The following is a 60,636-nucleotide window of genomic DNA, read 5'->3' as shown; positions in this document are numbered from 1 at the left end:
GCTTGAATTTACCATTATGTGTAGCATGTGTTATACTTGACTATACTGCTTTCAACTTGATCAAATCCATATTCTTTGTGTTTCTGTTTTTTGGCAAACGTTTCTCTGATCAAGTGAGAGAGAGAGAGAGAGAGGGGGGGGGGGGGGGGGGGAGAGAAAGAGAGAGAGAGAGAGTGGTGTGCTGGGGGTGTGGGCTATAGCATCTGGGACTGCTTTGATGCTACGGCCTTCACTCCTAGATAAGATAGCCTGCAGAATGATAAGGACATGACCCCCCCCCCCCTCCCCCCTATCAAGGAGATCTGGGCACGGACAGACACAACAGGAGCGGGGTTGGGTGGGTGGGGAGGGAGGGGCTGCTCTTCTCTGTTCCTTTTCCAAATGGTAAACATCAGATTGTACTCCCCCACCCCCATCCCTCTCCCACCCACCCAACACAAGCAGAGCTCAAACACAGTTTGTGTGCCTTGTCCAGAAACAACCCCTAGCCTCTTCTCTCAGACACTTGTGTAGATCTGATAGAACTAGGTGTGTGAGCAAGAGAGTAGTCTCTCCACCTTGGCCTAGACTACTGTAAAAAAATAAAAAAGAACAAAAAAAAGATATAAATAACTACAATACAAAACAGAGTAGGCTAAATAGCTAATTAAATAAGTTGTGATTAACCTTTTTGATGAAGTATGGCTTCCAGGGTGTATAATTATGCAACAACAAACATTTACATCCGAATAAGATGGTGTTAGAACAAGTGAGGTCCTTGAGTTGTTCTTGTTGTTTTTCATTCCAGCGTCAGGGGTCGTAGCGAGGCAAGGGATATTCTCTTCAAACGGACGCGCAATTATTTCTCCCTGAGGGTTTGCGCGAGGACCTTCGAGGAAATAATTACCTCAAACCTATAACAATGTGCATTTTTACGATTATTATCGATTTGAATAGAGTACGTTTTTTTTTTTTAAGACAAATAGCATTTTGAGTTAAATGGTCAAATGTCTCTGGCGGATGTTTCTCAACCAACAAATACGGATATTTCATAAATACGTTGACTGCAGCCTAACATAGTAGTTGCAGTAGGCTACTCAGATAGACACTTGAATTTGGTCAAGTTTAAATGTTAAGATGTGCCATAAACTTTGTGATGGTAGAATTGTCCCTAAAGCTCCACCTCTGCCACTGTGCGCACTAACTGGGCGGGTACAGAGGCTCCAGGCGCACTACTAGGCTACCTGCTCATGCCCGTTATTTACAACTCGCAGGCGGACGGTGCAACCATAGACATTAAACATTGGGTGCAACCGGTGGAATTGGGAAAATAGTTACAGGGTCATTTCGTCTGCGCAACATTATTTGAGGAGTCAAGTATATACACTGAAGTAAAATGGCTTCTTTCAAAGGAGTTGTTATTCTTTTACGGAAAAACTTTGGCAGATAACTTTGACTTATGACTTAGTCTGTATTGGACTTCACATGTTGCCTTTTGAAGCAGAAAGCCGGGATGAGGAATTGATGGACACATTTCAAAGGCAGAAAATATAACGGGACACATTTTTCTTGATAGCCTATACATTTCGTTTTTGAAAATATTTCATATGGCGTGAATGATTTTACCTTTCTTTAAAATGAGCTATACCAGCTTCAGTCATTCCAGTGAGAGTGAGGAGCGCATTTGAAGACTTCTATAGAAGCGGTGACATTGTTCTAAGTTGGATATCAAAACGGCACGTCAGAGACACTCCGACGACAAACTGAACAATGACAGGCTGTTGGTTTGCCTTTGCGGGGTTGTGGTGGAGCGCTTATTGCATGTTCCTTATTGCAGGTAGCAATTATTTATTCGATGGAACCAACGAAGTGCATCCGAGTTTCATTCATCGGCGATTGCGGACTCACGAAAAGAGGGAGATGCAGAAGGAAATTCTGTCCATCCTCGGTCTGCCACACAGACCCAGACCGCATCTATCTAATGGAAAATACAACTCCGCTCCTCTCTTCATGCTGGATCTATATAATACCATATCAAACGAGGAGAAAAATGAAGTGGAGGGCATGCTGGACCAATACAAGTCCATGTTCACAACCCAAGGTCCTCCTTTAGCGACACATCAAGAGAATGCCTTCTTGAATGACGCGGACATGGTGATGAGCTTTGTAAATTTGGGTAAGCTAAATTCAATTGTAATTGCTTTAGTCGTTATTAAATGTCATTGGCAGTTGTGGCTCTGGTTCATTTAACAGTGAGGGTCAACGTTGATAAGTCTGTCCCATCATTTAGGCAGAGGGTTTGCGTTTTATAAGTCGTGCGTAATATAGCGATTGCGCAAAATTGAATGGCTGAAGAAATGATAAAAACAGCCCCGTTATTGCAATACATCCTACGTGTGAATTACAGGTGTCTCAGACATGTGCCAATATCCTGATGGCCTCGGGTGAGCATGAATTGGGTTGTCGATGCCCGCACCCATTACGCGCGCTTCCATCAACATTCTGTTTACGCGTATTCTCAAGTGAAAACGTTAAGCACCACTTGACTTTAAACTGCTTTGTTTACACTGTTTGGATTACACTGTTTGGAATAACAGACTTTTTTTTTTCATTATTATTGTTAGATGCCCCATAGGCCTATATATTTTATTGGTCTCCCTCGATTAACTTAGTCCAAATGTGGTCTCAGGATGTTGTGCAATTGGTTCCATGATTTATGACTGAAGGAGGAAAATGGAAAACAAACCCACACCAAACTAAATACGCGAATCAACAACCACCAAGCTGGTATTTGTGTTAAGGGCTATTCTTGGCATGACCTGTTCAAGTTGCGGTTTAGTGCGTAAAACCGCGTTGTATTGTTTGAGTTGCGTCGCTAGCTTTCCATAATTAGACCCTGCACGATAAACAGATGCTACTTTAATCACAAACAGTTCAACTTTAAAACCCACGGTCAGTCCTTCCATTAGCAGCCCAAGTGTTTACAGGGAGAATTTAAACAGACTGCGTGAAGATAAACAGAGCCGTTGCCAGACTGTGGTTGGACTCACTGGTCAATGCCGCCAAAGCTAGATGGATGTCATTATTGGGATATTGTCATGGCTCAGCCTGAGAATATTGCGGAAGTGTCCCAAGAGACATTTGTTAAGAAATAAAGAAAAAAAAATGTGTGTGGTGCTTCCAAACGTTTTTTGAACTCGAGCCTAACCACACAATTCCATCACTGATGAGCTGCAATAGAGAGAAAGTTGAACTGCACAGCTAAAGCCTCCTTATTTTATTGTCCTCTCAAGCCTATTAAGTGAAAAGGCAACACCTAGTGATGAAAAACAGATATTCAATCGGAGAACGGCCGGGTGTTATTGTTCTCAGACAATTTGTTGACTACTGTGTGGGAGCCGAAGCTATTAGTTTAAGTTCACCGCGTCTCACCGCGGACATCTGGGTATCTACTTGCATTAATCATGTCCTGTACATGATTCCCTCAAATTCATAGTGCCCAGGGAATAAAGGTTGCCATCTCACCCCCAAATAGAACACAAAGTACTGACTACTCAGCTGCTCTGGAGGAGCTGGTTTCCTTGAATGCGATTGTAATTAATGGTAGACAGGCCAAGGCGCTCCATCTGCTTTGCAAATAAAGCATTTTGCGTGACTACTGTGTGTCATCGGATTAGTTTTTAATGCGCCTTCCTCTGTATTTCAGTGTTCTCCGACTGGGTCTTTAGTATGCAATGCACTTGGGTGGTCTCACGTCTTTTTCAAGCCAGCTCAAGTCTGTGTATCAAAAGACATGATGGAGTGTCAGGAAGGAGATATGAGAAAATGTCTCTATAGGCTTATTTCACAATGACCATATCCTCTGACAAGTGTTAGAACATATAATAACAGACACATGAATTTACTTTAGTTGATCTTTTCAACAGCGAAGTTCACTGATAGAGTGCTCACTTTAGGGAGTGTTCCCATGGGGGTGGAGAGGAGGATTTAGGAGTCCTTATAGGCCTAGTGCTGGTCCTACATCTGTCTGACAAGTGTGGTCAGCGTGAAGCAGATGCTCTCTGGTCCGCTCCTGCTCCACCATGAGTCATGTCCAGGTCTTGTTTATTTACTCGTCCTCTCTTAATATCACTCATGTACAATGACCCATTGACTCATGGGGAAAAGTTAAAACAAGTTAACAGAATACATCTCTTCTTTTCCTTCTCTTTCCTAGAATAGTGTGTTGCTCATGACTGTTTGCCTGGTGGTGGGTACCCCTGGTTTCCCAAGGTGGTGCAGTTACACTTCCTTCAGTGTGACTCATTCTGTGGAGATGACACACTGCAGGTCTTGACTTGTGGTAATGGAAAGCTGTGTAGGACGGTCCCTACAATGACAATGGCTGCGTTTACATGCACATCATATTCCGATTAAGGTCAATATTCGGGTTATTGTAATATTCCGATTAAGGTGCTTACATGTCACAATATTCAGATTCAAACAGGCATATGTCAGGGGTCTTAATTGGAATATTGCAGAATCGGAATATGGCCTTAAGCAGGTTCGGTACGTGTTTACATGACTCTTGGCCAATCGGAATATTGAGCATATTCCGCATAATACAGGAATATGGTGTGCATGTAAACGCAGTCACTGTTAGTTAGTGTTGTTGAGATGCTGCTTTGTTTTATAACTTTTATAACAAAATGCCACTTTTCCGAGCTACAGATGTATGAGAAAGCAAAGCACGGTGGTCTTACAGATCTAAATAATAGACAGCAACTATTCACTCAGCTTGGACGTAGTTCAGTCAGCCAGACTCAACTCAAAGGACGTGTGTACAGAAATGCCGTCTTGAGGTGCTTTGGTTTGTGTGCTGGAACCAGAACTCCAAATGTTGTTCTCGTGTCAGTTTAATTTATTTCTGACGGGTTCGTTTTCCCTCACATATAGGTGAAAGTTTCTGTGAGGTTTTGCTTGGCACAGGGCATTTCCAAAACTCCCATCCCTTGTTTGTGCTTGTAACTCTGTATATTTGTCTGCTAGATCATCAGAAAAGGGGACTTCCAGGAATCAAGCGTCAATCCAAGAAAAGCCATCATAGGCATGTTTTTCTTCCACCTGCAGAGGCCGGGTGGCTGTGGTTTGAGTTTTTAGAAGCCCTCCGGTCCACGTTTTTCCATGAATCACAGACGAGCAGGTCTCCACCCTCCCTGCTTTGGCCTCTACCTTCATCATCCCATCCCCTTCATCCCCCCTTCTCATCCCCCTCTCCACACCCCATTGCACTGCAATAGGGGGAGCTGTCATTGCCCCTCTTAGCTAAATCAACAGCCACCCGCGTCGGCCCGGGCGCTAGTAGTAGTCAAGTGCACTACCATTCTGCCACCCACACTTTAAACACGGAGTTTAGAACTCCGTGGGGTTAGGGTTTGGGGGGTGGTGTTAGGAAATCAGCCATGTCTAGACAATCCCATGGCTTTTTTGGAACCCCCCCCCCCACCCCCTAGGCTAACTGGTGTTTTTCCTTTCTTATGAGACGTGGCTGCATTTCTAAGCGCTAAATCTCAGGTAAGCCATGTCTTTTTGCACCCAAATGTGTCCCCTAAGCTCTGGGCCTGATAAAATAATGAGTTAGCCATGACCAAAGAGTAATTGTCCAATGTGAGTGATTACCCGTTAAACCCTCTTGAAGTACTTCCTGTGTGGATATTAAACAAAAGCCACGTCACTCCTGCTTTTGTATTCACATGGCGTTAAGAATACATTAACGGAAGAATTCAAAGATAAGCTGTCATGGCATGAAAGATCTGTCCTAAGCTGTGAACTTCCTAGCACTGTTAGGATGTAAGTCGAACATTGTTCGAACACAAATCAAGGGGAAAGATAGAGTTGTGCTCTAACACCTTGCGTTGTAACAGCAATAGATATGTACGGAAAAATACATTGAAATAGGAGAAGTTTCCCTTGTTAAACTGCTTGTTTCTATGAAGAGGCTGCATGTTTTGCCAAAGAGCCTGATAACCAATATATCCCGAACAGCTGAAACGGAAGCTCTTAAATTCTGTACCTCAGTATGTGGAATCAGATGTGTATCTTGGGGAATCATTCATTTGAAGTTTGGAGTTTAGAGAACTAAGGTAACAACCTTATGCTTATAGATGCTTAAAGGGTTTGTTCAATATTTTACAACGTATAGTCAGGTGGTTCCTTACCTTGAAAGTAGTCTATAGGCCAGGAGAAACTGTAATCCATGCTTCAGAGCTCTTTAAATAGCCACTACTTACTCCAGATAACTGTAGCCAACACTAAAACAAGAACAATTGGAGTGATTGGGCAACAAAAGTAAATTCACCATTTGTGGCCACAACGACCTCAAATGACCTCGCTAACTTGGTTGGAAGTTACTTTGAGGTGATTTTGCAACGGTGATTTTTTTAACCCTAACCCTATTGTTTAAGTTAGTAGTGAACTCTGAACCATGGGTTACAGTTTCCCCTGGCCCACTAACCTGAACTAACCCTTTAAAACGCAGCACACATGGTGTTTATGATTTGTACATTTTTTACATCATCATGTTCTCAAAACATTGATTATAACTTTATGCCCTGAAGTATGTGTGTGTGTGTATGCCTTAAAGAACACTTTGGACTCTTCTACAAACACAAAGACAAACACACACACACACACACACACACACACACACACAGATGACCCTGAGGTCAGAAGATAAACGATTTTAAGAGGGCATTCCGTTTATACTCCAAGAAATCTCTGTCACACCCTACTCTTAAAACCCCAGATCATATCGCTCCTTCTCACGCCATAACTCTCTTGACTTGACAAGATGGTTGTCCCGATTGGGTCTCTATCTACAAAGAATGTCATGCACAGTTCTTTTCCTCCGAAGTCTCTATCTCTCTCTCTCTCCCTCGGAGGAGGAGGATCTTGGGATCTTAATGTGGACATTCCAGTCCGTGGTAGGATGGCGTGGGATGCAGGGAGGTGAGACTCCGGCACGCTCCGGCTGTTAATGATCTGTCTGAGGAGGGCTGATAGCCCCCGACGACAGAGAACATCTGATTAGGGGCCTGCTCCCGTTTCTCACGTTGCATGAAAGCACTCGGCAGGCAACACACACACAAACGCACACACACACACACACACACACACACATGCACGCACGCACACACACACACGCATGCACGCACGCACACACACACCACATGCACACACAACACACACACACACCCACACCCACACACACACACACACACACACACACACACACAGGAATGTGCCTTGAGGACAGACTTCCCTGATTGTTTCTCTTCTATCTCTGTGTATGTTTCTGTGTCGCACAACAGTTAGAGCCTAGGCCACACAGGCAGAGACATGAATGAAATGCATGAAGATCATTATCATCTCTCGTTTCTGTTCTTGATGATGGATCGATTACGGAATTCTGTCATCCATCAATGTCAAAGTCCCGTTGGAAGACCATTATGTCTCAATCTGGTTAACGGATACACAACCTTACTGTGTGGCGGGATTACCTTATTGTGGTTGCAGTGACCATGACCATGAGGAGACCTGGTATACTACTGTGTTGCTTCATTAGGAATGGGTATTGGTGAGGGAAGCTGTGTGTGTGTGTGTGTGTGTGTGTGTGTGTGTGTGTGTGTGTGTGTGTGTGTGTGTATGTGTGTGTGTGCATGTGCATGTCTGTGTATGAATACAGGATAGAGGGAGAGTTGTTAAGAGATGATATAGTCAAAGCAGGTTCTTTCAGTGCTTTTACACACATTATAACGATACGATCTTCTAGACTTATGCAGACAATAATATTGTGACAGCAGCTGGTGAAAGCAAGTCAAGTCACCATGTATGTTCAGACTTTTATTCACAAAAAATTAAATAAAGTTGAGGAAAATCAATGACACACTCGCTAGTCAAGCCAAAACATTGCAATGCAATGGATTCGGTGAGTAATCCCCACTACTACCTAGTTAGTGTAGACGAGTCATGGTGAGTAATCCCCACTGCTACCTAGTTAGTGTAGAGTAGTGGGGATTACTCACCAAATCCATTGCATTGCAATGTTTTGGCTTGACTAGCGAGTGTGTCATTGATTTTCAGCAACGTTGAAATGTATTTACATTTTTCAGAATAAAAGTCTGAACCTTTTGATTGGTTTGGCGACTTGTTCCCGCTTTCACCAGCTGCTGTCACATTATTTATTTATTTTTAAAGTAATTTTTTCTGAGTGCGGCAGTCCCACTCACATTTTTCTTTTTAATGACAGATATAGTAGAGATTATGACAGGAAGGATGGGTGAGAGAGAGAGAAGGGATGACATGCAGGATATGTCCGCGGCTGGAATCGAACCGGGAGCCCTGCGGTACATGGTCAGCGCTTAATCCACTACTCCACCTAAGCGCCCCGCTGCTGTCACATATTGCTATACCCTTTGTGTGAAAAACACGAGACACAAGACGAGACAAGTAGCCTAAAAAGATGGACATTTTGGAATGAATAACCCATCTCACCTGCATTCTGTGCAGATGTGGAGATTAGGGTGTGTGTGTGTGTGTCTGTGGTAGGTGGTGGGTGGTGGGTGGTGGGTGGGGTGGGGGGGCAGTGATGGGAGCGTGAGAACAGGATAGTCCTCTCTCTGAGCGGCCCCCTCCCCAACTCCTCAGGCCTCAGCGGCCTCCCCTGCGGAGGAGTTATGGATGCCATAGGTGGCGTTGGCCCATCCTGAATCAACACGGCGCTGATGTGTTGATGCGAAGCAGCTGTGAATCACACGCATGCCCTCTACCTCTTGGCCTCTCTGCTGGTGTACCTCCGACCATCCCCGCCACACACACACACACACACACATGCACACACACACACACACACACACACACACACACACATACAGTATATATGCATGGGCGCAGATGCTCATGCACACACTAAACACACACACACACCCACAGGTGCATGTGCAGGCGCGTGCGCGCGCACACACACACACACACACACACACACACACACACACACACACACACACACACTCTGGCCTCTTCTCATCAATCTCCTTCTCTTCTTTTCAAATTACAGAGAGCAGAACATCTGCAGCAGTCTCATCTTTGGGTTTGACAGTGTGTAGGACCCCTATCTTCACATTGGTTAGCCTGCCACATTCTTCCGCGAAACAACGTCCAGAAAAAGAAAAAGCACAGAATTGTGAATCTCAACATGATAAAGAAGCAGAGAGAAGGGGCACTCCCACATATGGCATGAGTGGGAGAAACATGGACACAAAGAGAGAGGGAGAGGTGACCGGACAGGATGGATTTACACTACATGTTTCCGTGGACTGGGGAGGGCAAAGGAAGGGTGTGTGTGTGTGTGTGTGTGTTTGGGTGTGTGTGTGTGTGTCAGGATTCCCATCAAACTAAGCAAGACGTCGTTGGCAGTGTTAGAGAGAGAGAGAGAGAGAGAGAGAGAGAGAGAGAGAGAGAGAGAGAGAGAGAGAGACTGCTGGAGGCCCCCTCAGCCCCTATGTGTCCGTCCGCTTAAGAGGACGTGCCTGAAACAACAACCATGAAATTTCAGGGCCTGGGTCGCTCCTTCGACACTCTAACCAATGTAGCCTCCTTTTTCAAACAGGCCGCCCGTTGACAAATTTATGAGGCCGGGGGCAGCCGAGGGGATGACTCTCCAAACACGATACGGTCACAGGAAAAACAGAGGGAGATGAGAGCGGGAGAGAGAGAGGGATGGAGGGAGAGATAGAGAGAGAGACAGGGAGAGCTTATGTTAACCTTTGGCTAGTACTGTGTGTGCCGTGCATGCCTGTGTGCCTGTGTGTGTGTGCCTGTGTGCCTGTGTGTGCCTGTGTGTGTGTGCCTGTGTGCCTGTGTGTGTGTGTGTGTGTCTTTATTTGTTAGAGAGGATCGGTCGTTCACGGATGTGTCTGAGAACACTGCCATCACTCCCACACCGGCACATTCCATTCCACAGGTCAGCGTCTCAAGTCCGTGGCTATTTACTAGCCACCCCCCCCCCCCCCCTCCTCCGAACCAAAACAGCACGCATTGTTCACACCCAGTGCCCTGGCCTAAGGAGGAATGTAATGTCTCTTAACCCCCCCCCCCCCACACACACACACACATTCACACACGCTAATGAATAGAAAATGTGTGAGCTGGTTCTCGGAGTTCCCCACAGGGCTCAATTGGCTCTGTCGGGTCTTAAGGGTGGAACCTCTGATTTAGTGCGAACACTTAAGTTTTTCTCTTTTGGGACCTTCCCTGTTTCAGGGATGGAATTCTGGCTTGTCTCAGAGATGCCATCTGGACCATGTTGCTCTCAGTTTGTGAGGGAGGGAACTTGGAGGTGGACATCCAATCAGGGATGGTCCAGCAACTGATAATCGGGGGGCGGCTGTGGCTCAGGAGGTAGAGACCCGGCGTCTAATGATCACAAGGTCGCCAGATCGGCTGTTCGAACCCCGGTTGGCCACATGTCGAGGTGTCCTTGGGCAAGACACTGAACCCCAAATTGCTCCCAATGAGCGCCCTGCGCCTTGCATGGTAGCTTGCCGGCATTGGTGGGTGAATGGGTGAATGAGAGGCCATTGTAAAGCACTTTGGAATAAGGTGCTATTATAAGTCAGTCCACTTACCATTTAATCAGGGATTTTGCAGAGGGTGAACAAATGGAAACAGTGTTTACCTTTTTGTGATTTTAGCATTAGGAAGTATGCTATTTTCACATGTATGTCCAGCATTCGCAGTTTACCAAGCTTCTTTTTTTTTTTCTCCAACCAATTCAACTGCTGAGACTGTTTTTCTGGGTGGCTTTAAGGTGCAGGTGCCTATTCTAGAGAGTGTAATCACTTAATTAGCCAGTCAGTTTCACCAAGAAGTGGGGCAGTCCCACTCATATTTTTTTTTATTATTGACAGTTACAGTGAAGATTTAGACAGGAAGGATGGGTGAGAGAGAGAGAGGCGGGATGAAATGCAGGATATGTCCCCGGCCGGAATCGAACCGGGGACCCTGCGGTTACATGGTCAGCGCATAACCCGCTACGCCACCTAAGCGCCCCGAACAATCTTTCTTTATGGAAAAAAATAAAAATAAATTACTCTACACTATTTACCATATTTCTGAGTATTTAGTCAAGTTAGCTAGCAACTTATTGATCCCCCCAGGCCATTGTATTGTATTCAGATTCAGAAAACGTTTTTGTCTCACACTTGGTAACACACTTGTCCCACACTTGGGCAATTGGTCTCACAGCTGTACAGTAGCGGTGTATTGCACCAACAGCGTTGACATTTTTACTGACAAAACTTAAGCAGGTCCCTCTTGTAGATTTGTATTCAGACTGTAGCGCTCTGCTCCCCTGACACTGGCTGTGTGTACCAGGAGTATATCAGGAGTTTAGATTACATGAAAGTCAACACAGGGGAACACCGATGTTGAGCTAACCCTGATTTATCAGTGGGATCATGTGCTCTGTTCTCAGCTGCTCAAAACGCTATTGTGGTCTACTCACAGTTTCCAAAGGGAGTAGCAACCCTCCCCATACAAGGGAGGGAGAGGGAGAGAGAGAGAGAGAGAGAGAGAGAGAGAGAGAGAGAGAGAGAGAGAGAGAGAGAGAGAGAGAGAGAGAGAGAGAGAGAGAGAGAGAGAGATGGCTGTGGAATGCAAGCCACCGATATTTTGACTTCTCCTTTGGAAACAGCTGCGTTTCCTTTTTCAAAGATATTTTTTCCTTATTTATCGGATCCCTCAGGAGAAATCCATCTCCCTCGTCTGACACAGGCTTCCTCCTCTAAATCTGCGAGCGCCGGGGCCATCCGCGCGCTCAGACACACACCTGCTGCAGCAGACACCAGATCACTCTAGCAGGTCTCTCCTCCCCACTGGTGCTGCCTGCTGCCCTCTTACACACGCACAGGGCGCAAGTGCGTGTACGGGTGCGCACACACGCGCACGCACACACACGCACACACACACACACACGCGCGCACACACACACACACACACACACACACACACACACACACACACACACACACACACACACACACACACATGCAAATGTGCACACACATGCAAGTAAACAAACACACACACACACACACACATACACACACACACACACACACACACACACACACACACACATCGTTGGCATTTCACAAAACCTGACGGGCCAATAAAAGAGAACTTTGATGATAACCATCCCAGATTTGGCTATGACTATGAAAAAAAAATACTACATACACAAAATGACTACAAAAAAAGACGACAGCAAAATAAGACAGTACATCTCTGTTTATATTTACTTTCTGCTAATGGAAGCAGCCAAACCCAAAAAGTAGCAAGGGAGCCATTTTTCAACAAGGGTCAGAAGTTTGGCCCGTAGGAGAAGCAGTAGCCTTCCACTGTCTGTATAAATCCTGGTGGAAATTGAGCGAAACATCAAGGCTGGAGGAAGAAAACGAGATCAGAGAGTTGCTCTTTTCACGGTCAAATCCCCCAATAAAGGCTAACATTATGCTATCCGAGTAGACTATTACGAGTCTCACGTGTATATTTGCTGTTAGAGAGCATAGGGGGATGTGCTCAGTGGAATGTAGTCCCCCCCCCCAAAGTTTATTTTCTGAGTTTATTTTCTTGTTTGTATCCCACTGAATTCAGCCAATAGTTTCCACACACAAACGGCCCCTCAGCTAGGATGTTAGAGAGAAGAGAGAGAGACACACACACACACACACACACACACACACACACATACACACACACCCATCCATCCATCCATCCATCCATCCATCCATCCGTCCATCCACACGCACACACAATAGAATGTGAAGATCCTCTGCTGCGTGTGTGTGAGACTGCCAGTTCAGACTACTATTAGTCTGTCCTAAGACTGTTGTGTCAGCTGTGGTGTAGGAGGATTATGTTTTTATTAATGTCTCCATATGTCAAAAAGTGGAAAAGAATGTGAGTGTTTATTTTCCAGACCATTTCCCTCTATTTGAAGGAATTTCCGTTTTAATTAGAAAAAAAGATGTTACCCTATTTGTTGACAGGTCAATGGCTTGAGTTAGCGTTTTATGAAAATGGCTGCTTTTAACAAGGGCTGTCGAAGGAACTCCCAACTGACCATGATAGTTCACCCAAATTACAAAATCACATAATGTGTTTCCTTACCATAGAAGCTGTCTATGGTCAAAGAAAGACTGCAACCAGGCATTGGTTCCACACAATCCCCTGGGCGTCTGCCCTTGTCCATAGGGTTAGGGCTATGGATATCCGCACGCACGCACGCAAGCATGCACACACACACACACACACACACACACACACACACACGTGTACAGACACACAATCCCTCTCAGCAGTGCACTTATGTCCAGTGACAGCTGTGGAAGAAATGGAACGAAATCTCCCAATGACACACAGGTATGAGGGGAGATAACTGCAACTATTCAGCCCTCCGCCGATTGGAGCCCCCGATAGTCACCATTGTTACATCCAAAGGCTGCGGATCGGCAGGCATAGCTCGGCCATCTTTTAGCAGAGAGCAGCAATTATCACAAATTACCCCATACATTCTGGAAAGCAAAACCTGAGAAGAGCTCTTGGGCACTGGTGTGGAATGCAGCCCGAGTGATGACTGACTGGATGGTGGAAGAATGCTTCTGGACAGTTAGACAGTCTCTGTCAGGGTCTCTGGAGAAGGCTTTCTGATTTCTACTTAAAGGATTATGATGACTGTTAAAAATGTGATTCAAACAGGGCTTACGTCCGGGTGAAATTATTCCTCGGAGAGTGATCTCATTACGTAACCTGTAAGGCCAATGTGGAAAAGTCTAGATCACCTGGGATCCTTGGGATGGTTTCCGGCTGAGATGGAAGATGGTTAGGGTGATGTAAGGTTACAGTTAGGGTAAGTGTAAGGGTTATACTAAGGGTCGCTCCAAGGATCCAATCCAAGGAACCTAGGATTTACTGTACCAAGTTCAATGAGCTTTTAGCAGGCTAGCTATCACTCTAAAAAGTTCAATGAACTGTTAGCAGGCTAGCTAGCACTGGATTAGAATGATTCTGTATTGCCAATAGTCTGTGACAGCCTTTGCAAGGAATAGTCTTCTTGCTCCATATCCTCCCTGTGGTGTGGTGGTGGTCTGGCCATCGGTTCCTACATTAGTGAGCTGTGTGCCGCTATATGAGGTGTATGTGTATGTGTGTGTAACTATCGTTGTCAATGCAGTAAATGTCGAAAGACGAAAGATTTTCACTTTTGGTACATGTACTGTGTTTAGGTATGTGTGTGTGCATGCGTGTGCGTGCATGTATGTATGTGTGTATGCTCAGCTCTGTGTGTCTAGGCCAGTCATAAACTTTTGCTCCTGGCCATTGACCCTTGCCTGGACTTGATGCTCCTGGTGAGCAGGCTTTGATGCAGGGTCTGGGTGAGAGGAGGGGATCAGAGCTTGGGATGAGTATCTAGGGAACCCCCCCCCCCCCCCTCCATTCCCTCGCCCCCCGCCCCCTCCAACCCCCAGACCCTGTGAGCTGCCTCCCAGCTGCCTGACAACAAAGTCACCCAGCCAGCAGGACATGGAAACGGGCAGTCAAGCGTCTCTGCCCCTCGGGCAGCCCCATCCCTCGACTGGACATGACCTCCACCTCCTCCACCCCCAAGTGGGATTGAGAAAGGTCTTGACTTTTATGTGTAAAATGTGTTTTTCAAGGAGTCCTTGTGTGGGTGTCTCACGCTTACAAATACAGTTTTGAAGTTGAATTGAAACATTGAATGGTAGCCCACTGTGCACAAAAATGATTCGAATCCGCAATGTTCCATGCGTTATTTGAACAACAACATCAGACCAATGACATTGTATCAACATGGAAAACTAAGTAGCTTTGGAGTCATCAATGTGTCACACATTCTGTCTAGTTTTCACCCAAGTTTATGCCAAATTTTAACAATGAACAAACTTGAACTGATATTTGTGCCCATGGGATTTGTACTTATATAGTTTGTGCTTAAACAGTACAGCCATAAAGAGTTTCCTGAAGAACAGGCGTTGAACGACCCTTTAATTAAGAACACTGGGCCAATTTAGCGAGAGAAAGAACACATTGAGATGTGTGAGAGCTGTCGTTCTCCGGCAAACATGAAATCTGAGAGAGAAACCAGAGAGAGAGAATTAGACTGTAATTACACAAACACTTCTGAATTCTTGTCATGCCTCGGGCTGCAGTGCATTTTTATAGGTTTAACCATTGGAGACAGCTTTTTAAATCGTTTGCGAATAACTGTTTCGTAGGGCGGCCGTTTAAACTCTTTCCTGAATTGAATAGCAAATTAGAGAGACTTAATGACAAAGCGCATGGCTGACTTGGTTTACAGTATGGAAGTGTTGGTTCTAATCCTCAACCCTTGCTTGTGAAAAGTTGTGGAACACTTGTTTTTATGCTGTGGAAAAGTGATGTATCCATTGATTCTAACAACTAACAATCTTGCATACCGTTATATTTAGCTCCTAGAGACAACTGTAGACGTTTGTGGAATATCGAAATTTATATTCCTCCGCAAGTCATGAGTTGGTAATCAGTCATCGCTCTGTTTGGCCTTGAGAGGAGGTAAGATTTACCAACTATAATTAGAATGTGAGGGTTTAAAAGAACATCCAAACAGCAGCACCGCAGAATGGTGCTCCAATAAAACTCTCTCTTGCTATGAAGAATTACCCAATATAAATAAGTAGTCCTCTTGCCTGCAGACTGCGTCCCATCTCTCCGCCCTTCTATGAAAGTTTACACTTGTCTTGTGCACTTTCCCACATGGATTCCAATGGGCATGGATTGGTGTAAGTGCCCGTGCTCCTAATCAATGAAGGAAAGTGCCCATAATAGTGCATACTTCGGGAGAAGACGCAGCATTGGGCTCTAACGACAAGTCAGCACTAACGAGAACACCCTCTCCCTTGACTCGTCAAACTATTACTCAGCAGAAGTCTCCCCGCAGTGTGGACCTTTGCACTCCCTGGTGTATTTAAAAAAGCTTAGGATTGGTGCCCATGGTTACGCCATATGTGCAGATGTATATATACATTTCAGGTAAAAGGGTGGAGAGGTGGGACGCAGTTGTCCTTAGACCTCAAAGCTGCTTTCAGAGCCCCGGCCTGTCGGGGTCACAGATGCCATTCAGACCAAACATTCCCTCCTGCTCTCTCTCAGACTATAGCTTCCCCTTTGTGTGGGGGGTGGAACAGCAGGTAGAGGTGCATACTGTAGGCATGTCTCCAGTGTTTGCTGGTGGAGCAGTGCTGTGTGGGGGAGAGGGCGGTTGTTTTCCTTTGCGGTCACTGGAGGGGAGGAAAAAGAGGAAATGCGGCCGGAGGGATTTGATGCAGGCGACCGCCAGGCTCACCCCCCCCCCCCCCCCCCCTCCCACCCCCTCCGGGGGATTGGATGGAAAATGGCGATGACCACTGACCACAGAGAGGCCTGCCCACACGCCACCCGTCTGCCTCTTCTCTCTCTCTCTCACACACACACACACACACACACACACACACACACACACACACACACACACACACACACACACACACACATTCTCTCTCTCTCTCTAGCTCTCTCTCCCTCAGAGTCAAAACAGCCTCAAGGCTCCAACCACTCACTACTCTTTCTTCCAGCTTTCACTCTCTTTCTTTTTTTACTACTCCAGAGATGTGGACTACAACTTTGCAACTTAACTTGGCAAAAAAACAAAAAGACTTAACACTCGACTTCGGCTTGAGCATCAGTGACTTGTGACTTAACTTGTGGCTGTATGACTCGAAGGTTTTGTATTTCCCCCTCCCAAAAGAACAACACCACCGTCCTCCCATGTTAAATTATCTTACTCCGAAGAATACATTCTTATTACACCGTGGACATACATTCACGGCAATTCCGTTGCTTAAAGCGGAGAATCGCATATGTTAAATTCTGTTTTGCTCAACCGACAGTTACAGAACAGTAAGGGGGCAAATAGAGCCTGTCCTATTCTATTGTCAATGCTTGAAATATGGTTGTTGGTTCATCACATGTTGAATGAATGAATGAATGAATGAATGAATGGTCTTTATTGTCATTGCTATAGTACAGGTACCAAACAACGAAATTTAGGAGGGGTGGCTCCCCTGGTGCTAGGAAAGAAAAACAAAAAACAAAAAACAAAAAAAACACAAGAAGGGAAGGAGCTGGTTTACATAAATAAAGGCTATGTACACTATCCACTATACTATACTATACAGATAGACGATGTTGGTTGGAATTAACTTTTTATTAGATGTTGTTACTGTAAGATGGTTGACTTTTCAACTTTTTTCAAGGTTGTCATTTGATCCTCATCATCTAATGTTGCTAACAGCATCAGACCATGGTCAGCATCAGACCATCTCATAGCTGAAAAATATTTTTCAATGGTGCCTATTTACATCAATACAACTTTAAAAGTCTAATATTGATGTACCGTGAACTTCCTAACCAAATGGATACTTTTATAAAATGTTTGGATTTAGACATTGCTACACCATACCACCATTTCCCGTCACAGATTATGAATGAAACAAATGACTAGTGCATATCGAAGCCAGGAGTTGAAGATGTATGTTGTGACTTGTGACTTGGACTTGACATGATACTTGCCCTTTGTTATTTGAGACTTGACTCAATTCTCAAAGGTTAAGATATGAGCCTTGCTTAGGACTTACTTCATTGTGACTTGATCCTATCTCTGTTACCCTCCAATGTTGTCTTTTAACCTGCCTATTCTCAGTGAAACAACATCTCTCTTTTTTATTCTTTTTTGACTTCTTTTTCCTTTTTCGCTTCACTTTTCCCTCTTGCTCTGATTCTTTCTCCAGCCTCCCTCTCTTTTTTTTTTTACCGTGATTTAAGTTAATTTTATTCCTTCTCTTTTTCTGGTCTCCCTTTCTTTCCCTTCTTCCCCTCTCCCCCTCCCTCCCTACCATGCCTGTAGTTCTTCTCCTTTTGGGGGTATAAGAGGTGTCATTTTCCCCTTTGGAGCTGTCCAGGGCCTGGAGTGCAAAGAGAGCAGAAGGACCAGAGAGAGCAGAGAGAGAGCTGTGTGGGCTAATTACAATAGCATTACCAGGACAGTGGAGGCAGATGTTGCGCAGGTGGAAACGAGAGAACAGCTCTTGCGAAAGCTGTCCAATACTCTCTATTATACCCCCCCCCCCCTCCTTCTTCCTCTCTCTCTCTATCCTAAATTCTCCCCCTCTCCCTTTCCCTTTCCTTTTCCATCTCCCCATCTCACTCTCTCCCTTTCTCTTTCCCTCTCCCCATCTCATCCCCCCCCCCCCCCCCCTCTGTCTTTATCTGTGAAGATGACACCCACAAAGTGTCGGTGGATCACCAGAGACATTCCATTGTCAGATCTTCAGCGTTCTTTCACAGGTCTAGCTATAGTCTATAGAGGCTAACCCCAGTTACCTTTGTGTGTGTGTGTGTGTGTGTGTGTGTGTACACAATGTGGCCATGCTCTCTGCGTTGGAGGTCCGTGCTTGTGGTCCGCCCTCTCATCTGACCATACTAGTACCTCTGCACGCTTCCGTGGTCGGTCTCCATCGCAAGGCTGTCGGCAAGACGTCCCACTAATGGACTCCCAATGTAGCATCTCTATAGGAAAATGTCAAGAAGTCAAGAACCTTCTCTAATAGGCTCCAAATCCACTCTCCTCCCTCCCCCCAGACGTCAGATCACTCTAAATTAGCATGGAAATGACAGTATGCACTCTGCAAGCCTAGTTTGTGTCAAGTCCGCTCTTTGATTTTTAAGCTCAGTGTTTCCTCAATTGCATTTCAAGGCCCCAATCTGAACCCTCTGGGTGTTGAAGGGAGAATTGTAAAGTCATTTGAAATACCCTGACCCCCTCAATCTGCAAGGCCCCTGCTAACACAGCAGCCCCCTTAAAACATATCTGTCGGCCCATGATTGTCGGTGCAAAACCCCTGGCTGACCCCTCTGTGTGTGTGTGAGTGTGTGTGTGTGTGTGTGAGAGAGAGACAGATGAAGATGTCACTGTCCAAGGCGGTAGACTAGAGGCCACGTCGACCCTCAGCTGCTGATGTGAAGAACATATATGGAGTAGATACAGTGTAGAGTGTTAGTAACCCCTGGTGTGTGTGTGTGTGTGTGTGTGTGTGTGTGTTTGTGTGTGTATGGGGAGGGGGGGGCATGTGAATCCTGCAGCTGGGCCCTGAACTGAGGCATATCCTCCTCCTCTCCGTCCCTCTCTCTTCTCTCCCTCCCTCTCTCTTCTCTCCCTCCCTCTCTCTTCCTAGTGATCTCTGGGTAGATGCAAGGGGGGCTCAGATGAAGGCACTGTTGAATGCTAAGGGAGTGTGTATGTGTGTGTGTGTGTGTGTGTGTGAGTGTGTGTGTGCGTGTGTGTGATACATTCTGTCCATGGGGGTCTCTAGGAGGCGTATGATGTGTGTGTATGATAAGGGTGTTTGTATCGGGGTTGAACTCTTGGAAGGTGCGTGTGTGTGTGTGTGTGTGTGTGCGTGTGTGTGAGTGTGTGTGTGCGTGTGTGTGATACAGTCCGTCCACGGGGGGTCTCTAGGGGGCTGCTTGTCATAGAGCTGTACAGACTGGCCAAGGCTAGTGAGTCACTTAGGTCCACAGTGGTGGTTGGGGGGGTCGGAGCTCCCTGCGGCCGGACCCATATGCCGATTAGAACCCTAGACTAGACTCGGGGTCTATTCTGTTCCTTGATTGGGAACATGTGTTTGGGGAAGGGGGGGGGGGATGATCTGTAGTCCCTAATGTCAATAGATCTCCAACTAGCGAAGCCACTAAAATACATCATGCAGGGAAGTCTTTTCATGTAGTCGACCCACTGAACACGCACACACACGCACACACACACACACACATACACACAGACACTGAACCCCTACCTCTCATAGCTCCTCCATCCCCACAGTCTGCTCCTCTCGTTAATTTACTGTGTGTGTGCACATGTGTGTGTGTGTGTGTTTATTGTGCGTATATGTGCCTGTATGTTTGTATATGTGTTTATGAGTGTGTGTGTGTGTGTTTATGTGCCTGTATGTTTGTATATGTGTGTATGTCTCTGTGTGTGTGTGTGTGTATGTGTGTGTGTGTGTGTGTGAAGGGGAATGTCATTGTAGGATTAGTGGATTGATCATCGCTAGCTACCTCGCATAGCTCCTGGTTCTCTACTCTACTAGTCCATTTAATCCTCCCAACCTTTTGGGGAGGGCCGGTGTGTGGGAAGTGTGGACTCCCTCTCTGCACCTCACACAGGATGGGATGGAAATACCATCAGAGCGGGACACTCCATCTCGGCTCAGAGTCGCAGGGCATCCGGCTGGACTTGTACTTATGTGGCGGTAAAAACAACCCTCAGAACCAGCCCTGGTGTGTGTGTGTGTGTGTGTGTATAACAGAATGCGTGTGTGTGTGTGTGTGTATAACAGAATGTGTATGTGCGTGTGTGTGCCGGTACGCGTGCGTACAATGGCAAGTGACAGAAGCGTTGTCTGAAGGGGGCAGTTTTTAGGCATGTTTTTGGTTCCTCTCCCTTCTCCTCCTCATCCCCCTTTAAACAATTTACTGAACTGCTTTTGTTCTGTGTCTCTTTGCTGAGGGGATGACAAGAGACAACGTGAAGCTCCTGTGGTGCAGTATCCTCTCTGAGACAACGCAAAGCGAGCTGGGAACCAATTCCCTGGGGAACACATTATTATTATTCCAGTGCATGTTGCACTTGAAAGCAGGGAAGCGAAGAAGAGAGAGGGGGGGGTGGGGAGTGGGGGGGGATCAAGCAGTTATTGGGTTTTTGTCATTTGAGGCCTCAGAAGTGGTTGTGAAACATATAGACAACTTTACAGCCCCAGAATCATGGCCGCTCACTCACTGGAGTCAATAACAGGGGGGTTTATTTAAGGAAACAGTCATGACCACAACTTCTATTAGTCCATAGGCATAAATCACAGATCGTTTGAAAAGCCTTTTTTTATGGTAAACCTCAGCTCTGTGTCTGTGAATGAGATATCCTTTCACCAGCGCTTACTGCAGGGAATCAAAGAAACCGGAACTAGAGTATACTATGGGAGGAGGAAGTTAGCGGAACTACCGCTACTGTGATATCTTTGCCTTTGTGGCCTCGTTGAACGAAAAAACTCTGTGTTTATTATTGTAAGTGGGCTACATGGAAAGGATGAGAGTACACTGTAAATATCTTCTTACAATTGAGAGGTATATGAAATGGGAGGTCTTGTTTGAGCTGTCGGTGTAGCCTCATGAAGTAAAAAAAAACTCTAAATCACTTTTTCATGTTAGTTCTGTGCATCTTAACACCAGAAAACCAGATATTTCAGTTTCAGTTTCATCATCTCAGGATGGAACCCCCTGTCAGCTCTGAACTGTGTTCTCACCTTTGTGTGTGTGTGTGTGTGTGTGTGTGTGCGTGTGTGTGTGTGTGTGTGTGACAGTGGAGTATGACAGGCAGCTCTCCCCACAGAGGAGGCACCACAAGGAGTTCAAGTTCAACTTGTCCCAGATCCCCGAGGGAGAGGCCGTCACCGCCGCCGAGTTCCGCCTCTACAAAGAGTGTGTGAGCAGAGCCTTCCGGAACGACACCTTCCTGCTCAGTGTCTACCAGGTGGTGCAGGAGCACCCTGACAGGTACACACACACACACACACACACACACACACACACAGCTCACACACACACACACACACCTTCCTCCTCAGTGTCTACCAGGTGGTGCAGGAGCACCCTGACAGGTACACACACACACACACACACACACACACAGGTGTCTACCAGGGGGTCATTCCACTAAAGGTGGATCAGTTTAGCTGCGCTATAAATAAATGCGGCGCTCAGGGAACTCGAGATTGGAATTCAAGCCTCAGGTGATTCCTCGAATGAGGATCAGCCTTGTGTCATCAGTGTTCACAGAAGACAGGCTTACAAATCTTCGATATGGGCGCGTGCACGCAGACATACGCAGCCCAGAAGAGTCGATCTGTCGAAATGAAGATACTCCACTCTGCAGGGGTACTACATTTGCGCAGCATTCCGAATTATTGATTTTTATGAAGACGGAGAAATAAGATGTAAAATAGTGCAATACTGCCGCAATTAACAAGGCGAGGGAAATGGTTTGGCAAGAAATTGCTGACCGATTAAATGCGTAGGTCATACTAGCCCCAGTTATTGTTATATGTTCATATTTTAATAAATGAATATTACTACTGTGGTGATATTAGCAGCAGGCTACAATCTGTCATATCGCCACAATGGCCTAGTGGTACCGACCGCTGCCACAGGATTTATTCGTCATTTTTAGACGTGGTTCGAATCCCGCTTCAGACGCACTTTTTACTGCATTTCGTTGTCTGAATCTAATCTAAAATCTCATTAAAAAAAGTATGTAGGCTATAAAATTATGGTGCAGGCTAATTTACAAGAATTGACACGATTACAATGGTGTTTGAAGCCTTTGCATGAAATCTTCGGTTAAATGTAAAAAAAAAAGAAAAAAGAATGACTTAGTCAAGTCTCGAACTCGCAACCTTTGGAACTCGAGTCGGCTGCCTTAACCACTACACCAGCCAGACCGCTGTGATGACAGCAATGCAAGTTGAGACAATTACTTTTTTTTTTACACTCTTTTCTTTATTGATCTATCGATCTATCTATCACACTTTCAAAATATCAAGTTATCTATCACACAATCAAACTATCTATCGATCGATCACACTTTCAAAATATCAAATTATCTATCTATCACACAGTCAAACTATCTAATCTATCTATCTCGTGTGAAGTGGGAACTAATATTTCCTAAAAGGGGGGTGTTTTTCACACAGTTTTTTCTCGCTTCTCAGGGCTACAAAATCATTGAGGAGTTGTTGATGAGTTGCCTGGTCGGAAATGAGCATGTTTCCTATTTCCAACCACTTGAATGAAGCATTAGTTCCACAAATTATGGATGGGTGGTTCTACATAGCTTCTAGAGGCCAAGTGCTGATAGAGTGCCTAGCCATGCACATTTCTCCGTCCCTCGCGTGGTTACAACACTCTGAATGAGTCACTTTAATGAACTAGCTGGGTTCTGATGCCCTTTGATGAGGGGGAAAGCGGAGGAAGGTCCAGTGCTATATAGCGACTAGTGAAAGACTAGCTACATTCAGTGCTTCACTGGCCATTGATTATAGGTTAGCCTAGCCTAGCCTAGCGAACATCCTCGTCTCTCCCAGACACGGGATTGGATTGATTGGCTGTTTTTGAAGTCAGTGCAGGAAGGCTCCTCATTCGCTGTGGGAGACAGGAGACTTCCAGCTCTGGGTCTCTGCCATGAGGTTTATGTAGAACGAGGCATGACCACAACGCCTTTACGGAAATAGCCCAGACTTTCGATGTCCCAAAAAGAAGGAGCGAGGCCAACACATTTACATTGGCCCCATCACCCCCATTCCACCCCGCCACCCCCTCAATCAACCAGCCAATGAGATAGCTGGACGATATTTGTGTTTTGAAAACAGTGACCAATCGGAAGCCACTGCTCTTTGAGGTACACTTTAAGTGTTTTTGGCTTTGACTTAATTGCCCTCTCTTTTCCTCTGCATCCTCCTCTTACCGTACAATGTTAAGTTACGGTAAACGGTTATATTATTTAATTTAATTACTGTATATGATTCTGTTTTTAGTTTGAGACATTTTGGGGGTATATTTTTCTGCTACTACAGGGTTTTCTAATGTATATCATGAGGTACGTGTTTGCCACATTCCTTTATCCCCACAATAGGCGGTTTGTGCTCGGCTGCCTGCGGGCTAAGCCTTTTATTTTTAAAGATATTTGGAGATTAAAGGGACCATATATCTCCAATTACTGTATTATTGCAGGACAAGGTTTTTTACCTTGAAGCAAAATTATAGCTTGGTTCATGGGGCTATCATAGAGCATCGCTTTGTGCTTTGTTTTGAGCCTCGCAAATCCCACACACTTGTGCAGGGTTGCGACACACATTTGCTGACAAACAGACTCATTCGCGAGTTTGTCAAGTCTCAAAGTTGTAATTGCTTTGATTATATACGCCCTAATCTTTAATAAGCACATGGGTTAGTGAAAGTTTGCAAGCAGGGCGGAATATAAGCTATGCTACAGTACCAAGAATGCCAAAAGCATCCTCTGAAGTTTCAAACGAAGCCACAAGATAAGCAAAACATGGTTTTAATCTATCGTACGCAAGGATTAGTTTAGTGGGAGTAATGTCTTTGACTGTTGTTTTTTTCCTCAAGTCATGAGAAACCTTCCTCTATAATTGATAATCAGCATACAAGATCACGCACACATATGCACGCACGCACGCACACACACACACACACACGCACGCACGCACGCACGCACGCACACACACACACACACACACACACACACACACACACACACACACACACACACACACACACACACACACACACACACACACACACACACACACACTCACTGTTCCCGGGCCTCTCAGCAGTAATGATAGGCTGTATAATAAGCTGTCGCCCTTTGTACTATTAATTTGATTGGGGCGGTTTCTTTGACACAAGACACAAGAGGAATGTGTGTGTTCACATTGCAGAAAGTGGGTCGAGTGCAAAAGAATGTGGTGGGCTGACCTCGGTACAGAGAAGGAGCAAGTTACTCTGACTGTTATTTTGCTCTCACTTACTTAACCACAGTAAACTTCACTCCATAGCCGTATCGTATTCCCATAATACTCAATCTCCCAGCACCCAATTAACCCTAGTGTTATTGTGCACCGGTGTTACGTCATTCTTTTATATCAAGGTCGTTTTGATCCAGTTATTACAGCTGTATGTATGGATGTTAAACTTGGACAAACTGTAAAAAACAGTTACTCAATATGTGGCTTCACTTGATTGCTACAATCATTGACAGGGGCAGTGAAGGAGATTTATATGAACCAAAAAACCCAAAACGTTGACGTATGACCTTATTATTCCAGTTCATTTAAGCAGTCAATAAGAGGCTTTACAGTAGGGCTTTTAGTGGCACGTCCCCCGCGGGTCTCAGACGGAACCCCCGCCGGTCCAACTGAGTCAGCACCGGCTGCTCTGGCTCACGCTGCGTCCAACGTGTGAACTACTGTGTGTCTCAGAGTGTGTGTGTGTGTCTCGGTGTGTGTGAGTGTGTTTGTGTCTCAGAGTGTGTTTGTGTCTCGGTGTGTGTGTGTCTCAGAGAGAGTGTGTGTGTGTGTGTGGGTGTGGGTGTGTGTGTCTCAGAGAGAGAGAGAGAGTGTATGTGTGCGTGTATGTCAGTGTGTGTATGTGTGTTTGTCTCAGAGTGTGTTTGTTTGTGTCTCAGTGTGTGTGTCTCAGAGAGTGTGTGTGTGTTTGTGTGTCTCAGAAAGTGTGTGTGTGTGTGTGTGTGTGTGTGTGCATCAGCTCAGGCTGCGTCCAACGTGTGAACTACCAGAGAGGAGGAGGAGGAGGAGGAGGAGGGGGAGCCTCATATGGAAGCCTTCAGAAACACTCTCATTAACGACCAATAAAGAAGGGGCTGCCCGCGCATGACTGCAGGGGCATTCCCAGAACACCTGGGTGATTTTGGGCTTTGATGTTTCGGCCCCCGAGGAGGGGCTGGTGGCCTCGCACCGTGTGATTACTGTAATGGGGACAGAAGGACAGGCCTCTTGTTTCTCCTCTCCTCTCCTCTCCTCTCCTCTCTTCTATCTTTCTCTTTCACCCTCTCTCTCTCTCTCTCTCTCTCTCTCTCTCTCTCTCTCTCTCTCTCTCTCTCTCTCTCTCTTCTCCCTCTGGACAGGCATCTTCTTCCTATTTGCTACCCCTCTCTTTATTCTCTATTCTCATTCTCTTCGTCTTCTCTGTCCTCTCAATTAAAATGCTTTATTGGCATTGCTGTTGAGACAGTAAAAACAATATTTGCAAAGTGGTATAGAGCAAAATATAACAGAGTTACAGTCTCTCTCGCTACTCTCTCTCTCTCTCTCTCTCTCCTCTCCCCTCTCCTTCTCTCTCTTTTTGGGTTGTTGTTGTCTGCTCCCGAGGTAGCTCTGGAATGACGGTTAGGGTTATGGTTTGGCTAGGCTAACCATAACCCTAACCCTAGTAGCTCATCCTCAACATGTCAGTATGCCTTACATTCTCAATGAAATCTGTGTCAATCAAATACAAATGCGTCATGGGCTATCTCAGGGGAGATATCTGAAAGTGTAAGAAAACATAATCCGTCGTAGCAATACTCTGTTAGCTGTAGCTACAAATACACAAATTCCTGTTCTACACGTCACACGGCCTACTGTACAAGCCCCAGGGCTGTCCTCCACTAGCCTTAATGATCAACACCCGTCCCCTCTGACCCCCAGGGAAGCGGATCTGTTCCTGCTGGAGTCTCGCAGGCTGTGGGCGGCCGAGGAGGGCTGGCTGGAGTTTGACATCACGGCCACCAGTAACCTGTGGGTGATGAGCCCCCACCACAACCGAGGCGTGCAGATCAGTGTGGAAACCAGTAGCGGTAAGGGGACCACAGAGTAGGCACGCTAACTATGCTAACAAAGATGCATGCTAACTCCTCCATTTTCATTCTTTAATGTAAACAGTACCGGTACCTACACAGGTTCTGTTGCTGAAGAAACAGTGAGAAGAATGTCTCGGTAAAACTAAATTCGGATAATTCTCCTTATGTTTATTTGTTTATTTGTTTAAACGGATCCACATTAGTCATCACCATAGTGAAGACTATTCTTCCCGGGGTCCACATGAAAGACAATCAAACAGAACAAAATCAATCGACGAAGGAATAATTAGTGAACAGCATTAATTAAAAATGAAATTAATAAAAATATGGTTTGTAAAACATATTGTGTAAATATGTAAAAAACAAACAATACATTTGCTTCAACCACCATATCTGCATCCAAATAGAAGAACAAGACAGAGAACCCACACCAAATGTGGATTGGCAACAAACGATTAACACACTGTTCAACAAACTATCCACTTACAACCCTAAGCCTTTTGTGTTTTATGCTCAACTGTAATACATTGACTGCGTTTACATGCACACCATATTCCTGTATTAAGCGGAATATTCTCAATATTCCGATTGGGCAAGACTCATGTAAACCTTATTCAGAATATTACAATAACCCGAATATTGACCTTAATCGGAATATGGTGTGCATGTAAACGCAGTCATTGACTAATGTACATTTACCCTATCACATGACAATAAAGAAATACAGAAATATTAACTCTGGCCACACTATCCAGTTCAATCAGGAACACTTAACATCTTAGGTTATCCATTTATTGAATATACAAATGATATTCAATAATAACCATTTATGGTTATACCGACGCCATACCCATGTTTAACATGTGATTGTGTTGGGTGCGTACATGTAGACAGCTGACCTCTCATGTGGCAGACAGCTAGGTCCTGACTTAGAATGTCCTGCCTGAACTAAGACAAGAGGTTGCTCATGTGATTGACAGCTGCCTCCTCCTCTGTGGAATAGGGCGGAGCATCGGCTCCAAGGAGGCGGGGCTAGTGGGGCGAGACGGTGCGCTGGAGAAGCAGCCCTTCATGGTGGCCTTCTTCAAAGTGAGCGAGTTGCACGTACGCACCACCCGGTCCGCCAACAAGCGGCGGCAACAGAAACACAACCGGACCCCCCAACCCCAGGAGGGCTCCCGGGGCCCCAGTCCTGCAGGTGTGTCCCATGTCCCATTTCTTTTTCTGTTCTCAATGGAAATGTTTATGGAATTGTTTTCTTGGAATTGTTTACTTTGAAGTGTTGGGGGGCGATAGAGCATAAAATGCTGAGCACGAAACTCTGCATTCCATTGTATAGGAAGGACTATCTACCTGCAGTCACATCGCCACACACTGTCATAGACCACAACACAACATACACATACACCTGAGCAGGGGAACTACCCAGCATAGAAATAGGTTTCAAGGTTAATATTAATTATTAAATTATTTTTTCTGAGTGGGGCAGTCCCACTCATAATTTTAATTTGTATTGACAGTTACAGTGAAGATTTAGACAGGAAGGATGGGTGAGAGAGAGCGGAGGGATGACATGCAGGATATGTCCCCGGCCGGAATCTAACCGGGGACCCTGCGATTACATGGTCAGCGCTTAACCCGCTACGCCACCTAAGCGCCCCTAATATTAATTATTTAATATTTATTATTGAAGGTGTGCTGGCATTGGTGTGGAAATCTGTGGCAGCTCTCCAAACAAGAAAAGATTACAGATAGAGAGAGAGGAGGAAGAAGGAAAAAAAAGGGAGATGGAGAGAAAGTGAGAGAGAGAGAGAGAGAGTGAGAGAGTGAGAGACTCCCCCGGCCTAGATGAATGACCTCATCACTTGAGAGTGCACTTTCACAGTATCAGCCCCCTTCTCCTACATCGCAGCAAATGTTATGAACAGGTATGCAGCCAAATTCAATTACACGCTAATCCCTGCTAGCTTTCGCCCACTCTATAACCCATAAGCCTAGTTAGCCTTTACACACATAAAGCAGCTCCTGTGAGTGGGATCCCAGTGTTTTCACAGCATGAAGAGCTGTGGGGTCAAAGGGCTTTGTGGCTAATATCTGCCTGATCCAAGGCTAAATGATGAAGCCAGGCTAACCTCAAGCTCTTATGTTCAGAGGCCATGATGTTAGCATCTTAACTGTTGACTTAACAATTGCAGCTAAAGTGATTTAACTTTAACCTGGTCTTATGTCATCTGTTGTGGCAGCTATACTGTAGCATCCAAATCGTTTTTTCCCTGAGTAGAGAATATGTTAACAATGAAATGTATATGAAGTTCTTCTTATGCATGTGTAATAATTAAGCTATAATGCCTGAGAGGTCAGGATTTAACATCAATATTATTGTCACAGGTTTCAAGTTTCAAGTTTATTGTTACATCACATTAAACAAGTGTAGAGTAAAAGAGAGTAAAATTGTTAGGCATCAGTTTCTGACATTGCAGCACAAGACAATAAGACAATAAGGCATAATTCGAGATTAAAAAGTGACAATAGTACAGGACATAAGTGACAAATTAGACAGGATACAATTAGCAGTATCCAGACAATTTGCAGACAATAAGGCAATAGGCATAATTCAAGATAAAAAAGTGACAAGAATAGGTCACAGGTAGGGAGTTGTTAGGCACAAAGAAGCAGAGGTTACGCAACAAATCCGAAGATTGTGACAAGAAAACAATGCTTTAACATATTTTTGTATTGTTGTGTTTTCTGCCCTGTGCTGCCAAGGAGACGTGATAAGCAAATCCACTGTGGCGAAAGAATTTCGTACATGCGTACATTTGAACATACCTTGAAAATCTCTCCACCAATCACAATGCTTGTTCTTGAGCAAGGCACTGAACCCCTAACTGCTCCGGGGTTGCCGTCTACGGTGGACCCCTTGCCTAGAGCATAAAATACAAAATTCCAACAGTTTCGGTTTATGTTTATATATGTTTAGGTGGCTCAGGAGGTAGAGCCGGCATCTAATGATTGCAAGGTCGGCGGTTTGAACCTCCGACAGACCACGTGCCGAGGTGTCCTTGAGCAAGGCAATGAATCCCTAACTGCTCCAGGGTTGCCGTCTATGGTGGACCCCTTGCCTAGAGCATAAAATACTAAATTCCAACAGTTTATTGCTGGCAATAAAACAATTATTATAATTTAATACTGGGTTTATGTGGGTATGGCACCTACTGTATGAGATTCTGATAAATACACCCATCAAACATGATTATAGACATCAACCATGTTCTATTTTGTAGTGCACAGTATCCATAAGATACAAAACGTAGAACTGCCTGCTCTTGCTAATGAGGACAATCTGTTTAATGTGCTCTGAAGGATTGGACTTTATGTAACCCAAAACATCAATCCCTCTTTGCCTCGCCACTTGGGATGCCTGGAGTGTAAATATTTAGATCCTGCACAGGATGTTGGGAGGCCCTTTCACGACAGCGGCGTGTCCATAGGCCCACGGGGATGGGGACATGGTTGGGGTTGGGGTTGAAGCGGACTGGCTACAGGCATTATGGGTCCAATACCACATACGCTAATTTCGGAGGAATCCAAGAAAATACGAATTGGGTATCACCTCTTTTGTGTAAGTGTGTGCGCATGTATGTGTGTGCGCGTGCGTTTGTGCATGAGCGTGTGTGTGTATGCGTGTGCCTGCGTGTGAATGCATGTGTGGAGGGGAGCACAGGACCCCACTGTTTAGCAATGGCATCTGTTCAGACCACCATCAGCTTCTTTACAGTTTACAGTTCACATCAACAAACTGTAAACCCCACATTGTGCTCTACAGAACATAACACACGGCCTCTGTATGTAAGTGTCATGATGTAGTGTTTTCCTGTCAGGAAAAGGTTGAAGACCCCTGCTCTAAATTAATTGTTAGCGAGCAACATTCGAGCCTTCTCCCCCCTCTGTGATAGCTAGCCATAACACTTCAGAATGTTTTGTGTGGGCTAGCTTGCAGGACTTGCTTTTTCTTATTTTAGCTACCCCTCAAACATTGCATTTGCATGACACAACTGTCCACCCGGCTGTATTTCACCAAGGTTGGTACAATAATATAAGAGCAATTACCCCTATCTAGCTGCTAGCTAGCAAATGAAATCTGTGACTAAAACATGTGTCAGTGGAGGGGAAAATGTACTGTAATGTACCTTTTTCAATAACAATGCAACACCTTGAAAGGTAATTTGGGGTTTCGGGCGGTAATGGAAGCTGGGTTTGATCCCTTTGCTCTTAACGACCATCCACAGGAGGAGTATCGCTAGCTAGTGCTGGGCCCCGAGTCTGTAATTACCCTAGCCAGTCATTAGCTGCCTGCTAAAAGACTGACCACGCTAACAGTATCGCTTAAAGTATTATAATAACACAGCGCTTGTCCAGCTGTGTTTTTTTTCATCTCGGGCCCTTCCCGCCCCCTAGCCTCCTTTTGTTTACCGTCGGCATAATTAGACGTGGCGGAGCTTCACGGAGGGTTTAATAACCCCAGTGATGAAAGACAGGAAGAAAGATAAACTTCAGTGGAAGAGGAGGAAGAAGGGAGGGAGGGAGGGAGGGAGGGAGGGAGGGAGGGAGGGAGGGAAGAAAAAATTACATGGACACAGACAACAGTCACATTCTCTTTCAAGTCTTCATGGGAGTTTGGAGAGAGGCGCTCGCTCTCATCTGTTTGTTTTTTTTTAACAAGAAATTGTTATGGAAAACACTTTTTAATTTACTGTTCTGTCACCACTACTGTTTTGACAGGCACTGCACTTTTGTAATTGCTACTATGAAGTGACAGTTTAAAAAGAAATGGTTTCACTTTTAGAGAAAGTTGTGGAGATTCCAGAAATACAGGCTTTGGTGAAACACATTTAATGTAGCACACATTCACGATTTCTTATGTGTAACGGCCTAGTCATCATTTGTAATTGGCTTCATTGGCTTCTATGTTTTGGAATGACAAGTAATAAAATGTAATTTATTGACATTTCCTTTGTCAGCGCTGTAAGTCCAACTGTTTTAAAGCCTTTTTGAACTGTACTGTGTGGTAAAAAGGCGGAGAGTCTGAGAGTCCCCTGGGAGCGTGTTCTCATCAGTAGTTGTGTGGCACTACATTTTTTTTTAAGGGCAGGAAGGGGAGAGGTGGTTTATGGGTACCACAAATCTGGCCTTTACACTCAATGAAACTCTACAGTAAATATCGCCTTTATTTCTCTTAAAGAGCCCCCTGACTGTAGATGATGGCCATAAAGTCAGAAAGGTGTGTGTGTGTGTGTACTTATTTATGTGTGTGTGTATGTGGGAGTGCGTGCATGCGTGCATGCGTATAAGTCAGTACATGTGTGCTCACAAACCTCTCACGCCTGGTTACCTCAGTCCGGCCTTGCAGTAGTATCAGACTGTATACCCTTGTGAGAGGAACACTACCCCCGGGGGATGGGGGGGTGTCTGTGGGGGTGGGAGCTGAGTTAAACGTCCTCTTGGGACAGGCTCCAGGGGCCTCTTATGAGAGGGGAGGATTTATCTGTGTAAATATTTACCCTTTAGAAAGCAGCAGGACTGAGGTGGCGGGAGACTCAGGTCAGCCGGGGGGGCTGACAGGGCAGGGATGACCCGTAGTACACACCCCACCCCCCCGCCCCCCCCCCCCCCCCCCCCCCCTCCGCCCTGACAGGGCAGGGATGACCCGTAGTACACACCCCAACCCCCCCCCCCCCCCCTCGTAGTACACCCCACCCCCCCTCCTCCTCCCTTACAGGGCAGGGATGACCCGTAGTACACACCCCACCCCCCCTCCCTGACAGGGCAGGGATGACCCGTAGTACACCCCCCCCCCCCCCCTCCCTTACAGGGCAGGGATGACCCGGAATACACCCCCCCCCCTTCCTGTGCAAGTCTGGACACATACTGTAACTCACAAGAGTGCATAGACACGCACACACGCACAAGCACGCACACACGCACACACTCAAACACACACACACACACACGCACACACACACACACACACACACACACGCACACACACACACACACGCACACAAACACACACACGCACACACACACACATACCTACACCTACCCTCTACCGGTACCATCCTGTTTCTCTACAAGCCGTCATTGGACACTCGTGGAGAACTTTCCCCCTGAGTCAGACAGGAAAGAGTGCCAAACAACGGGAAACACATGAGCGTCTCCGACGGTAACAGGGTTGACCCCTTGACCTCTCTCGTGACCAGACGGACCTTTTGTTTCCCGCTCATGTGTAAATGAACCAATGGGAAGCGCCCTATCTTTATGACCACGTTTCAGGACAACTTTCACCCAGCCCCCCCACACACACGCGCACACGCGCACACACACACACACACACACACACACACACACACTTCCCTCGTCATTGGGAGCAGCAACACGTACTGTAGATTAGGGCTGTTCTGTTTATGTGTCTGTGCAGAAAAAAAATGAATTAAATTGAATGACATCATAATGTCATTAGAGTCAGGTTGTAGTTCTCTGTAATAATGACGGACTACGTAGTTTCTCTGAAATAAAAGCAAATGAAGTAGCCTGGTCCTTCTGACGCCAGCGTGAGAGCCGTGACTGTGCAGTGTGCACTGGGTGACACTGACTGATAGTGGTGTGGAGGCTCTTCGTCATACAGCCATACAGTACAATAGTAAGTTAGTAGTACCAGTACACACACACACACACACACACACACACACACACACACACACACACACACACACACATACAGCTGACTAAATAAACCTGTTTAATGAGGAGGTCCTGGTCTTCAAGAGGGAACAGGATAGGAGATTGTTGTGAGTGACTGTCTGGTACACACACACACACACACACACACGCACACACACACAGACAAAGTACATAGACAAAATCCATAGTAGGGGTGTAACGGTTTACGGAAATCTTTGGTACGGGTCCTTCAGTTCGGTTCGCGTGTGTACCGAACGAATTCAGCTTTACCCACTGCATGCGCAGAATGTTTTTTGTGTGTTTAAGTAATCTCAGCCAGTATGCATGCCACACAGAGAGAGTCAGTAGTTAAGCTTAAACTAGAGCTTGAAGTTCCTCCAGCATCCCTTAAGTCTCCTGTTTGGGGAAATTACGGTTTCTCAGTTACCTACAATGACGATGGACAAAGACAGGTGGATCAGACCAAAGCTAACATTGTTCACCTGCAATGGGGTTGGCTGTCTGTCCAACTTTCTCACTCATTGAGATGGCATCACATCACAGCTACAAGAAAAATCAGTGAAGTGCAAACCCAGCTCCCCCATGGTATTTTTCATTAAGTTATTTTTTCTGGGCAGTCCCACTCATATTTTTCTTTTTAATGACAGATATAGTAGAGATTATGACAGGAAGGTTGGGTGAGAGAGAGAGAAGGGATGACATGCAGGATATGTCCGTGGCCGGAATCGAACCGGGAGCCCTGGGGTACATGGTCAGCGCTTAATCCACTACGCCACCTAAGCGCCCCTCCCCCATGGTATTTAAGTAGCCTCTTGCTAACAATTCAAACCGGGCCAAAGCAATAACAAACATAGCAGCGGCCCATACTCCGTTGTCAAGAACACCGTTTTTAAACATTGAAAGTAATTGAGCCTCGTTACGTAGTTCCCTCTTGTCCGCATTTCACTCAGTAAACCATACCATAGCTTTATAAACAAGCACAAACTACAGTTGCCCACGACTTATCCAAGGCGCCTGCTATCTTAATTAAGAAAGGAAGACCCACTGTTTGTTCACTAAACCACTGTTTAATAATAATGACAATTGAAACCGAAAAACATACATTTAAAATGTACCGAACTGAAATGTTTGTGTACCGTTACACCTCTAGTGCATAGACATAAAGTACACACGCACACGCACACACACACAAAGTACATAGACATAAAGTACACGCACACACACACAGACAAAGTACATAGACATAAAGTATACGCACACACACACACACACACAAAGTACATAGACATAAAGTACACACACACACAAACACAAAGTACATAGACAAAGTACACACACACACAAAGTCCACAGACAAAGTAAATAGACATAAAATGTACACACACACACACACACACACACACACTGCCCTCTCTGTCTCCCAGCTGGCTGCTTTGCCCCTAGATAACCTGGCATGGCATTGTAGTGTAAAGCATAGCATGGTCCGCCTGCTGCGTAGTCTCACTCTCTGGGCGGGGAACATGGGACACAGTGGGTGATTGGCCTCGGTGCTGATATCATCGCTCCCTCACACTCTCTCTATGTGGTTTGAGGAGGAAAAAGTAAAAGAGAAAACAAAAATCAGTGTGAGAGAGAGTGCACTTTAACAAACGTCAGTGGAAAGTCAGAGTCACCAAGTTTGACTTCAGAATGGCAGCCGGTGCCAGCGATGACCTTCCTCCTCGCTCTCTGAAACTCATACCTGTGGCTGGTATGACGCCTGCAGCTCTGCGATTGGGCGGGTCGAGACAGAGATAATTAAAACAAACCCACAGAGGAGAGTAATCAACATGGTTGTCGTTTTGCGTTCAACTCTGATGCGATGCCTTGATGCGGGGCCTAATTCAATTATAGACACTCGGCAATATTTTCAGAAGATTTCGTTTAATGCAATTGTTACGGTTCAGAGCTAAGGAACCCAAGTGCAGGACACAGAGACAGGACACGTATATAACGTAATCGGGTTTTAATGAGGGAGTAGGGGGGGTACAGAATAGCAGGGTGGAATGGCGAGCAGGGTAGGATAGCAGGGCAGGCAGACAGGGCAGGCAGGTCAGGTAGACTAGGCAGGGCAGACAGGCAGGCAGGCAGGCAGGCAGGCAGAAGCACAGAGAGAACGCAGTGAAATACTTACACAGAGAGAATCTTCAGAAACTAAGCACTGCTAAGCGGCCGAGAACAAGACTGACTTGTAACGACAAACAACAATCTACCGAGTGTGCGAATGGGAAGCCAGGGTTTACATACTGTGAGGACATACACAGCCAGGGTTTACATACTGTGAGGAGATGAGGTGATGAACCACAGGTGTGAAGACCGAGCAGGTGGAGATGATGATAAGACTAGATTGCTGGAGCAACATGGGCCACTCCCACACACATACACACACACACACACACACACGGACACGGACACGGACACACACACACGGACACGGACACGGACACACACAGACACACACACAGACACAGACACAGACACAGACACACACACACATACACACACACACACACACACACACACACACACAGACAGAGACAGACAGGAGAGAGATAGATACTGGCACAGGCTAGGTGGAAGTGGAGGGCGTGATAGCAATAACCTTGATTATGAAAATATGACTTGTAAGTACACCAATAGGAGTAGAACTACTGTTATACCTTAGTATAACTAGAACAAAAGGCACTTAGGACTACTTACTACAATTACTTAATATAATAGTATATAAATATAGTATAATTACTTTTAGTTCACTTTTTTTGTTGTCATAAGAGACATTGTAAACAAATGATGAATAGCCTTTCGAATGATTTTAACATAAGATCAATGTTATGAGCATCGAATCATCCATTACTCTCAGTGCATGATCTTACTGTATAAATGTGTGTACACACCCCTACACGTGGCACTACCCAATATCATACATAAGCATTGAGGCATGATGACTCAACTCTGGGCATGGTGTTCAGTTCAGGGCATGTTGTGAAATGTTCAGATAGACATGTGCTACTTCAGAACAGCCAATGCCTCGCTGACATGAAGAGTTAGGATTCATGGCAGCTCTATTCATTGCATTTCTATCTGGTACATCCAGTATGGAACGGTCAGTATAACAAAAAAAAAACTGTAGTGTTTAGAACAGACACATGCCTCTCTGACATGTTGAGTAAGAACTCATGCCATCTCTGTTCATTACATCTATGTTTGTGGAACGCTCTGTATTTTTCACACTCCTCCTGAACGTTAACCATGATCTCTCCTCCTTGCTGATCTATCCTCTCCTCCCACTTCAGACTACAACAGCAGCGACCAGAAGACGGCCTGCAGGAGGCACGAGCTCTACGTCAGTTTCCGGGAGCTGGGCTGGCAGGTAAGGAAGGGCAAAGAAACATCGCTTGGGGCGCTTAGGTGGCATGGTGGATTAAGCGCTGACCATGTACCGCAGGGTCTCCGGTTCGATTCCGGCCGGGGACACATCCTGCATGTCATCCCTCCTCTCTCTCTCACCCATCCTTCCTGTCATAATCTCTACTATATCTGTCATTAAAAAGAAAAATATGAGTGGGACTGCCCCACTCAGAAAAAATAAAAGAAACATCGCTAGATACTCTAGCACTGAAAGAAGAGAGTTGAGATTTCTTTACATTTTGGGTTTTGTACCAACAGGTGTGTTCCAATAATATTTCCTCTATTCCCCACATCCTCCCTCTTGGCTTCCTTTTCAAAAGGTTATTCTCCTGAAATGTTTTTTGAGGAGAGGCTAAGAATAGATGGATAGATGACTGGGACACTACCACCAATTTGTTCATTCAGGAAAGAGAGTTGACTGTCAAATATTTTGGGCTTCATGTGATTAAGAAATCCCTTACACTCACTGGAAAAGTAATGGTGGGTGTGGCCAAATATGTTTTTATAATGAGAAGATGGTTGAGTGGCTTGAAATCCAATAGCCCACCCCAGAAACTAGCGCAGAGAGTTCTGTCAGTGATAGGATTCACATTTCGTAATGTACATTTGTGAAAGTAGCTGGACAACGAAGTGCAGGTCAATGGGAGGATATTTTAAATTGTGTCACAAATGTTTTTATTCATGCGTCTCAGCAATTGTTCACGAGGGTAAAGGGCTCACAAGCTCCGCTCAAAATGATTGTAAGACCCTGCACATGACACACATTTAACTCAAATCAATCAGGACAATGTGCAGATATTAGTACAAAACAACAACTGAATGTTTACAGCCCTCCTATTGTTTCCCAGCATTGAAAACCCATTATTATTCCACTGACTGCGGACGGAAATGGACGCCAAGTGAACCCTCTGGCTCCTCCTATGTCTGTGGCTTGGCCCCTCTGTTCAGGAGCAATGGCCACCAGTTGATAAGCAAATACTTTCAAGCACTTGAGTGTGCTTGATTTAGCTTTCTTGCTGCAAAGGAACGAATGGAATCCTCTAAAAAGTTTTTTTTTTTTAAAAAGAAGAAGAAAAAAGAACACCAACCATGTGTCAAGCAAACTTGAAAATATATACCGGTAATTGACATTGACACGATTGGAATTAAGTTTTGAAATCACTGGGTCAAATGAACGCTTTTGACAGAACACAAGAAGCAGAGTGTACCATTTGTGTACTGGTCTGAAAAAGAAAAAAAAGAGGCTATTGGCTCTGTTAGCAGTCGTATGTGTTCAGGAGGTGGCTGAAGTGGGCTGTGAACTCTCTGTCAGGTCGCTGGGTGTGTTGGGTGACAGCGGCCGCCGCCACGCGAGTGCTTAATGGAGGGAAAAACATGGAGCCACGTACAGCACGTCCTGCAAAACAATCGACCCCCTGTTAAGACAGCACTGACATCTAGAGGGAAACTGCCAACACACACACACACACACACACACACACAGAGAGGGAGAGAGAGAGAGAGAGAGAGAGAGGGAGAGAGAGGGAGGGAGGGAGGGAGGGAGAGAGAGAGAGAGAGAGGGAGAGAGAGGGAGGGAGGGAGGGAGGGAGAGAGAGAGAGAGGGAGAGAGAGAGGGAGAGAGAGAGAGAGGTAGAGAGAGAGAGAGAGAGAGAGAGGGAGAGAGAGAGAGGTAGAGAGAGAGAGAGAGAGAGAGAGAGAGAGGGAGAGAGAGAGAGACTGACTTTTGCAAGCTCATTCCATGCAGAGTGATTCCGCAGCCATGTGTATACAATTTGTCCTAGGAGACATAGTTGAGCTTCAACTCTGTGTAGCTAGTTCCCGAATGCTTTGGTAGTTGCCTTTTCGGTCACACTTTATTTTACGGCACACAAATGACTAGGCATTCACATAGTAATGACATGGTGAATGAATTCAATTTAGTATTATACACAATAACCTACAAATTACTCATAACAAAATGCACCATTTTGTACCAGGTAGTTGTGTTGAACTAATTGAATCAGGTGTTTCTCTGCTGCGTTGCAACCAAAGTCTGCAGTGCTGAGGCTCCCAGGACTAGGAACAGAGAACACTTCAGTAACCTATTGCCCACTGAGATTCAATGGATCACGGAGAGGCATTATGGGCTCTAGTTTCATCTGGTGCAAAGCGGTCCAAAAGTCCAAACGCAGGCGTTTATTGGCAATTCGTGTCAGCAGTAATAGGCGACACCACTTGAAATGTGTGCTATGTCGTCTCATAAAGCCTTACACCAGTTTGCCTGCGGTGCGTGCGAGCGTCGAGGTGTAAAATGGCCGCTATAATCAGCGTGTGTCCTAATCAGCTGTTTTTGAAATATGGCAGAGGCGCTTCTGGGTACAGAGATGCACGCTGGGTAGTTCCATCCACTGTGGTGTTGTCTTGCTGTCCCATTGGACGGATCATATCAGGACAGCTTCTCTAGCTTGTGGTGCTTTAATGCAAGTCACAGGGTATATTAGGATGTGGTGTTCCTAGAGCCTTTATAGGCCTTATGAGCATTAAAGAGTATCAAAGTGTCACAGAATGCCTTCCTCCTTTATTAGCCATTCTCAGTCAATCAATCAATCAATCAATCAATCAATCAATCAATACTGACAGAGTCAGGCAAAAGTAAAAACCTGTACACTATGTAGCCAGGAAAATTCCCTTGCAGCCCTCTACACATAGAGCGACTACTAGCCAGTTTGCCTACCAGCACCCCCCCCCCCCCCCCCCCCCCCCGGGGAGCCCCCGCCGCCCCACACACCCAGCCCGCTCCACCACCAGCACACCCGGCCCAGCCAAGCAAGCACAGACCATAAAAGGCCCCGCACAAGGACGGCCAAGCAAGTGCCCCGGCGGCGGAACAGACCAGGCACACGGGGCAGCCGGGGGTCCCCAAGGGGAGGCCCAAGGACCACCGGCGCAAAGCAAGCAAGCAAGGGCGAAAAACCTGTACACCATGTATCCAGGAAAAGTTCCTTGCATATTATCGGTGTACACACTGTCCATAAATTTAGTGTTATATCTGCATCCTTCTGCATCCAGCATGGGCACAGGTCCTGCCAAAAGAGAATCTCAAGCGCAGTTTTGATGCAACAACATAATAACGATGACAGCAATACAACCTGATGGTGGTCCTGGTACATCCTGGTACCGGTTCTGGTACTGCTCTAGGTGCTACTGGGAGCTGACAGTGCCTCATCAGCACCCAGGTCCTTTTTCCTGTCAACACAAAACTCAAAGCACGAGTATCGTGTAATAGCATAGTGATCCTAGTTCTATAATGTCCAATGTCTCCCTTAGTAACAAAAGGCGACATTGAATAAGTAGGTTTTGAGGTCTCGCTTAAAAGTTTCCTGAGTTGTAGACAACCTCAGGCCCTCAGGTAGGGTGTTCCACAATCTAGGAGCATATATGCTAAAAGCTGATCCTCCAAATCTCTTAGTCCTAGCCTCTGGCACTATTAGAAGTTCTGTGCCACTAGACCTTAGGGGTCTAGCTGGTGTGTATCTTATGAGCATGTCCACCATGTAATTGGGCGCGTCGCAGTGGAGTGATTTATAGACTAGTAAAAGGAATTTAAAGTCTATTCTATAACTGACAGGGAGCCAGTGTAGTGATCTCAAGACAGGTGTGATGTGCGCTCTTCGTTTGGTCCTAGTAAGGACACGAGCAGCAGCATTCTGAACCATTTGTAGTCTATTTATCATTTTTTGGGGGAGACCTGTCAGGAGAGCATTACAGTAATCTAGCCTACTAGTAACAAACGCATGCATACATTTTTCCGTGTCTGGGAGAGAAAAGATTGTACCTTAGTGATGTTTCTTAAATGGTAGAAGGATGTTTTAATAGTATAGTTAATATGAGTTTCAACATTTAGATCTGGGTCAATTATGACACCAAGATTCCTAGCCTGACACTTAGTGTTAAGAGCTAGTGTTTTCAAATGTGCAGATAATTTCTCTCTCCCAGTTTTCTCGCCAATGATCAATACCTCAGTTTTTTCTTGATTGAGTTGGAGAACATTTTGTGTCATCCAAATATTAATATCAGCAATACAATCTATCAGGTGGTCGATCATCTCGTAGTCGTTGGGAGTTACTGAGATATAAAGCTGAGTGTCGTCAGCATAGCTATGGTAGTTAACGCTATGCCTCTTGATAACAGAACTGAGGGGTAGCATGTATAGGCTAAAAAGCAACGGTCCTAAAATGGACCCCTGGGGACCTCCACAGGTTGCGCTATAATTTTTTGACTTATGGTCACCAAGGGCTACAAAGTAGTCTCGGTCAGCCAGGTACCGGTAAGTCCTGAACCAGTTTAAGACCAGACCTGAGAGGCCAACCCAGTTTTCAAGTCTATCAATAAGTATGGAATGGTCTACCGTATCAAAGGCTGCACTTAAGTCTAAGAGTACAAGAATCTAGAGTTGTTTCGAGTCTGCATTAATCCTAAGGTCATTAGTTACCTTAAGCAAAGCGGTTTCTGTGCTGTGGTATGATCGGAAACCTGACTGGTTTCATAGTGGGTCATACCTATTATTTAAGACTAAGAATTCATGAAGCTGTTTGTACGCTGCCTTTTCTAAAATTTTGCTTAGAAAAGTGAGATTGGATATTGGTCTACAGTTTTTTGGATCAGAAGGATCTAGGTTACTTTTCTTCAGGGTGGGTCTAACCAGGGCAGTTTTAAGCACCGCTGGAAATATCCCTTTAAGTAGGGAGTGATTTACAATGCCTAGTATGTCATCAGACACAGATTCAAAAATTTCCTTAAAAAAGGTGGTAGGAATAGGGTCAAGAGGACACGTAGACGGTTTAAGCTGTGACACAATTTTGCCTAATGTTTCAGTACTAATCATGGTGAACATGCTCATAGTCATGTTCTGTGGTGGCGGATCTAGTGTTACACAAACCTAGTCTTTCCTGAGTAATACACATTCTAATATTTGTTATCTTATCCCTGAAGTGGGCTGCAAATTCCTCGCATTTGGTGACAGAGGCTGCGCCGTCTAGTGTTCTAGGAGCAGGGTTTACAAGGCAATCAATTGTTGTTGTTGGAGCATATGTTGGAAAGCTTGATTACACTTGGTAAGAGACTTCTTCAAAGTGTAACTGATTTTGTCTGTCTCGTGCACTGGCAGGACTGGATCATTGCACCAGAGGGCTACGCAGCCAACTACTGTGACGGCGAATGCTCCTTCCCCCTCAACGCCCATATGAACGCCACCAACCACGCCATTGTACAGACACTGGTGAGTGCTCTAACAGCTTACTTGAAGTGCTAAAAGCACATTTCTCATTAAGAGAACAAATGAATGAAAATCTAATTTCGTCAAATGTTTTCAGACCTCAGAAGTTGACCCAAAACAGTGGAAAAGATAATAAAATCAGGAATTTAGGAAATTAAGAAATCACTTCTCCTTTCTTTTCATTTGGAATTGAGGAAATAGAGGTATGCAGTTCAACACATCACATTGCATGGGAGTGGGATGTGTGGACTCTTTTTGAGGTCCACCAAGTGTTGCTTTTGTGGTGAACGGTCCCCTTAATCCGATGATCTTTGACATCATTATGTTATATTGCCTCTACAGGTCCATCTCATGAACCCTGACAACGTGCCCAAGCCATGCTGCGCCCCCACCAAGCTGCACGCCATCTCTGTGCTCTACTTCGACGACAACTCCAACGTGATCCTCAAGAAGTACAAGAACATGGTGGTGAGGGCCTGTGGCTGCCATTGACCGACAACGGGCCTACGAAAGGGCCTACATTAGTCCAAGACCTGCCTGTTGGCTGCAGCGGAGCCTGTGCACACAACATCCTGGGTCTGCGAATGTGTGTCTGTTACTGTGTTTATGTGCACCATCTCCTCCCCGTACTCAGGGTGAAGGAGGAACCGTTCGTGGACCAAGAGTGCTGCTTTTCCCCTCCTCCTCTCCAAACAAAAGTGGTGTTCAGTTCTCAGGCGGCTATTAGCCAATTACAGCAGAACAACTCTGCGCAATGACGTTTGGGAATTGACTCAATGTTATCACAATGCAGAAAAAGCCAACAGTACATTACGTCAGATCTAGTCGAATGATAACAAAAACATGTATCCTTTCGAACAGTGGGAGGAAAATATTAGCCTACACTATTTTAATACAGATGTATATTTACTGTATCTGACTAACCAAAGCCTGATTTTAACATGAACACTGCTGAAAATTCAATGAAATGTATGTCATGATACATTAGTTTATGTATACGGATCCATAAATATCACCTTCCCCTCCTTATGTGTTGTACCCAGAAGCGCCTCTGCCATATTCAAAAACGAATATGGACCGAAGTGAAATGACCACAAGACTATTTTAGTTTAGTGAACTTTCTCTAAATATCTTCGGTGTGTCAATATTTGCCAGGCTCATGCTGGGGCTTACTTCACCAAGCTGGTTCAACAGGTGGCAGCCCGTGGCTTAACTCTAATATACTGCTCCAATTAGATATTCACCATCATAGCCCTCCAGTATAGCACAGGTAGCCATTGCCATGTTGTTGCACCCTAAGCTTACTTATTATCTATAAAACCCTATAGAGAGAGAGAGCATTTGTTGAACAAAAACAACCAACCAAGACATCCGTGGCCAGCTTTCTGAATTGGTTTCCAACTATTGACATTGATGTTGACATTTTGTTGTTGATTCAAAGTAGTTGCAACTACCTTTAACTGTGAGCTTCGTTGTTTGAGAGTACAGATGTCTTTTTCAAGAAATGATTGACATACTTTATATAGACAATTTTAGTGAAAAACTATAGCAAAGGAAATTGGATACCTTATGTGCCTAACCAATCAGAAATTACAAAATATACCTCCTGTAAGCTGCTGTTTACATTTCTTATGATCTTGTTTTAGACTTACTTTTGTTTGTAAATACTTGTACATTTTCATCTTATTTATTGCACCTTTAAAAAAATAAATACAAAATCACATGCCATATTACAGAGAAAGAACATGAACAAATGAAAATGCTAACTATTTTTGGAAAATAACTTTTATTACGAAATCTCATGTTACAACTTGCCATTATTTTTCTTTTCTTTTTTTGTAAAAAAAAATCATGGGTAGTGTACAACCCACACCAGAACAAATACTGCTTTCCTTCACTGGAGTCTTTCTAGACCATGTGCTATCCATAAAGATTTTACTGACAAATAAGTGGTTAGCCTCCGATTGCATTTGTTACCCTTGATTGAACGTTGAATGTAAAACTGCCTCACACAGCAAATGCATGCAGACTTTCTAAGACTCCTCTTTCTCATTTCCCCTCTACCACCCCACACACAAACACAGACACGCATGATCTCAGTCCCTCAATAGTTCTACTTAAGAATACTCTGACATGATAAATTGCTTTTCAATGTTGACATTGGGTGGCTGAGATGCACACTATACGTATATAATTTCTTGTGCAAATTTAACACACACAACACATAACCAATCGGTACATGAGGAGAGATCTTTTTGGTATTTTGTATTGATCGCCAATCACTGCCTCCTCTCCTCTCTCACTTCCATCTGCCAGGTTCTGAATGCTTCACCCTTACAACAGAGCCCCTGGTGACACATCGTGGGGCCATCAGATGCTGGGCACTTCAGTCATGACTTGAGGGTTTGCATCACTGTTGATCAACGGTTATCTGTCCATCCAAACCCAAGGTGCCTGGAAGTTGAACCATGGACTTGAAGCCATGGCGTAAAGCAGCAGTAACATTGAAAACAAATATACCTTACATTCTGTCTTTTTGCAGTACATTTGCAATGTCATGGGAGACCAAACACACGCACATTCACTCAAACAAGGTGGCAGTTTGATATGAAAATCGACACAGGCTTGAACTGTGTTTCCTTGATTGGAAAAGGGGGATACAAATATTGTCAGTAAGAAAGAAAGATAGCAGTATGGTAAAGCAGACACTCCAAATGGGGAGGTGTTCCCTGAGAGTCAAGCTAGGCTGTCACTGGCACGGATGGGAACCATCAACTTAACACTCAACGTGGCCAGAGATCAAATTACTTTGACCTCCGTGCGACAGTCACATGACATAACATGGCTCATGATTAGAAAAAAAAAAAAGAAAAAAAAAGAGGAAGTGAAATCGCACAATTTGTACTTTTTGAAAAGATTTCAAATGGTGCCACAAATTGTCTTTTTTTCTTTTTTCTTTTTTTTATATATAAAAATGGCAGGCACTATGTAACGACCGTCGCTGCAAGGCGTCAGTTGTTGGATGACTATTATTATAATATGCACCTGGGCTTACGGCGTAGCCGGTAAAGTACCTCTGGCAAAGTGGTCGTCATTCACGTAATTTAATTTTACAGAGCCGGAGCCGATTGCTCTCTTGCGATTAGGGGTGGGCATCGACGATCGATAATTGATCGATAAGGATCTTGGTCGATCACAAAATAAAACATTTGGTCGATCACAAAAAAAAAAAACTTTTTTTTTTTTTTTTTTTGTGATCGACCAAATGTTTTATTTTGTGATCGACCAAGATCCTTATCGATCAATTATCGATCGTTGATGCCCACCCCTACTTGCGATGAGGAGTCGGTGTCAGGCAGCCGCTATGAAATACATTCACTTTTCTTTATCTTTTTCTTTCAAACAATTGATTACTGAATCAAGACTTTCTCGTCCTCGCTCGCAAGACTGCATGAAAAACAGGTGGTTGGGAAAGGTCCATGGTCAAAGTAGTCTTAACGCTACTCCTTTCTGAGAGGAAAACGATGGCAGAGAGAGAGGGGGAGAGAGTGAGGGAGGAAGGGAGAGAGAGCTGTCCATACGTTGGGGGGAGGAGTCCCCACATGGCCAGATATGCTTAGCGGGAGTAGGGAGGATGATGATTGGGCAGCGCTCCGCTACAGCTCGTCTCTGGCCTGCTTCATCACAAAGCTGTGGAGGCTTTCCAGGTCCCGCCCTCCGTGATGCTCCTCCCCTTGCTCCCCCGCCCGGAAGATCAGTAGGGTGGGGTAACCACGCACCTGTGGGGACACACACACACACACACACAGGTTCATGTCGAGAAATGTCCGTGGGCGACAATGCAAGACACATATTCAGGCAGTGAATAATTTTTAACACACAGTGGAGGGGGGGGGGGGAGTGAAGGAGATCTGGCCATTCTTAGTACTAGCATCGCAATTACAGAATGAAGTGGCTGTATAGTTTTATGGCCCAATGACGGAGCGCGGGTTAACATTTACCACTGTTGGAACTACCTGTGCACCCGTTTCTACCTGCTGTGCTGTGCGAGTGTCTGCTTGTGTGTGCATTTAGTGGTGTTGGTTGCGCATGCAGATGATTGACTTCTAAAATCTTAAGACTTACGGAAAACCTGTTGCAGAGTGTCCGCTCTGTTGTGCAGTCCACTTTCCCGATAGTCACATCTGTCAGGCCAGGGAAGTCCTTCTTGGAAAGGTCCTCCCATGTAGGGACCAGGTTCTTACAGTGGCCACACCTGTACGAGAGAGCGCACACACACACACACACACACACACACACATTTTAAATGCTTTATTTATGTCCACATACATGTACAATATCTAAAGGACATAAATACTATCAGTGCATTTTGACATTATGAAAACAGTCAGTTACAGTAGTGCTGAGCCAACAACCAGTTATACCTACACACAGTATGTTTTACACACACACACACACACACACACACACACACACACACATTTATGATGATTATGATTATAGCCTAACTAACTAACCCTGGACTCTAGCTGCGCTGTGGTCTTGGCTAGCATCAGCTAACTCTGCAGCACAGGTGGAGGGGAATGGAGCCGCCCCCGGAAATATCGGTGTTAGCAGTGAGGAGCTCTTGCTTACCACGGAGCGTAGAATTTGATGAATGTGACGCCCTTAGCGACGGTCTCGTCAAAGTTACTCTCTGTGAGCACCACCACGCCAGACTGCTGAACAAAAAAAATAGAAAACATACATTTAGCATCACTGGTAATGATTTTATTTGGTTTAACCAAAGCCCTATCTTGAAAGAACTGAACAGGTTTCCAGCTGTGGAAAGCTGGGGAAAATGTCACCACACTAACAGCTCATGACATTGAAATAACAGTTTTAAAACATTTCTGAGAAATACATTGTTTGTAACAAAATGATTGTTTATAAACAGTGAAGTTCAACAACTTTATATGTTGGGTTATGATAAGTTATAAGGTAGGCCATCGTACTAAGCTCAATAGGCATTGATAGGTAATTTTACCAGAATCAATGGGTATTTATGAATTAATTTAAATTTAACAGCAGAGCAAATACTAGACTGTGGCTTTAATCTGGAAAAAAGCACAGAGGTTAAGCCTGAAAAGATGATGCCATAACTTAACTGAATACAGTATCTGAAATGCTTTGGAATCCGTGGGTAGGAAATAGCTAGCCAGCCCATAATTACTGGTTGACCATAGGCTAAAGGCAATGGGCCTCACTGCTAAAACATCTACTATACAGCTCACTCATGTGTTAGTTATCTAGAGAGGTATGCTTGTAAAACGCACTCTACACACACGCACACACGCACACGCACAATTAGATCTCAAAGTAGACATTTACCACAATAGAGATGTTTTTCTCTTTCAAAATACTCTGACCAAGGCCCGGAATCCTACGTCAGAAATAGCATCAGTAGCATTTTAGTTTGGAGGCATCCATACTGATGCCCAAGACTGACTGATAGACCGACCGACCGACCGACAGACAGACAGAGAGAGACAGACGTACCTCCTCTACGGCAGGCTCGGCGGAGGGTGGCACTATTTCGTTGGCCTGTGGCTCGTCCGCAGCCTCCTCCTCAGACGCGGCCTTCAGCTGATTGTCGACAAAGTCCTTCAGAGAGTCCAGGTCCCTCTTGCCTCTGTACTGGTCAGTCTACAGAACAACAATGGAAAGGGTAGGTGAAACTCCTTTATACGGCATCAAATTAGTGACAAATTAATATCAGGGTTCGCACACCTTCTGAAACATCAAATTCAAGCACCTTTCAAGGACTTTAAAGCACCTTTCAAAGACTTTGAAGACTTTCAAGACCTTTCAATTCCCTCAAATTCAAGGACCCAACATGGCATAGTTTGAGACAGAACTAGTTGAGGTAAGTAAAACATTTTAGATTTTTTTTTTTGGAGAGGGAGAGAGGGGAATTCAAGCACTTTCAATTACCCATGTCTATTTTCAAAAACATTTAAGACCTTGATTTCTTTTTCTCAAATTCACAAACTTTCATGGATTTCAAGGACCCGTGGGAACCCTGTAATATGCATCCCTTCAGGTGGATACAAGCTTCATGGTTTTTAACCAGGTAAAGTCTTCATACCTTCTCTCCGTCCTTGAAGAAGAGTAGGGTGGGGTACCCTCGCACAGCGTTGGCAGAGCACGCCTCGTAGTGCTGGGTGCAGTCCACCTGTCCAGGGGAGAAAACGCTGGTTACAACAACACTGGTCTCATCAAAGCAGACATTTTCTCACGACACTATAGGTCCCCCACAAAACATCTGGTAATGCCATAACTTTCCTTGGCGAACATTTCCTATATCGGTTCTCTTTATCCCGCCCCTATATTCAATTTCCTCTGCGTGCTTTTTGTTGACATAACTCAACAAACCAGTAGCGGTTTGGTAGCGATAGCAAGGAGACATGACACAACTCATAGTCTTGCCTCTATTCCTCGCATCCTCTCTTCTCTCCTTCCTTCTCAGAAACACTTTGGGAGGAGAAAATCTAAGGGGAGGAACCTTGGATCTCCGATGCGTTCTGAGAAGGAAGAGGGGAGGTTTGTGGTTCAGAGCCTGGTGACCAGGCTCCATCAATGCAAACATCGTCTAGGAATTTGCTCAGTGGGTCATATCATACTACTCCCTCCTTCTTTTTCAACCCATTCCACAAACGAATGGCTTGAGGTAATGCTTTTGCATCCTGGGGTTTTACTAGCTTACTCAAGACGACACATCCGTGGCTCCCGCTGTTGCTAACGAGGCAGAGTTGTGACTCACCTTGCCGACCTTGAAGTCTTCAGAGTGCTGGAATGTGGTGGCCAGCTGCTCCCAGGTAGGGGCCATGGCCTTGCAGTGACCACACCAGGGGGCAAAGAACTTGATAAAGTGGGACCCTGTGGGGAGGAGAGAAGGACGAGAGGATGTCAGAGGGACAGATGAACATACTTCCGAGGGACGGTCTTTCTCCCAAACGAAAAGTGTCACATGTTTTGAGAGCTCATAAGGGGGGTTTGGTGTGGAGATGGGTCAACCTGTCATGTCCCATACTAGGGATGTCCCGATCCGATACTGATATCGGATATCGCCGCGATATTGGACCTGAATGCTGGATCGCGGATCGCACCAGAAAAAAAAGGCTCCGATCCGATCCTACTGTCATGCGCAGTCAAACTTATGTGTATAAGCGATGAGGGAATGAAAACAGTGAACAGAAACGCGTGTCGCAGAAATGCTTCACGCGAGTCGCAGAAATGCTTCACGCGAGTCCTATATGCGCTTAAAATGCGCATAGCGCTGTGTGCTTCCGGTTTCATTACAAAGAGGTTAACCCTATATGTGCCTGACGTCTAACAACATTCAAATGACTAACTTCATATTTTTTCGGATTTCAATGTATGGCAAGCTTATGATCCGTAGTTCCAATCCACAACACGTCGCATTTGTTGCTTTAATAAAGGCTGGCAGTCTTTAATTTAACTGTTGTTGGTGTGGACTATATACTGGGGAGGTATTTGTTATTATTCAGGGGTCAAAAAATGTATACAAATATCGGATCGGTATCGGTATCGCAGATACCCGAAACCCAGGTATCGGTAGTGAAAAAGTGGGATCGGGACATCCCTATCCCATACAGTTGGTTGTGAAGATCCCGATCCACAACCACAAATTAATGGAAAAGATGGGCACAGAATAGAATCAGGAAATTACATTTTCGGTTTCTCTACATTGGAACCAAAATATACGGCGCTCTCACAGAGGTTAGATGCTACCTTTTACACTTCATTAGGGTGTGCTGCTCCATGGTGCCAAGACACCGAAACGCTGCCCCTTTAAATGACCCTGTCATATTTTCGACAAACAAGTAACCATTAATAATGTTTTCTTCTAACCCAAAATATTGGACTCAAACTGGTCTTATGGGGGATCATTTCAGTGAGACAGCTGACATTTCTTTTTGTTGGGCTGTGCTTGTCCAGCGACTGGAAACATTAGGTTCTATGAGAGATAGAGAATAATGTGCAGTCACTTCAAGTGAGAAGAGGGTTGCATTATAACATTTTTGTAAATGTTATGCATGTAAAGCATAGTGAAAAGGAGACGGTCCATTCCCTCATACAGTATGTTGCATTGAGGTATAAAAGGACCGTTGACGGATGAGTGACAGTTCTCTGTCCTCCCCAACATGTACCTTTAGCGATGTGGGCCTTGAAGTTGCCAGCGCTGAGGTCATACAGGCCCTGTTTGGGCTCGGGGACTTTGGGTGGCTCCAATTCAGTCTCTGGCTCCTGCACAGAAACGCAAAAAGACCAGAAAAAGAGATGTTGAAAAGAAGAGTGAGATGTAAAAGTACAACAAGGTGGATGCAGATGAGTCACAGAGGGAGATAACAGTCTTATGTCATTGACAATAGCAGTTTCTACTCTGCTTGGTCAACACAGTATAACCGCCCACTCTCCCATCATCCCAGGTGCATCTCAAAAGGCTAAAGTGGCTACCCGTGGCCTTTATCATCACTGATCTGAGAACACAGGATAGATGAATGAATGAATGAATGAATGAATGAATCGTTTAAGGGTAAGGGTAGACAATTCTATAAATTAAATAAAGGAAACAAGGAAAGGAAGTCACTTGAGATGAGATGTGCACCCGTGCTCTTCAGTAATCCCTCACCCCTAACCCAGGATAGATACCTAGAATCCTCTGGCAAGACACAGCTAATATTGCTGAGGCTTCCATCTATCCAATCCTCTCAGATCTACAGGAGCGCCCAGTGCCTAGACCATGGTGTGGGCTAGAAGCCTTACCGCTGGCTCCTCCTCAAGAGTCTTCAGCATCCAAGTCTCCAGAGACTGCAGGTCCCGAGAGCCCTGGTACTTCACGGCGTCCTGCTCAGGCTTGAACAGCATCAACCTACAGGACACAGCACAGGGGACAGTTAGAGGCTTCACACACTACAGGGCCGACCTGAACCCTACTCTTACATATTGTCTTTTCACCCTGTCCGCATTGCTGACGTATTATTTATATTTCATTTTTGGGTTATTTGTTGTTTTGTGTGTTGATGGTTTATTCTTTGTTTTGTGATGGTTTCATCGTTGTATTTTGGGTGGACCCCCCAGGAAGAGCAGCTGATGTTTTGCATCAGCTAATGGGGCTAAACCATCAACTATGGTGGCTGTGTATTCAAGCCAGCCTAGTACAGCTCAGCTTCGGTTTGGGCCTATAACGTGAAAATGGGTTTAGACTGCAGAATTAGAACAACTTGTAGACTATACTGACGACAGACACACAATTGTCAATCCGTTCGTCATTATATACCACGCAACTTATATAGTTAAGTTCATGGCAAATAACATTTCTTTCAGTTAATACTTCAGAGGGTCAGAGGGTTCAGGGCCATGCTGAGGTCTCTGTTTTGCTGTTAAGAGAGGGGAATTAAACTACCAGTGGTTAAAATGTAAACTAAATGCATGTCAGTGATTTACAGACATCTGTCAATCAGTAAATGGACCAGCATTGAAATACAAAGAACTATCGCCTATTCATTCTAACAGAGATATGGCCATCTCAAACATCATTACGGATTAAAAAAAGAATAAGTGAAGCCTGTAACCAACATTACATCTCTGCAGACTACTTGAAAGAAACTACCGATATTTAAATGTCCTGTTCAGACTGATAGCCTGGCTGTGTCCTGTTCAGACTGATAACCTGTCTGTGTCCTGTTCAGACTGATAACCTGGCCCTCTGGCTAACAACGACCCCTTCTCCCTGCATTATGTTTCTACCATTTAAGTGTTTGATGAGTTGTGTAAGATTGATGTTAAAAGGTCTACAGAGTTTGACATTATTAATAACTCACCTTTGGCTCATATTTTTAATGAGTACTCCCTGGTACCATTCTTAAAGTGTGGAAGGGGACCAATGTACTCCCTCTTCAGTGATCCGCACAATTTGAATAATTGGCTTGAGAAGTTTCAGCTAAAATATTTGAATCCCTGATCAATTCTCAGATGTGGTCCTTTTTAACAATCCATTTAATAAAAATAAAAAAATAGGAAGATTGTCCAAGTGACCACACATGGCAGCCACTTGACTTGGGTGTATTACTCTGCGGTTAATTTCTAAGGATAGTTTCTGCACCCACCACTGTCTTTTGTATCAGTCTGTGGGTTGGGAGTCTTCGACTTCAAGAGGGCTTACCATTGATTTGATTGACATATTAAATCAAAGTATCTTGACCAAGGGAAGAGTCAATGCCTAGCACTTTCTCCAGCCCGGTCTCATAAGACCATCACTAGTAAGGAGTTGTGTACTTACGTGGGGTACCCCCTGATGCCGTGCACGTTGGAGCAGAACTTGGTGTCCTGAGTGCAGTCCACCTTTACGACGTACGCTGGTGGTGACTGCATGTTGTTGTATTTGTCAGCCATCTCGTTCCATGTCCCCTGTAGCTTCTGGCAGTGACCACACCTGCACACACGGTAGAGAATCAGGAAGATATTTACCCCTTGCTTGGAATCATATTGCATTGAATAGAGCATTTTAGTGGAAAATAGAGCACTGAGGACACAGATATACCTGAATGCTCAATGAATTATCATGCATACCTTTGCCCTATTTGTGTCAACAGCAACCATGTAATTCATGCAGCCTGGATTTGGTTATCAAATCCATCTCCTGGCGCAAACAGCAAAATGTGCTTTGAATAGCAAATGTTTGCTCTGCATTAGCGGAGTGTCCCTCACAACTGCACTTAATTATCTTGTATTTAATCATTATAAGAGGACACCTCCAATTCCACCCACAAAGGGTGGAGACAATTAGTTTTGCAGGTATGCAGCGTGCATCATAAATACCAATAGCTTAACTAATTGCCTCCACATCCTTTGTATTAGAGGTACAGGATGTTTAGGAAGAGTTGTAAGGAGTAAGGATATATTGTCTTAAATGGCAGATTAAAGTTGTACATGTTGTGATCCGAAAAATCTTTCTGGGTGGTATGGAAATAGAGGACTAGGTTCAACCGGTAGGACGACTTTATCCCGTAGGAATGAAACCCCTCTGGAACCAATGTTAGCAAATAATTTTAACCACATGATCGTGCCTGGGTCTCCTATAAACATTTCTCTGGGTCTTGAGTCAGTCTCCAAATGGCCTCCAAAACAAGGTCTTGTTTTGTCTAAACATATCCCTCCCTGTAGTAAATTCATTACCTATCGCCCACAACAACAGATGATCTGCACGAAGGACGAAGTTGATAAAACTGTGTTCTGCTCTGAAAAAGCTAATTTGCCTTCCGGCTGTGTCCGAGAAAGGTTTGACTCCGGAATCTATTCTGTTTAATAAAAGCCTCAATATTTGACTGTTCGAAACACTTCCCCTTATTCTTGTCCCCACCTTCAACATAGTGAAGCCTCGGGCCTCACATACGTACAGTTGTAAGGTCTGCTCGGACAAGATCAGCTTGGGTTATAAGTAGGGATGCACTGAAAGTTCGGCCACAGAATTTATTCGGCCGAAAATAGCAATAAAACACATTCGATGTTCGGCCTAATGTGTATTTACTGAATACGCTAACTTTTTTTGATGACGTGATCAAACAGTGCAAGCAACTCATGCTGTTCTGTGAATGAACATTAAGTGATGACTGCCTACTGCCAAGTCATATAATTATAGCAAACATGTCGGCAGTTTGGCATCTGTTCTCTGAACGTCAACGAGGCACATTCCGACATTAAGGCCCTGTCCACACCTATACGTTTTTTTGATAAACGTGGATTTTTATTACACGCGAACACATTTTTGCCCCCTAAAAACTCCGGCCTCAGTGAAGATTTTTAAAAACGCTGTATATTCGCCGTATATATTTGAGACGTGGGGACGAGATAGACTGATTTTTTTTTGTATTCGCCACGTCATCATGCGTGTAGATTTCTATGATCATGCGCACTGCAGCTGTTTGCTGTTCCCTCCAACATCATATCCTGGTGACAGTTACTACTTTGTTTACTGCGCTGTCTGTCCAAACAAACGACTCCTTTCCCCGAGGCGGCATGTTGCTTACGGGGGAGAAATGTTGTATTTCGCAGTAACGCGGAAGAACCGGTAGTAGCTTTGTTTTCCTAGCGTCTGATTGGCCAGCGGGGCTATGGGGTATTGCCGACTACTGGTGCGGAATGCTCAATATTGCATTCATGCGTATGCATGTGGATACAGATATTTTTATAAACATGCTCGTGTGGACGGTATTATTTTTATATACGAAAAACGTTTATCAAAAAAACGTATTGGTGTGGACAAGGCTTAAGACTTCAGTTTTCGCGACTTTCAAAATAAAACCGCAAACTAAGGATGTAACTCTCAATTCACGATTCACAATACAATTTTTTCTTAACAAAATGAGATTGCAGACAAATTATGACTGGAAAGTTGTTTTTTTCTGAGGTAGGGTATAACTACGATAAGTTATAACATTTCTCTCTAGCTGCAGACACAGGCCCACATTACACTCCTCACACTGCCAGGGAGTGCTCCTTTTGCAGAGTGCACTGTCGTCGTGTCATACTGGTACTCTGTGTTTTGCCTTTTGGGTGGTTTGGTAACCCTAGATGATTTTTGTGACATTTCACATATGTGCACAAACTCTTAAAAGTAAAAAAAAAAACACCAGTCGTAAACACCACTAAAATATGCTCGCTAGTCGCTAGTAATGCCGCTTCTCTCTTCAAATCGCCTCAGCTCTCCATGAGCTTCGTGCTTTGAGTTACCGCAATAAACCCTATATGGGTAGAAAGAGCAGCTTCTCTGCTTTCAGGAACCGTTGGACCACACTCGCTAGTCAACTAACACAGCTTGTTTTGTGAGCCTGCTAACAATGTAAAGTAGTGTTGTAGTTAACTAGGTAGCAGTGGGGATTACTCACCCAATCCATTGCATTGCAATATTTTGGCTTGACTAGCGAGTGTGTGATGTGATTTTCAACAATGTTGAAATGTATTTTCGTTTTTCAAAATAAAAGTCTAAACATTTCGATTAGAGACTTATTCCCCCTGTCACCGCTGTCACAATGTTTTAATCTTTCATGAAATTAGGAAATATTACGTAACATAAAGTGTATACCATTTCAAACACGACATTTTGATCATTATCATTTTACATGAATAAGCATTCAAGCTTGAATAAAAGCTACATTTATTTAATTTAGCGAATGCAATGGTATAAAATTGGCAAAAAAAATGAAAAACTGCCGGTATGCACTCTGCACTCCTCCGAGTAACAAAGTGTATACAATTTCAAACACGTCATTTTGATAATTATCATTTTACATGAGTAAGCATACAAGCTTGAATAAAAGCTAAATTTATTTAATTTAGTGTATGCAATGGTATAAAATTGGCAAAATAAATGAAAAACTGCCGAGAGATTTTTCATTTCAGTGCATCCCTAGTTATAAGGGCCAGTTTACAGAATGGTATTAACTAGGCACAGGTCAGAACATCCTGGGCAAAGCACTAGTCAAGCTGGATGGTTACATACAGGCTTAGCTGTGCTACATCCATCCACTTCAGCATTGTCAGACACCCAAAAAGTCTCACCTTCGAACAGCAGGGAACCCTGACACTGGTGTCATGTCAGTATGTGTTCATTCCATCTCACAGATGAACACATTTATATTTTCAATATTTTGAATGTTATAATTATATTCATACAGACAATCTAAAGTGTATGGGAATATTTAGCCTAGCCTAATATTTACTAAAACGTGATGAACAAGGGCAAATAACCTGATTGACCATCACTACTGAAGCAGTAACTTGTAATAATTGCAAACGTTGAGTAATAACATTAATATTCATGCCATGGTATCATCAATTAACCTTAATTAGTTTGGAGGAGTGTCATAAGTGTAAGCAACTATCATTGTTATTTTACCTAATGTCATTTTCATTAGATTACTCTAAAAAACACTGTCAAATCGGGAACCCTATCTGACACGGAGCAGACAGCAGGCGCGCGGTCACGGACAGTTACGTCAATCTGTGCCACGTAAGCGTCGCGTCCCAAAGATTGGCTGTGTTCGAAATGGCATACTAGCATACTGCATACTAGCATACTCAATTAGTATATACTGCATACTGCTTACTAAATTCATAATAAAGTATGCCAATACCAGCCGACCGAAAATCTAGTATACATTTCTTGCATACTCAAATTTCACATAATCTACAGTGTGAACGCACTGCATACTCAAAATCTACGTCATATCTAGTATGAGTAGTATGCCATTCCGAACACAGCCCTGGTTCAGCTTCTACATGGAGTTCACAGATCCATCACGGCTAGCTACTCTGAGAGTTAGCAGGCAAGTTCGCTAGCTAGCAGCTAGCTTAGTTACAAGACTGTCAACTGGCCAACTTGCACGGTTCAACCCAAAGCATTGATAAACGTGGTCGTTATTTTTTGGTTTCCTACGATAGTCCCAATGGACTTGGATGAAGAAGAAGTGTGTTACTAGCAGAGATCACAATGTTACCTAGCTAGCCTAGCATAGTGGAAGTTTGCAGGCTAACGTAACGCTTGAGCTCGCTAGTTAGTTAGCTGTAAACTGGCAACTTCAACTTGACATTTCAATACCAGCTTAGCTAGCAAGTGAAATATATCGCCATGCATAAAACGGTTATAAGCGTTTATATATATAAACGGTACTAGCTATATTGCATTCATTCATCCATTCAGAACTTTCGCTTAGCTTGTGAAGGAAAACTTGAGAAGGAGTTAGTTTGCTTACCAGGGAGCAAAGAACATGACAAAGTGGGGCGCGGTGGGGACAGCGTCGTTGAACATCTCCACCGTGTACGTGTGTTTAGCATGTTCGTCTTCTGTGTCACCCTCATCACATAATAGTTGACCGAAAAGTAACGTGCAATAAATAAAACACAGCATAAAGGGTGTGCAGTTCAGTGCAGAGGAGGCCATGATGATTCCGTGTATGGTTGGTGAGCCGCCGGTCTCTGTGAACACGTCTGGACGGCCCCCTACTAGTAGTGGTTGGTGCTGCGGCGCTGCCTGGGATGGAGAATCTGGATGGGACATCTCATAACAACGCTCGCCGCCGTTATACAGGTGGATATGCGATCCGGATAAGATAGAGATCTGTGGCGTTGCGCAAAATGCTACGTACATCTCTGAACACCTATGAACTAAACAAGTTCGAACAAGATGGCTTTTTCATTGTAAAAGCCAAGTGCTGTAAAAAGTAGTGTGTGTACAATTGAGCCAGACTCTTACTATTCTTACTATACCAGGGTATCCGCGGTGTCTTGAAAAGTATTACAAGTTGATAAATACATTTTGGGGAAATCAAGACCCCCCAAGACCCCCCCCCTTTTAAGTATTAAAAAGTCTTATCACAATTTTATGAGGTCTTGAATTTTTCAGGTATTTTTCTGAATTAGACTCTGTCCAAAGAGTTTGAGTCCTAAAAACCTTTAGTAAAAGTTCGTGAATTTATTAGTTTTATTAAAAAACAAAGATAAACTAGAAATTGTGTTGTATGATAGTTTACATTTACATTTTTGGCATTTAGCAGCGGCCTTATTCCAAAGCGACTTACAATCAATACATTTGAATACTAAGCATGTGAATCAGCAGTCCACCATTCGTTGCAGGAAGAGTACTCTAGCTCGGGCCCGGGGCCACTGATAGAAGAAAAAACCTTCTCCCTATTATCGCCTTCTACTAAAACTTTTTTTTTTTTTTTTTTTTTAATTGCTGGAGAAACTGAGAAACAGTCTAGTGGTCTAGTGGACCGATAGTGGTCTAGTCTGTTGCAAACTAAACCTGTTAAGTTAAAGGTGTCACTGATTACAGCTTGAAGTGGCGGTGAGGTCTGGAAAAATATTGACAAGGTCTTTAAAAAGTCTTAGAAAGGTATTGAAATTAACCTCAAGATTCCTGTATGTATATACCCTGTATACTCTTACTGTTCTTTACTATTACCCTCTCTCTCTGTGTGTCTGTCTGTGGTTTACAGGCATGCATGTAAGTTATGTATGTATGAAGTTAGTGTGGGTATGCTTAGTGGTGGTGTGGTAAATGAAGACGAAGCATACTGTAATTTTCCAAAGAGGAGCACTCTTCCGGAAAGCAAAACTAACCAATGTAGACCTAATTGTAGAAGTGCTTTTTTTAATGATTATTTTTTTTAACCTTTATTTAGACGGGGAAGCCCCATTGAGACCAGTCTCCTTTCCATGGGTGTCCTGTTTGTACACCCAGAATAAACTAAACTAGAAAAAGAAGTTCAAGAATAAACTTTGTGGTCTTGCAAAGTGTTATTTTGGTAGTGGAAAAAAGGTTGAAAGATGTTTAGATGGATAGACAGATTTGCTGGGTAGTTGAAAGAAGGTGAGATCGTCTTATGGTGGTAGTGGATAAAGTTAGAGTTTGGTTGGTTGGTTGGATGGATGGATGGATAGCATGTTAGATGGATAAACAGTAGATAGATATGATGATCCAGGGGTAATTGAGTGGAGTGGGTAGATAGTTGATTGGTTGAGTTTTTGAGAGTGGAAGAGTTGGTTGGTTAACTGGATGAGAGAAGGGGGGGGTATAGAAAGATCAAACAATTAAGAGGATAATCAGTATAGGTTATATCGAGTGAAGCAGTAGTGGCGAGACGCGATTCGAGCTAGGCCTGATTCAGGCTTGTTTTCATAATTCGCGATAATTTCTGATTGCTATGGAACCAATCCTTCAGAACAAACCTGGTAGTCGTCTTCATAAAGATCAAGTAGAGCGTGCGCTGTCATTTTCCAGTCTAGTATCTTCTTTTCTACAATCGGCTCTTCTGGGCTGCTTCTAACTACGGCTGTGCGCCCAAGGCGAGACTCTCCAAACCGGACTTGCGTGAACATTTGATGACACAAAGGCTTATTCTAATTTGAGGAAATCCTTGAGGCTTGAATCCCAATCGAGAGTTGCTCGAACGAGGCTTTCCTTTAATCACGAATATACTAATCAACGTACGTGGAATACCCCCCAGTACTAGAGTACATACATGACCAATACTGTGCAACAGGATTAATACTTAAACCTTGATTTAATCCAGTTTAAAAATTAAACCATGTGGTGCAACCCAGCCCAAATAGCTCTCAATTATTGTGTTAAATTATCAACATGTATTTTTAGGATTATCTAAGTGAACAAATAAGTGGTATCCCCACTGCCAGTGTTATTACAGGTCTTGGAGAACATCATAACATTTAGTTTATCAGCATTCAAAACTAATTTGAGGTCTCTAAACGAATGATTATGTATAGTATTGAAGGCAAGCTGTAGGTTATTAATGGCAAGGTTTACAGAGGATGGACAAGAGTACACGACAGTATCATCAGCAGTATCATAACTTACAGGGCTGGACTGGGACAAAAATTAGGCCCTGCCATGTGGCTCAGACCGGCCCAACACAATCGGTCCGACACCGCCGATCAACATGCTGGCAGTCTGTTGAATATACCATTTGTAAAACCCCCTATGTAGCTCAAGCCCCTCTTGCCTATCACCTTCACCACATCCACAACACACTCCAAAACCTGGCGTTTCTTTCTTACTTGCTGCCTATGAGCAGACATCTGACTGCCAGCAAACTTGCTCTGGATATCTCCTTTTCTACTTCTTAGAAAATAGGCTTCAGCACACTTTCGGTGTGTAGCACTCTTTTCATGCTCCTCCACATTCTGTTGCGCACGTCTCCATCCTGTCATTCCAGTAATACATTTTCTGGGGTCAGTGCTATTGCCAAATGCCATACAGACAAAACAAAACAATGTATGCTGTTCTTCGCAATATGTGAGCCACTTCCTACTGGTGCCATCTGCACATGTGAAATACTTTTGTGCCGCTGTATTTTTGGTTCTCTGCTGAGGGTGGTAATCTAAAAAGTGATCTAGCATGGAAGGCTCAGGACAGGCAAAGTAATTGAAGTCCTGAACGTGGCACTCTGTTTCCTCTGTTTCATCTTTTTCTCTCTCCTTTTCCTCTCTTTCCCTGACACTCTGCTTTTCTGGGGAGGGCAGCAGCAGCTCAACCTGGTTCAACAAGACATGGACAGAGAAGTAAACTAACTGGTTGTCAAAATCAGCAAAGTTCTCATTTACATGTACACACAGGCTGCATGATTGCATTATGTTACACCAGAAGCCCAGTCATTTCAAATGGAAGGTTGCAAGACAACATTATTGGGTTGCAGACTGCATGAGTTTTATTTCTCCATGCAATAAAAAGCATTCATTAGTTCTGAACTAGGCTAGTGTAGATCTTTTTTAAAATATTTTTCTTTTCAAATAAAAAGTATTATTAACACCCATTGTTGGTATTGCATTTATGTCAGTGACAGTGATACCTCAACTTGCTAGCTAGCAACAAAATAGAAAGTCACAAAATGCAGAACACCCCCATCTAACGTTAGCTATAGAGTCCACAGCCAAGCAGCACTAACGTTACACCACGAGAGAGATCACTGTGTGTGTGCATGAATTCCAGCCAAGTCCTGGTGAAGCGCAA

At 44.4% G+C, this 60,636-nt stretch overlaps 2 protein-coding genes across 3 annotated transcripts; one reads left to right on the top strand and one right to left on the bottom strand.

Moving 5' to 3' along the window:
• Positions 1-1,581: 1,581 nt before the first annotated feature.
• On the top strand, positions 1,582-43,762 carry bmp6 (bone morphogenetic protein 6). Its single transcript, XM_080543389.1, has 7 exons — positions 1,582-2,155; positions 21,528-21,720; positions 26,451-26,599; positions 27,606-27,800; positions 36,676-36,752; positions 41,937-42,047; positions 42,387-43,762. The coding sequence occupies exons 1-7, from the start codon at positions 1,750-1,752 to the stop codon at positions 42,534-42,536; spliced, it is 1,281 nt and encodes a 426-aa protein (XP_080399515.1). The 5' UTR covers positions 1,582-1,749; the 3' UTR covers positions 42,537-43,762.
• Positions 43,763-45,367: 1,605 nt separating this feature from the next.
• txndc5 (thioredoxin domain containing 5) lies at positions 45,368-57,064 on the bottom strand. 2 transcript variants are annotated; one of them, XM_080543397.1, is made up of 10 exons: positions 56,861-57,064; positions 52,390-52,542; positions 50,874-50,979; positions 50,258-50,354; positions 48,847-48,962; positions 48,172-48,258; positions 47,583-47,729; positions 46,680-46,765; positions 46,170-46,299; positions 45,368-45,823 (listed from the first exon to the last, which is right to left on the bottom strand). In XM_080543397.1, the coding sequence occupies exons 1-10, from the start codon at positions 57,046-57,048 to the stop codon at positions 45,701-45,703; spliced, it is 1,233 nt and encodes a 410-aa protein (XP_080399523.1). In that variant the 5' UTR covers positions 57,049-57,064; the 3' UTR covers positions 45,368-45,700. The 2 variants fall into 2 exon arrangements, with proteins under 2 accessions (XP_080399523.1, XP_080399524.1); XM_080543398.1 differs by having other exon boundaries at positions 46,680-46,762.
• Between the last annotated feature and the right edge of the window lie 3,572 nt (positions 57,065-60,636).

Source organism: Nansenia antarctica (genome assembly GCF_963989245.1).
Source record: "Nansenia antarctica genome assembly, chromosome: 12".
NCBI classification, from domain to species: Eukaryota; Metazoa; Chordata; class Actinopteri; order Argentiniformes; family Microstomatidae; genus Nansenia; species Nansenia antarctica.
The sequence above is the reverse complement of the archived record's forward strand: the minus strand, read 5'-3'. Positions and strand labels throughout refer to the sequence as shown.

Excerpts from the sequence above, each read along its gene's own strand:
- txndc5 (XM_080543397.1), bottom strand. The coding sequence starts at position 57,048 with ATGGCCTCCTCTGCACTGAACTGCACACCCTTTATGCTGTGTTTTATT. Across the intron at positions 48,963-50,257 it reads CAAGGCCCACATCGCTAAAG|GGTCCCACTTTATCAAGTTC; the intron begins GTACATGTTGGG and ends TCCTCCCCACAG. Across the intron at positions 48,259-48,846 it reads AAGACTTCAAGGTCGGCAAG|GTGGACTGCACCCAGCACTA; the intron begins GTGAGTCACAAC and ends TCCCCTGGACAG.
- bmp6 (XM_080543389.1), top strand. The coding sequence starts at position 1,750 with ATGACAGGCTGTTGGTTTGCCTTTGCGGGGTTGTGGTGGAGCGCTTAT. Across the intron at positions 2,156-21,527 it reads GATGAGCTTTGTAAATTTGG|TGGAGTATGACAGGCAGCTC; the intron begins GTAAGCTAAATT and ends TGTGTGTGACAG. Across the intron at positions 27,801-36,675 it reads CCGGGGCCCCAGTCCTGCAG|ACTACAACAGCAGCGACCAG; the intron begins GTGTGTCCCATG and ends CTCCCACTTCAG.